Source organism: Quercus robur, chromosome 12, assembly GCF_932294415.1.
Source record: "Quercus robur chromosome 12, dhQueRobu3.1, whole genome shotgun sequence".
Classification (NCBI taxonomy): Eukaryota; Viridiplantae; Streptophyta; class Magnoliopsida; order Fagales; family Fagaceae; genus Quercus; species Quercus robur.
This window is the reverse complement of record NC_065545.1, coordinates 5,166,380-5,234,271: the sequence shown is the minus strand read 5'-3', so window position 1 is coordinate 5,234,271 and position 67,892 is coordinate 5,166,380. Positions and strand designations below refer to the sequence as shown.

At 33.7% G+C, this 67,892-nt stretch overlaps 5 protein-coding genes and 1 long non-coding RNA gene across 9 annotated transcripts; 5 read left to right on the top strand and 1 right to left on the bottom strand.

The window, feature by feature from the left end:
- The first annotated feature begins 8,464 nt into the window (after nt 1-8,464).
- On the top strand, nt 8,465-11,729 carry LOC126708952 (lecithin-cholesterol acyltransferase-like 1). The gene is made up of 2 exons (XM_050408984.1): nt 8,465-8,920; nt 10,663-11,729. The coding sequence occupies exons 1-2, from the start codon at nt 8,544-8,546 to the stop codon at nt 11,576-11,578; spliced, it is 1,293 nt and encodes a 430-aa protein (XP_050264941.1). The 5' UTR covers nt 8,465-8,543; the 3' UTR covers nt 11,579-11,729.
- A 7,810-nt stretch (nt 11,730-19,539) lies between these two features.
- Nucleotides 19,540-22,396, top strand: LOC126709094 (U-box domain-containing protein 30-like). Its single transcript, XM_050409183.1, has one exon. It carries the CDS (start codon nt 20,360-20,362, stop codon nt 21,683-21,685), a length of 1,326 nt encoding a protein of 441 aa, XP_050265140.1. The 5' UTR covers nt 19,540-20,359; the 3' UTR covers nt 21,686-22,396.
- An 8,501-nt stretch (nt 22,397-30,897) lies between these two features.
- On the top strand, nt 30,898-36,763 carry LOC126708829 (uncharacterized). The gene is made up of 3 exons (XM_050408792.1): nt 30,898-31,548; nt 32,493-32,680; nt 36,083-36,763. The coding sequence occupies exons 1-3, from the start codon at nt 30,996-30,998 to the stop codon at nt 36,584-36,586; spliced, it is 1,245 nt and encodes a 414-aa protein (XP_050264749.1). The 5' UTR covers nt 30,898-30,995; the 3' UTR covers nt 36,587-36,763.
- Nucleotides 36,764-43,170: 6,407 nt separating this feature from the next.
- On the top strand, nt 43,171-46,742 carry LOC126709086 (uncharacterized). 4 transcript variants are annotated; one of them, XR_007649310.1, is made up of 3 exons: nt 43,171-43,434; nt 45,555-45,638; nt 46,065-46,742. It is a non-coding gene; the product is annotated as an uncharacterized LOC126709086 (long non-coding RNA). The 4 variants fall into 4 exon arrangements; XR_007649309.1 differs by having other exon boundaries at nt 45,886-46,742; XR_007649308.1 differs by having other exon boundaries at nt 45,535-45,638.
- On the top strand, nt 43,432-45,192 carry LOC126709084 (protein PHLOEM PROTEIN 2-LIKE A10). The gene has a single exon (XM_050409173.1). The coding sequence runs from the start codon at nt 43,683-43,685 to the stop codon at nt 44,949-44,951; it is 1,269 nt and encodes a 422-aa protein (XP_050265130.1). The 5' UTR covers nt 43,432-43,682; the 3' UTR covers nt 44,952-45,192.
- A 3,262-nt stretch (nt 46,743-50,004) lies between the features above and the next one.
- On the bottom strand, nt 50,005-50,482 carry LOC126709979 (phytosulfokines). The gene is made up of 2 exons (XM_050410360.1): nt 50,309-50,482; nt 50,005-50,213 (listed from the first exon to the last, which is right to left on the bottom strand). Exons 1-2 carry the CDS (start codon nt 50,423-50,425, stop codon nt 50,085-50,087), a joined length of 246 nt encoding a protein of 81 aa, XP_050266317.1. The 5' UTR covers nt 50,426-50,482; the 3' UTR covers nt 50,005-50,084.
- Between the last annotated feature and the right edge of the window lie 17,410 nt (nt 50,483-67,892).

Genomic DNA, 67,892 nt, shown 5'->3' with positions numbered 1-67,892 from the left:
TATTGTGGGGCCCAACAATTTATGGGCCAGGCCCACTTATTCATGGGGAGCCCTAAGGCCCAAGCCGAAGAAGGTTATAGTCCAAACTCAATAACGTAAAGCACAAATCGGCCCGGAGAAGCAGCCGAGGACAGTGCAGCCCTTGGCTGACCCAAAGCTCCACCAAGAAGAGGGGCAAAAACGGTATAGGGACAAACTTGAAAGAAAATCTAAAATATCTAGGAAAGGCTGCTCTTACTACCTTCCCCATGCATAGCTCTGCACCTAATAGAGCCGTATTCTTCAGCTTTATCAACCACTCCCAACAACTTTGGTTTTGGACTGACGGGACAAGTATCAGTCTTGGAAAGGTCGACCCTACATGTGGACGAAGGAAAGTGAACGCAGGCTAGTATAAAAGAAAAACTAAGTAATCTGGAGTGGGACTGGCCAAAAAGGAAGGGCTTCCAGTCCACCTCCAGGAGAAAGACTCTAAGGGTGAAGACACTTTAATCACATATGAACACCACAAAAACCCACCGCTGGGTAACCAAGGCCTAGCCTTTCGAACCCACTATCTACAAATGATATTGTATGGGCCCATTCATGCGCGAACCCAGCACTACTGCGGTTCGTTGCGGGACGTGACCCTACAATATCCTTTCCAAAAAAAAAAAGTATTAATGATATCACATCACATTCCGTACAAGTTGATTAGTTGATATTCTTAATTGACTAAAATCTAGGAACGCTAATTTTCCTTGATTTTAGATTTACTCCAATCAAAGACTTCTCCTAAGTCAAATTTAATTTCAATAAATACCCTACTTATAGGGGTTCACTCTAAGGTTGCTTTTATAATTAGAGTTTAAAGTTACCTTATTTTATTATTTAATTTATTTTTGTTACTATCCTGCTTATTTTTGTTATTATTCATGAGTCCCAATGTACAATTTCAATTAACTTTTATTTTTATCTATAATACTCTTAGTAAAAAAATTTCAATTTCAGCTAAATAAGCTATTTCCAAACAAACCCTAAAATAACAATTCATCATAGTAAAGATATAGTTACTTAAGCTTTTTCCCGTGAACGTAGGTCATTGGGTTAAACTACGTTATTCTCTCCTACTTCCATTTCTTTCTACAATCTATTCAATCTTATCCGTTCTTTTTTTTTTATTTTAACATTGCATACAATCGCCTAACGAAATGATATTAATTAGGTCATTTCCTCAAGTTTTGGTATTGCTTTATTTGCTAGTCAACCCAATTTTGGGTGTTTTCATTGGGTTTTCTGCCATCTAAAAGCTTGTCCTATTTATTTTGCATGTATTTGAATTGCATGCAATTATTCTCAAATTTTGACATTGCCATTGAAATTTCTAAGGTTATTTCAAATTGAACTTCATCGTAAAATTAAGTTTTCCCATTTCCTACGCCAACAATAAGAAATTTCTAAGGTTATTTCAAATTGAACTTCATCATAAAATTAAGTTTTCCCATTTCCTACGCCAACAATAAGACTTTTATGACCATAAAAAAGTTAAGACTTTTAAAATTTTCATTATGCAATGTGCTCATTTTTAATGACATGTATTTTATCTTATTATTATATGTGTTCCTACAGCTTTTAGATGGTATATAGCTGTAGGGCAGTGGTTGTTCATCAGATACTTGTTCCTTCTCCCCTTTGGGAGAGAGTATCAGGTGAGGTACATGCTGTCCGGGTACTGTTCAGGCATCACCTCCCCCATAAATGTGACTGCCCTTGTTGGTATAGTGCATTTAATGCGAAGGCAATGGATGCTTCCTTAACACGACTTGCTCCTCTTTTCATTCCCCTCCCCCTTAGTCCCCTGTCCTAGTCCAAAATCCTTGGTAGGGGTGTAGGTTGTCTCTTCTTCCTCGAGGGAATAGGGGTTCCAACTCGGCCTCCTTCCCTCAGTCAGGTTGTCCTATCTGTTTATTGGGCTCATACAATCTTCGGGGAATGCCCAACAGCGGTGCTGTCCTCAGTTCCCCTCCCGCAAAAATCTTATGTCAATTTTCTTTAACTTTAGTTGTATATAACTAGCGTAAAACTAGTTAGCTTGTAACCATTGCATATGCATAGATTCATTATACTTCTTAACGGTATTTTATTATTATGATGCAATCAATCTTAATTTTATTTTTGCAAATAATTTATTAAAATTCATTTATTATTAAAATATACTAAAATGGAATAGCCAATTTTTTTAGAACATGAGAAAGTATTTCATTGAAGTTTATACTTGAATTTATAATAAGTTTTAGTAAGAATATTTAAACTAATTTTAAATGAGTTGAAAGTAGTTTAAAATGGACTTGAATTTTCTTTTTCTTTTTTCTTTTTGAGAAACAAAATGGACTTAAAGTAGAATAAGCTAGAGGGTAGAAGTAATTAAAATGAAGGGCCGAAATTGGAGCATGAAAATTCTAATTAAAATGATACTTGACAAAAAATTAGAGTTTAATCAAACTATAATTTGAATCCTTTAAAGAAGTTCCACTTAAAAAAAATTATATAGACTAGCTACGGGTGCATTTAAAAATTAACAAAATTAAATAAATATTAAATTTTCATTTATATCTAATTTAATATTAACATTAAATAAATGTTAAAATTAACTTACCCTAAGATTTTGTTGTATCTCTAGAGTTTTTCTTTCACAATTGTTGAAGTGTTTAACTATGAGTAGTGGAAAAAAAGTGATGGGTTCATGAGTATCAGTTGTGGTTACCACCACTTACAATCAACTACTTTAACAATTATAAAATTAGTTATGAACAAAATTGGATTTGTAATATTATGACGACAAAAAATAATGCAAATATGTAGTTGATTCAATTTCCTTAAAACTTTTTGTTTAGTGTTTTTTTCTCTGAGTAAGTACACTCTCCTTAATTGTATTTGTGTATCATGTATATCACATTTAGCCCATATTGATATGCATAATTGATTAAAATCAAATAATAACTGTCTTTTTCTATCACTACTTCTTTTTTTCATTTTAACCCCTTTTTATTTTAATATAGTATCGTAGCCACTTATCATGTGGCCTTCACTGGATTTCTAGCTACCAGCTCACCGCTAACTATTGCTTCACTTAAATCATTGATCGCCATAAGCTGTCGTAGAATTCAACCACTTACGACAATAGTTTTACTATAAAGAATTAGAATTTCCCACTTTATTGTTTGCATGGATTTCAATTTTGATGTTTGTTTTCTATTTGTGTCTCCCAACTCCCATGTCACATGACATGACACAATCCTCATTATTTTTTTGGTTCAATCTTTGTAAAATCAACGAACTTACTCGCATGCTTTTATCATGATGTCATCCCTTGCCAATAATAATTTGGCCACCAATGCGTAGTCGTCCTCCAACCATTACAACTAGTCTTTGGTCATTGGTGTAGTTAGTGTTAGGCCTTTGTATTGTAGCCATCTTTCAACACTTATCCATTGTCGATGCCCACCATCTTCGCTAGCATTTTGCACAATTCATTGCACATTACTTGACTCATTCTACATCCAATCTTGTCATCGGTGGTCATCTTCAAGGTATCTTCATGTGCTTCCATTTCAAACTCAAGGCATCATTATGTTTCTATATATCTTGAGTTTGAGGGAAGTATTAGTGTATCATGCATATCAGTGATATCACATCACATTCAGCATGAGTTGATATTTTTAATGGACGAAAATCAAGGAACACTAATTTTACCAATTTTCCTTGATTTTATATTTATTCCAATCACAGACTTCTCCTAAGTCAAATTTAATTTCAATAAATACCTTACTTAGGGGTTCACTCTAAAATAACAATTCATCATAGTAAAGATATAGTTACTTAAGCTTTTTCTTGTGAACGTAAGTCGTTGGGTTAAACCACGTTATTCTCTCCTACTTCCATTTCTTTCTATAATCTATTCAATCTTATTTGTTCTTTCGTTTAACATTGCATACAATCGCCTAATGAAATAATATTAATTAGGTCATTTCCTGCAAGTTTTGGTATTGCTTTATTTGCTAGTCAACGCAATTTTGGGTGTTTTCGTTGGGTTCTCTGGCATCTAAAAGCTTGTCCTATTTATTTTGCATATATTTGAATCTCATGCAAGTATTCTCAAATTTTAACACTGCCATTGAAATTTCTAAGGTTATTTCAAACTGAACTTCAACATAAAAGTTCTCCCATTTCCTACGCCAACAATAAGACTTTCATGACCATATATAAAAAAGTCAAGACTTTTTAAAATTTTCATTCTGCAACGTGCCCATTTTTAATGACATGTATTTTATCTTATTATATGTGTTCCTACAGCTTGTAGATGGTATATACATGCACGGCGGCTATTTGTTTGACTCATTATTATTTATTATTACATGATTCATGAATATGCTTGATAGAGTAAATTAGTTGTTATAACTTTGTATGTATCAAAATGGTTGTTGTAAGGATCAGACACTGGTCATTGGACCCTTGTTTGAGTTGCATTAATGCTGTCAAATGTCTTTGGTTTTTGTTTTTTTTCAAAGATAGTTACAACTTTGAAAAATATGCTGCTAATTTTGCAGTTTGAACTATTTCTCTTAAATCCCATGCACTTAGTGCATTCATGTTGTCAAATTGTCAATAATGATTTTTGTCAATTCTAGATATAAAACTAGCTATGGACGACTACACTCTAGAATTTATTTCACAAGTGGTAAATTTGAAATTAAAACAAATAAGAAACGTTTAAGTCATGAGTTAAAAGTGCAGGCAATCATAGGTGACAAGGGATTTTGGAGTGGGAATGCTACATTGCTACTCCTCTGTGTTGCCCAATAGCAAATAAATAAATAAAATGATAAATAATCTCGAGAATTGTTGTTATTTATATTGTAAGCAATAACAATTTTTTATTTTTATGGTGAACAAATAATTTGGAACATTACTACCTTTTACGGGAAGTTATTGGAATACTTTTTGGAATGACTATCTTGTTAAGTTGGTAATTATTGCCAAGAGATTTGTAGCTCCTTACATTAGTTGATTTTCATTATGAGGAGAATCAAAGTTGGAATATCTCTCTCAAATTGATTGTAATAATTTAATTATCAAAAGAATTGGTAAATTATTATGCTTTTTGAATAAAAATTCATTTTAATTTATATGTTGAAAGGAAATTGTGCAGACGGTTTTTGGATCTCCCGAGGGCCCAAAGGCTAGGGGCTTAGGCTTGGGGAGCAAAGCTCACTTCAATTAATTTGTTTAGAGATGGGTATGGTAGACCAACTCGTGAATCCCTGGGACAAAAGTCTAACGTGAGGTAAACAAGCCTAATGCAAAGATGAAAAAGTGGAACAAATAAGTGGAAGGATTTTTGATAAAGGAAAATCTTGTATTAATGCTCCCTTGACTGGTCAAGGAAGGTATTCCAAAGCTATCAACAATACAAGTATGAATAGTTTTCTCTCTCCCTCTTTATCTAATAATTCTCGTCCCCTTTTAATGGGGTTCCCCCTCCCCCTCTAATGCAACTTATCCTAAATCTTGGCCCTCCAGTTGTAGGGTGGTGATTGTTCATCAGATACTTGTCCCATCTCCCATTTGGGGAGGGGGAGTGTCATGTGAGTTACAAGTTGTCCGGGTATTGTTCAAGCATCACCTTACCTATAAATGCAATTATCCTAGTTTGTACAGTGCATTTAATTTGGAGGTAATGAGTGCTTCCTTAACACGTCTTGCTCCTCTTTTCATTCCCCTCCCCCTTAGTCCCCCATCTTGGTCCAAACTCCTTGGTAGGGGCATAGGTTGTCTCCTCTTTATCGAGGGAATAAGGGTTCCAGCTTGGCCTCCTTCCCTCAGTCAAGTTGTCCTATATGTTTATTGGGCCCATACGATCCTCGAGGAAGGCCCACCAGCGGTGTTGTCCTTAGTTCCCCTCCCACAGAAATCTTATGTCAAATTAATTTTTAATTTGTAAATCAATTAACACATTAAAAATTAATTAATTAATCTCCAACTTATAGTATGAGTAAAACTAGTTAGCTTGTAACCATTGCATATGCATATATCCATTGTAATTCTTGACGGAATTTTATTATTATGATGCAATCAATTTTATTTTTATTTTTACAAATAATTTATGAAAATTTGGTTATTATGAAAATATACTAATATGGAAAAGCCAATTTTTTAGAACATGAGAAAGTATTTCATTGAAGTTTATACTTGAATTTATAATAAGTTTTAGCAAGAATATTTAAACTAATTTTAAATGAGTTGAAAGTAGTTTAAAATGGACTTAGAGTTTTTTTTTTTTTTTTTTTTTTTTTGAAACAAAAGAATAGGCTAGTAGAAGTAATTTAAGATGAAGGGACAGTTTGCACAAAATTGGAGCAAGAAAATTCTAATTGAAATGATACTTGACAAAAAATTAAAGTTTAATCAAACTATAATTTGAATCCTTTATTGATGTTCCACTTAAAAAAAAAAAAAAAAAAAATTTAGGGGAAACTATATTTTGCCCATTTGTGGTTTGCACGAAAAACACTTTGTCTACCTGTGGTTTAAAAATTGACATTTTACTCACCTGAGGTAAATTCTGTTTGTTTCCAGTTATCTACCTCTGTTAAAAATATAAGTAAATTTATATTTTTGCTACATTTTTATGTCTTTCCTATCAAAACATAAAAAACTAAAAAATCAAAAAAAAAAAAAAAAAAAAAGATCTAAAAGCTAGGTTTTGTAAAGATTAAAAACATTCAACCAAAACAATTATTTAAACAATTATTTCTGATTCCTGTATTCCTTTTTTTTTTTTGTCTTTCTTTTATTCTTTTTTCTCTTTTCTATTATATTCTTGTACTCTTATCTTTCAATGATACAATTTAAAAAGTATATAAAAAAAAACAATTTAACTGTACATATATACAGCATTTAGACACTACCTCCAATGAAATGTCATAGTTCTTGGATATCCTTTCAGCAGGACATGGCAATGGATGAGGATTCTTCAATTTAACCACGCATTGTATAGCATTTTGCCACGTCAGAAATAGTTCCAAGCAAGAAATTTGGGTAAGACATAACGAACCTAAAAAGTAAAATTGTCATGTTACGTGTGATTAAGTTTAAGATGATAAGCTACCTGTTTGGAAGCATCACAAGCAAAAGGTTCAAGAGCATCTAGTGTTGCAATCCATGAAGATACTGTAGTACCTAAAAAACACAAGACAACAAAAATAAATAAATAAATAAAGCCTTCAGTTTTGTGTAGGATAAAGACTCACTTGCAAGTTTCTATATCTTCCATTCAAAAGAATCACTACAAAGCAAAGTGTATGGGCAATTATCAGTGAGTGAAGTGCACGCATCCTGACTTCAACTTTGAGAAATGGAATTTGAAAAATGAAGCAGTTATATTTTTTGAAAAATGAAGCAGAAATGCTCTAATTTTATATTTTTTTGAAATACGTGTAGGATGAAAAAGTATGTAAAAATATATATAATGTTGTTTAAAAATTAAAAACATATATTTAAACTTATGTAGTAAATCGACCCTTAAATTCCAAAATTTTATCAAAACCCTTTCTCAAAAAAGGACCGAGAGGTACATATTCCCATGCCTGAATATCTCTAGCTGTCAAAGCCAACTTCTTATTAATATAACATAAAAAACCTTCCAAAACAACACTAACAGAATAAAAGAAAGACAAAAAAAAAAAAAAAAAAGAATACAGAAATCAGAAATGATTGTTTTGGTTGAATGTTTTTAATTTTTACAAAAACTAGTTTTTAGATTTTCTTTTTATTTTTTAGTTTTTTTATGTTTTGAGAGGAAAGAGACATAAAATGATAGCAAAAATACAAATTTATCCATATTTTTAACAGAGGTGAATAATTGGAAACAAATAAAGCTTACCTCAAGTGAGTAAAGTGTCAATTTTTAAACCACAGGTAGGTAAATTATTTTTCAGGCAAACTATAAGTGAGTAAAGTGTAATTTCTCTAAAAAATTATATAGACTAGCTATGAGTGCATTTAAAAATTAACAAAATTAAATAAATATTAAATTTTCATTTATATATAATTTAATACCATCGAATGTTTGGTTTTAAACTTGTATACACATATTAAGCATGATTACTTTTCATAGAAGTTTTTTTTTTTTTGAGACGGTAATATTTCACCCAAAAAAAATTAAAGAATTTTTTTTAATTGTTATTTACCAAAATGCATTATACTTATATACTAATATGAATTCTAGCAGTAGAATTACCAAAACATACCTTAACAATGTCTACTAATAATTTGCAAAAGATAATATATAGGGGTAAAGTTTCTGAAATGGTATATATTATTAGATTCTATTTTTTGAATATAGTTACGCACAAAACGACGACGTTTCCGTTATTATTAACGAAAGCGGAAAGGCATTGTCCACCTCACGTTGCACTTGCACCTTGCAAACCCATAAATAAAGCGTAAAAGTACAGCATCCCAATCCATTGAAGTAGTCACTCCGTGTCTCTTAGTTATACACGATGGCCGTGAAATTGGCACTGATGATTTCAGTGGCCACGATGTTGTACACGTGTCAAGCTGGCAGCAACCTCTACCCTCTGATTCTAATACCTGGGAATGGTGGGAACCAGCTAGAAGCCAAGCTAACCAGTGACTACAAGCCCTCGAGCCTGTACTGCAACAAGTGGAACCCAGTTCGGAAAGACAAGGAGGGTTGGTTCAGACTATGGTTCGACCCAAGTGTGCTCTTGGCTCCGTTTACAAAGTGCTTTGCTGAGCGAATGACGCTTTACTATCACCCTGATCTGGATGATTTCCGAAACGCACCTGGGGTCCAAACCAGGGTCCCTCACTTTGGTTCCACTCAGTCTCTTCTCTACCTCGACCCTTATCTCAAGTAAGCTCTACTTGTGCTCTCTCTTTCTTCATATTAGGCTACCTTGATTTGGTCATGGAGATGGTTTTTGGTTCAGGTCAAAATAGCAATGGTAGAGTTACAATCAATCACCACTTTTGTCACAGCTCACACGACGTGGTTAGTTGTGAGACAACCATGAGTGGTGGAGATGTCGACGTATCTAAATTTTTTTTTACCACTCACAACTCATGTTTGCCGTGTGACGAGTGTTAAAAAAAAAAAAAAAAAAAAAAAAACAAATAATGCATAGAGAGCCAGGATAATATCTTATCTTATCGTATCTTATCAGTTATCTCTCTTTTTTTGGTCTTTCGACTCTTTTTGAGGGTCAAAATAAACTGTTTTAAGCCTGAGCTTCCTGTATTTCATGAAATCTGATTTGGGCTAGGCCTACAATCACTATGGCTGTTTCGAAATTTTAAATGAGAGAGAATTCGTCAACCACTTGTGTCTAGTACCATATGGGCTTTGAGATATTAGCCTAGCCCACCATGTAAAATGCTGGCAGTTTGACTATGTGCTTACTATTTCAAACCAATGTTATCCATGAGGCCTTACTACTTGCTGGCTAATCGTTTTGACTTGCATAAGCCCGATAGCGTCTGAATCGATTTAAAAATTTTTAGTATTGTGTATTGAAAGACAAATATTTTATAACAAATATATAAGGTTGTTTAATATAGATTGAACACATTCAACAAATGATAATTTAATCATTACTTATATAATAATTTATAAAAAAGCTAACTAAATAAATCAAACTAAAATATGTGTAACATTGACATTCAAATTGGTTAAACTTAAAAGCAATAATACATAATATATAAGCCAAAATCATAACTTTTTTTTTCCTATCTTATTAATCATCTTGCATACTCAACTCATCTCTGTGGTCCAAGTCATTGTTATCATCTTTTGCATGATCTTGCAAAATCATTTCTTCATTGTTTCTAACCATGATTAGATTAGCCTTTTTATGCTTTTCATTTATAATGAGTATGGTAACCCTTTAAATATAATTCTTTAAAGTGATGTACTATAGGCTCCCCAATTAAATTGAATTATGTGGTTACATTCTTATAAAGCAACTTGGTCAATTTTTTGTACTCTGTCTGTATTGCATTGATCAATGCAATCACATGATTGAATTAAATTGAGGAATCTAATTAAGGTACAACATCTAACGAACTGTAGTTAAACTTTGTCAAACGAAATAAGTAAACCATGTCAAATGATAGTGGCTAACAATATGCAAGTGCAAATCTCCCAACCTCAAGAATGTTGACAGATTTGTTGTTAGTTCAAGTGTCAACTATATGGAGTTTGCAATATGGTTATTCTAGTGGCTATTGGTTGGCCATTTGGTATGCCAATTAACTTCAAAGTCAATGTTATCTCATTTTGAAAGGAAGCTACCTGTGATGAAATCTGTGGAATGGGAGTATTCTCATTGTGTAGCTACTATTGCTGATTGATTCATAAAATGTGTGGTTAACAAGGTTATCATCCATCTGGATCAAAAACAAAATTATAATCTAATCATCATTTTGCTGTAGTACTTGCAAAAATTTATTTCTTATTCCTCTTTACTTTTTTCAATCTTCTACCTGTTCCTGATATAAGAAATAAAATAGTTTAGAAATTGAATTATCAGACTAAATAGTGGAGTAAACAATTTGCGCGGCAGCTCAGTTTATAACAAATCAGTGTCATATTTATAGGCACATTACAGCATACATGGCACCCCTAGTGGAATCTCTTGAACAAATTGGATATGTCAATGGCAAGACCCTCTTTGGAGCTCCATACGATTTTAGATATGGTTTAGCTGCAGAAGGTCACCCATCCCAAGTGGGTTCCAAGTTCCTACAAGACCTAAAGGATTTGATAGAAAAGGCAAGCACTTCTAATGGAGGAAAGCCAGTCATACTTCTCTCCCACAGCTTAGGAGGCCTGTTTGCCCTCCAACTTCTCAACCGAAACCCGTCCTCTTGGCGCCAAAAATATATCAAACACTTCATTGCACTCTCAGCACCATGGGGTGGCACAGTGGAGGAAATGCTAACCTTTGCTTCTGGGAATTCACTTGAAGTGCCACTAGTGGAACCATTGCAAGTACGAGAAGAACAAAGGAGCTCTGAGAGCAACCTATGGCTCATGCCTAATCCCAAACTTTTTGGCAGTCAAAAACCACTTGTGATCACTCCAAATGCAACTTACTCGGCCTATGATCTAGCACAATTTCTCAGTGACATTGGATTTCCACAAGGGGTTTATCCTTATAAGTCTCGCATTTTGCCATTGACAGAAAAATTAGTAGCACCTGGGGTGCCTGTTACATGTATAACTGGGAGTGGTGTAAGTACACCAGAGACTTTGTTCTATGGTGAAAATGGTTTCGATGAGCAACCAGAGATTCTTTATGGGGATGGAGATGGGACAGTGAACATGCTGAGCTTGTTAGCACTTGAATCACTATGGTCCAACGAGAAAAACCAAACCCTTAAGGTGATCAAAATTCCTGGGGTTTCTCATACATTAATACTGAAAAATGATGCTGCACTTGAGGAAATAATAGGAGAAATTTCAGGTATCAATTCAATTGCTGAGTATTATGTTGGGTACAGAATTAAATAGAGTTGTGATGCATAATGTAATTGGGCAACACCAGGGCGCTTCAAGAGTTGTTGATTCATTCTTTGTTTGATATAACTTGTTACCCAAAGGAAGGGAGAAAAACCAAAAGAAAAGAAAAGAAAAGAAAAAGGGTGATGAAGATTGTACTGAATCAACTCTCACGAAATTATCAAAACAATTTTTTTTTATAAATTATTAATGATATATGTTTTTAATTTCATATTCAAGTTATATTTAGAATAATTTTATGATGTTACATTATCAACTGTTGAATTATATTATTTCCTTATACCTTCATACAATTGTACTTATAAAATACCAAAATGGCAAATTACAACTTATTACCTACATGTGGTTTCAAATTTGATTCTTTACCCATCTAAGATTAGCTCAATTAGATTTTCATAACTCATTTTTGTTAAAAACAGAATTAAATATGTAATTTTGCTCAACTTTTATGTGTCTCTCCTTCAAAAACACAAAAAATACGTAAAAATACAATATCAGATAAGATCAAAAAGAATCTAACAGAACACTTGCATCATAGGATTTCAAACCACAAGTAGACAACTTAAATTTCAACCAAACCGCAAGTGGGTAAGTTGTAATTTGCCTATATCAAAATGATAAAAGGTAGGAGGTGCATAATTATCTCAGACTTATGTATTTTAAAAAAATCATATTCAAAACATGAATTTATAATCTTTTATTATAGGGTAAGTTCCATTAATATACCATTATACCTTGAGAATTTGGCTAATGCCAACCAAGTTGAAAACTTTTCAAAACTGATCAATTTAGTTTCTAAAACCAACCCAGTTTCTAAGATAGTTGAGAAAAATAACTAATATATCTAACCGTATTTAAGGATTAAGATGGTTTTAAGGACCAAAATAATTAGTTCTGAAAAGTATAGGAATGAAGTTTACCCTACAAAAAACTAGACGTGGCAAACAGGCAGATCGGGTTCGGGTCGAGTTGGGATGGGATGGTTTGATTTGTATTTTTTATATGAATTTTTTTTATTTAAAAAAACAACATGAATTTGCCATTTAGAAAGTCTCGCAACAAATTACGTTATATAAAATGCATTACTTTGAATTCCATACTCATATAAAAAATGAGCTCAGCTAAACAAATTAATTATTGTTTAATAATTTTAAAATTATACAAATCCCAACATTATTAACCAAAACAAAATAGCACAAAGGATAAGTAAAACAAATACACAAGTTTCATTTCTGCACAATATCAACATCCCAAAACATAAAACAAAATTATAAATGCCTTATTGGATAACTAATTTGACAAAAAATAAAAACATATAAGAAATTTATAATCTTGAAAACTAATTTTATAATCTATTATCGATTGTGGTTGGAAATTTTTTTAACTTGAGAATATACATTAAAGTTTGATTATTTATTATTTATACATGGTCTCTTTTATGAATATCATGTCATTGTTGAGCAACACACATTTTAGGAAATATTATAATTTATTTTGAAAAGCCGTTTATTTTGGACATGAATTGTTAAAAAATAGGTATAAACATTCATAATTTATCATAATTTCATTAATACTTTGGCTTCACTATTTTCACACTTATGAATGTTTCTCATACATGTCTATTGTGGGGCCCAATAGTTTATGGGCCCGGCCCGCTCGCTTATGGGGAGTCTACAGGTCCACACTGAAGGAGGCTAGGACCCAAGCTCAAAAATAGGAAGTCCAAAGTGGCCCGAAGATACAGCCGAGGACAGCTTAGTCCTCGGCAGGCCCGAAGTCTCATGGATGAGAGTGACCTACAAGCTAACTTAGAAGATCAGAAAATATCTTGGAGGAAGTTGTCCTTAATACCCTTCACTGATATGACACTGCACCTAACAAAGCCGGATTTTTAGGCTTTATTGATCATCTCCCACAATTTCGAGATTAGATGGATGGGACAGATATCTGTCCTGGAAAGGTCGACCCTACACGTGGACGAGGAACAACGAACGTAGGCTAGTATAAAAGAAAACGTTGGGTAACGAAGTAAAGGTCCCCATCTGACTTCCTGGAAAAAACTCCAGGAATGAGAATGCCCGGATAGTATATGAGCTCCACCATGGAGAATCCACCGTCGGGTAACCGGAGAAAACATTAGTGCTCCTCGGACATGATCCGAGGAGCCAAATCTCTCAAGTTACAAAGGTGTAAGGCCTGAATATCCAAACTAAAGCCTTTTCTTGTTGTGGTTCATCTAAAGCCCGGCCTGAACTAACGCCCTGTGACCCAACCCTAGCCTTTCAAACCCACTCTCTACAAATTTTATTGTGAGGGATCCATCATGCGCGAGCCCAACGCCATCGTTGTTGGGCCGCTAGAGATTCGTGTCCCTACATCTATAATTTTAAATAAATGTTTTTAACTCTATTGTAACTAGATTATCTTGCATATACTCTGTTATTTGATATTTAAAAATATTTACTCATTATAAAATGTCCCAACCATTCATCTTTCAATTCATTTATATGCAGTTATGTAAATGTTTCAATTATTTTCTTTAAAGTTTATAACAAACAATTAAATTAATATTGTCTTAATTTTATTATTTTTTACCAAAAAAAAGTTTTAAAAATGGTTCGAGCTATGCGTCAAGTCAAATTAACCTACAAAAAATGGATTGTGTCACATGTCAACCCGTTTTGCTTCAAATAGGGTTGGATCAGGAAATTCAGACTTATTTTTTATGTCTAAAAATAAATAAGACCAATCTTATTTTAAAAATAGACTTGTATTAAAATATTTGGATCCAAATGCATAAATCCATAAGAATTGAAATGAATGACTCTTCTGATTCACAATTTGTTTAACAATTCTCCTCGGGGAATTGGAAAATAATTATTAGTACACAAAAATAGAAAAAGCATATAGTAGTAGCATAAAGAAGAGGAAGAAAGCGGAAGAGACAGGAAGCTCGTGGGGGTGGGGTCCATGTACAGCATTGCCTTTCATAAAATGCCAGTTCATCATCTTTGACCGGTATTTGGGGTTTTTTATACTTTATTAGAATATAAATTTGCACGTACGCCTCGTTTTGCCTTTCCGGTCTCCGGTTTGTTTGACCACCTTGATCCTCTCTCTATTCTCTAATCTTAATCACTATAATAAAATCTCGTCTCAATTGCAAACAGCAAGTATGAAATGGCTTGCTTTTTTGTGCTGCTGGCTATCAACACTTTTACACGTGCCATTGGGACCCCTGCGCCCTTTCCCACTCTTGATCCGCCTTCTATGTCTTGACTCTTGACTATCATTTCATTCAAGGGGACATTTCGGCTAAAGTTTTTGTATAGCGTTTTCTAAAGGAGATGTACAATATTCAAAGTCCAAATAATTTAGTACCGTAAACTTTACTATAATTTCAGCAAAAAAAAAAAAAAAAAGCTTTACTATAATTGCTATAATTATCCTCTGTATCATACCGTGAGTACTAGAGCAAAAAAGACCAAAAAAAAAAATGATTGTTTTTATAAAAAAAAGAAAAAAAGATAGATTTATGTAATAGTAACATATAACTAATCACAGTCTATTACATAAAATAATTGTGGCAAAATATATAACAAAACGTGTGGTACTATAATTATTTTTTCAGTCTGCTAACTGATTTGTAATTAATCAGGTTGTTATTTTTTTTTTTTTCTTTTTTGGGTCATATTATGAAATATGAAGAAAATGGGGAAAGAAGCCAAAATATAAGAAGGTATTTAGTATTTACTAGTTGGTATATCGAAATCGTATATATGTAATGCTATTTTCACTTATGGAGTTTGCGGTTTGTCTCTACGTGAGAAGAGCGTTAGTTATGCATAAGATACTTTTGCCCCTTGGAATAAAAGTAGTATGCGTGTTGGACACAAGCTTGATTTGGTTTAATTATTTTTATTTATTTATTTCCTTTAAAAAAAAAAGATCAAAGGCATCGTTTATACAGGCATCATCATAGTCATATAACAAATATTAATATTTATGCTAAAATGTACTTTACAATATTTAAGTTTGAAACTCTTGACTTTCAAAAGTTTTAACACCTTTGAATATTACAGTGATGTTAATGTATCCTCTCTATATGGTCTATAACAATTTAATTTCTTTCACTATTAATGTACTTAAAATGAATTTTCTTTTATCTATTTTCTATTCAAAGTGACTTCACTTTTGGTGGATTAATAGCAAGATTTTAACGGATATTTTTCACTTTCGGTGGATTAATAGCAAGATTCTAACGGATATTGATGGAATTGATATATTCGCTCTGTTTGTTTCAGCATTAACAATTTTTGGAAAATTGCTCATTTTTCAAAGAGCATTTTCTAGAAAACTGTCTCATTTTCCAGTGTTTGGTAACGACCTTAAAAATGAGCTTTAGAATGTTTTTTAGTGTTTGGTATGAAATTTTTTTAAAAATATTTCTTTTATAATTTAAAACATGTATATTAAGTAAACTAACTAATGTAATCATTATAAATAAAAAACCAAGAATGAATTTGGTTTTCATACTAAAATTTTGACAATAGATACAATCAAAATTAATTAGTTGTCAAATTTTCATGATCTCTACCACTCATCTTGCTCATATATATAGACAGTAACGTATGTACACACACACACATATATCAACCATTTGTCTATATATATATATATATATAAATTTGACAGGGGAATACATTTTCAATAAGTATAAATAACAATAACTTTTAATTATCTACTCTTTTTGTTGGTATACTAATTATCTACTATGGTCAACCACAAGTCTCCAATATTATTCTAAATTATTTATTTACATAATGTACTGTATAATATATCATCATTGCATAGTATCTGCCAACCAAAAAAGTATTTGCCAACAAATGCAATTCTCCTAAACAATTATCATTCATTATATAACAATATTATTAGTCCATGGTAAAGATTGTCCCATGTAAAAGCAATTTAGAGCAATATAGATACTATGTTTAAAATTTTCATCTTTTACTTCATTCTTTCTTTCTTCTTCTTCTTCTTTTTATTTTATTTTTTATTTTTTTGCACTTTATGTATGAAAAAGAAGTAATTTTTGCCTGGAATCCATCAAACCGAAAATTTCTTAGAGAAAAAAGAAAATCAACTTGAAATTCAAAGCAAAGAATTGGGATTTTGGTAGAGAGGAATGAAATAATTACCATTGCAAATTTGTTCTTCTTTGCAAGTCGGAGCTATTGACTAATCAATGAAGGAAAAAAAAAATCTAATTAGAGAATTGCGTTACAGAGGGGAAGAGAAACTTGGAGAAAAGAGAGAAGAGAGACAGAGAGAGATCTATAGGAAGAGGAGAGACCAGAGTTAGTGATAGTGAGAGTGTGAGGAGAGAAAAAGCAAAGGAAAGAAAGAAAAAGTGAAAAACTTACCATGGGAGAGAGAAGGCGCCAAAAAATTATGTTTCCCACGGCTATAGACGAAGATAATATTTATAGGAGATGCAACGCGTGAGAGAGAGATTGTTTTCCAAAAAAAATTTTTGGAAAACAACCTATAGAAAAATAAGCCTTATTTTTATTAGAGTTTTCTGTTGACCAAAGATAGTTTTCCATTGACCAGGTTTTTTTTGTGCTACCAAACACTGGAAAATGTGAAAAACTATCTTTACAGATGGTTTTCCAGCGAAACAAACAGAGCGATTGATATCGTTGTAATTCAGAAGATCGTTCCCATTCAAAAAAATTCCAATCTAAAATTTCAGTTTAGTTGATTTTTTTTTTTTTTTTGAGGAAATCAGTTTAGTTGATTTAAATGCATTGTTCTAGATAGAATATTGTGTTAGATCTAGATATTAAATAAAAGTGACACATAATTATAATCTACTATCATAGGAAAAACCCTAATTGTTGTTGCCCTTTCTCTCCTTATCATCTTTAGCTTTTTCATTGTCACATAACACGATTCTCTCCATTTTATGGGTTAACATTTTATTTCCAATTATAAAATGTTTAGAGCATTCACATATGGCATTTTCAGACTATTATATTTTTCCATCCCAAAAAACTATTTTATCAATTATCTCATTTTATAATATACCCAATATCTCAATTTTTATTTTCCTATTCTATTAATTAAAATAATATATTTACACATTAAAATAATATAATGTTGCTACAACACCATCATATATTTTTAAAAAGTAGCTACAGTATCATTAAAATAATAATTTGTGATATGGAAAAGTTGCTACAATGCCATCCTATATTTGTGATGACACTGTAGCACTATGCCAAAAAAATTTGGCATATCCCATGTTAACCAGTCTGGCTGTGGGTTGTTTTTGAGTTGAATTGTAAATTAGAGCTTACATTTGATATATCTAAGTGTTAGCATGAATGCTCTGACAGGTAAATTTTATTAAGGTTTAAATTCCTAGAAAAAATCATGCTAGAACTTATCATCAAATTTATAACCCTATAGAATGTCATGTCATTTTGTATTGGTAATATCTTTCTAAATTATAAAATTGATAAATTTCAAATAAAGATGATTGTCACTTTACAGAAAATTGTTTGTTATCACTTCAGTACACAAAGAGGAGTTATATATCAAAATTTGTTAAATTATTTGTGAAAACACACACATATATATATATATATATATGCCATAATTTTAGGATTACATAAAGTATTCTTAATAACTCATTGGACTGAAATTTATAAAATATACCTATTAGAAACAAAAGTAAAATGAAAAAAAGATATCACTATGAAACTTGAATAGCCAAAGATATCATTAGACGTCGGCTGGCTAGCCAAATCCAAAACATATCCATTGTACGTACTGTGCCTGTATGTAATAGTGTAGCATTAATGTATTATATATATATATATATATATATATATATATTCTCCAATGGAAAGTTGGAAACAGCATTTTCTCTTTTTGACCATCTTTTCCAAGCCAGAGGTTGCGCCTCCTCTATATATCCAAATGCCTCACGAGGGGCAGAGCAGGGGCTTCAACTCCCAGAAAGAAATTATACTTCTAACTTTTCATAAAGTTTTATTCCCATAAATTTTATAAGCATAGGATGAACTAGTATAAAAATGTACGTGTTAAGGAAGAAATAATTTTTTTGTTACCATTTATAAATCTTTTTGAGAATTATATAACCGATTTAGATCCAGCAAAATAGTCAAGTAAAAACTAAAGTTACTGCATTATACAATATCACTTTGAAATGTTGAGATTAAAAGTACGTTTAATCTTTGACCTTAATTCTTGGATTAATTTTTTTTTCAAAATTTTTTTTTCCTTCATTTCTCACATCAAATGTGCTATTTTAGGGTGCAATAGCACACCAAATCAAATCCAACTCCTTGTATAACACTATGTTAAAAGGTTTTTTTTTTTAAATTATTTTTTGTTATTTATAAATTTAGCCAGTTCCTTTTTACTAATTGTAATCGAGCACAATTAACATATTCCATTTTATAAAATGAGTAAATTTAAATGCAGTATATTATGTTTTAATTTTTATAATTGAATTTAAAAACACTTGGCTAAATTGAATTGATATTAAAAAAACATTATTTTTATTTAATTAATCAGTACAACAAATTGTTTGGATTCAATTGAGTAACACTTATAAAATTTATAATTAAAAAGAAAAAAAAAAAAACTGAATATTACAATGACGGAGGATAAGAACGCACGTGTGGTGCACTGTCACCCAGGGTTGAAAGTTGAAATCACCGGGAATTACCGGTCACACCAAGTAATATTTTACTTTCCCCAAGAAAATTATGAAAGCGTGGAGTGTAGTAAAAAACAAAGAAAAAGAAAAACCAATTTTTTTAATGCGGTTTTCCTTAGTCATGACCTGCTCCAAAAGAAGACTAAAAAGAGTGTGGAGTAGACTGTGCACAAGGGTAGCTTTTTTTTTTTTTTTTTCTTTTTCTTCGGCTTTCTTCTCTTGCTCTGCTCTGACACTGTGTTTATGAGTTTTCTTATTCTTTCATATCCTCACACTGTTCCAAATCTTTTTCCCCATATATATCATTGTGCTGTACGAGTATTTGGCTATACGGAACTGTTCATAATGAGTGATTTGTCGTAGTCTTTGTATTTGTATTTGTATTTTTTTTTTTTTGTGTGGTTTTTATGTGTTGCACCTCAATTATCACCACTTGTAAGTTGTGAAAGTGTCTTTTTCATTGATCTGGTGCTTGATGTTTTCACGCTTTTGTTTTGAGCTTGAAGAGGAAGGGAGTGAGTGAGTGAGTGAGTGAGTGAGAAAGAGAACTTTGGTACTAGGGAAGAAGATTACTTACTCACATCTCTCTCTCTCTCTCTCACCCATCATTTCGTTGTTGATGATGACCATGATAATGGGGGTGAGGAAGAATGTGACCCTTTTGACCAGATAAAGAGGAAAAAAGGAAAGGAAGAAAGCGAAGTATGAAGAAAAGATGTCCCATTTGACGGACATTGTTTGTGGATTGTCAATGAGAACAACATAGATAGGGAAAAAGAGACAAAAGTGTGAAGAGAAGAAAACACCACCCTCCCTCTTTCCTCTTTTCTTTCTTTCTCTCTTTCACTTTCTCTTTCTCTTTCTCACACGCTTCTTGTACTCTTGTATGTGATAGGACTCCTGGAATTTTAAGGAGTGGTATCTTTCTCTTTCTCTCTCTCTTTATCTCTCAGCAATAACAATTATCTCTGTCAAATTTTTCTTTGAGCCAAAAGGGTGTTCAATAAAAATCATAAAAAATGCGGATGTACCAAGCTTCTAAGGTGAGCGGTGGTGGGCAAGTTTTGGATCTGGAAACCGCAGTGAAAGATGGCATCTTGGGCGGTGGATGTGGCGCTTTGTTCGGTGGAGTTGTGGCTGAGAAATTGGATCTGAAGAAAATGGTGGCAGAGCTGGAATCTGTGGATGTTCCTTCGGTTTTTATTTGTCCAATCTCACTGGAACCGATGCAAGACCCTGTGACACTTTGCACGGGTCAGACTTATGAGAGATCCAACATTCTAAGATGGTTCTCTTTGGGCCATTTCACTTGCCCAACTACGATGCAGGAGCTTTGGGACGATTCAGTCACTCCAAATAAGACACTTCAGCAGCTGATTTATAGTTGGTTCTCGCAGAAGTACTTGGCTATGAAGAAGAGGTCAGAGGATGTGCAAGGCAGGGTTTTGGAGGTTTTGGAGTCTTTGAAAAAGGTTAAGGGTCAAGCTAGAGTTCAAGCGCTTAAAGAGTTGAGACAACTTGTGGTTACTCATGGTTCGGTTAAGAAGACAGTGGTGGACAATAATGGGGTTGCTTTGGTTTGTTCTTTGTTGGGTCATTTCACTTCACACGCTGTTGGGTCTGAGGCAATTGGGATTCTTGCGAATTTGGAGCTCGATTTGGAGTCCATGGGGATTCTGATGCAACCGGCGAAGATGTCGTTGATGGTGGACATGTTGAATGAGGGGTCCATTGAGACAAAGATCAATTGTACGAGGTTGATCGAAACGTTAATGGTTGGGAAGGATTTTGGGTCTGAAATTGTGTCAAGTTTGAGTCTTTTGGTTGGATTGTTGAGGTTGGTGAGGGATAAGAGATACCCAAATGGCGTTTTTGCTGGTCTCAGTTTGCTCAAGACTGTTTGTTCACATGAACCGGTTAGGAGCTCTGTTGTGAGCATTGGGACTATTCCCCAATTAGTTGAGGTCCTACCCAGATTGAATAATGAGTGTTTGGAGTTAGCCCTGTATGTACTAGAGGTATTGTCCACTCTTCCTGAAGGAAGATTGGCTTTGAAGAATTGCCCCAACACTATCCCCAATGTGGTGAGGTTGATGATGAAGGTTTCAGAGAGTTGTACACAGTTTGCGTTGTCAATCTTGTGGGCTGTTTGCAAGCTTGCCCCAGAAGAATGTGCCTCACATGCAGTGGAGGCAGGTTTGGCAGCTAAGCTGTTGCTTGTGATTCAGAGTGGTTGCAATCCCGTCATGAAGCAGCGGTCTGCCGAGCTTTTGAAATTGTGTAGTCTAAATTACACAACTACTATCTTCATTTCCAAGTGTAAGCTTACAAGAACGATACAATGAAAAGGATAATGACAAGTTGTTGATATAAGTCTCATATTTTTTTTCCTCATTGGCCTAAGGAGCCAAGGAACCAAAGAGCTTGTGGGATGCAGCAGAATTTAAAATTGAGTTCATTGGGTTTCTGAGGTACCCTTTTCCTCTCTTGTGTATACTAAGAAATTAGATTCCACCAATTAGGTCCAATTGAAAGAAGAAACATAAATTGTGGAATGAGCTCTATATATTGCATAGTTATAATTCTATGGTCTATAAGCAGGCTGTTTTCAGTGAATTTTTCCAATAAGTCCCAGAGTCTTCATTCGGATTGGGATATTTTGTTTGTGAACATTAGTGCTTATCTTGTTGCTGATTGTTCCAATCCACAATTGAGCAGTGTACAATAGGTCTCTTTGATGGATATGAGGCGGGTTTAGGGTGTGAGAAAAACAGGAAAGGATGGGAAGGGAATTCTCATTAGCATAAGTTTGAATTGTAATTGTAGTTATTTTTCTTTCTTGGGTGAATTGTAATTGTAGTTAAGTTTACACGGATGCCCAATCCTAAACTTTTGTCCCTTTTTTGTGAAAATTATTGATTTTGGGGGGTTATCATTGAGTCTCACCATTGTAGAGTTGGCTTGTTATGCTTCAAACACAAAAACCATGTAAACCCAATTGTATTTTCTCTTTTTATTTAAATGATTTAACTAATTGAATTGCTTACTTTGCTCAAGCTTGGATCTTTTATTTATTCTGTTGGAATAAACTACTTGAATTTTGCAATTCATATATGTGTATTTGCAACTTATTTCGGCTACAAGAGATATGATCAAAACTGAGAGAGATGGAAGTGTGTGACTACCCTGTTTTTACTTTAAGTTGAAAGAGGTGAGATGAGACAACTCTGTCATACTCATACCATATGTCAAGTTTGTTTGTTCATGCTATCATACAAGCATAGAATAGAAAGAAAGACGGTAGCAAAACAGAGCTCACTACAAGTTTGAATTGTAATTCAGAGAGTAATAAATGCTCCAACGTAGTCCACTTCTATCACTGTTATATGCCGCATTGAATGGACTGATTTTGACAACATGGACTACCAGCCCAAACCTTACCATTCAACACGGGTCGACTCAAACTTAACCTGCCCAATAGGCTGTCAGAAAAATAAATATGAAAGTTATTTTACAGCACAATTTAAATAGAGTCCTGTCTTTTTACTAAAAAATAAATGTTTAAATAGAGTGAAATATTTTTATATACAGGTTTTATTTATTTATTTATTTTAAAAATAAGCTGGATTCAATTATTTATATATGGAAAAAGGTATGATTTATTATATTATTGTTCTTTATTATATGGTCAAGGCACCAATTAATTTTTTATTTATTTATAAATATGATAAAATTTCAACTTATGATATACCTTTAATATTTTTTTAATCTATTAAGGTTGGTTAAGTGAACATTTAAAAAAAAAAAAAAAAAATTTGACAACAACCGGGGGTTCTAAGATTGGTTCTCTTTATGAAGGAGAGCAAGTTGACACTAAAATTCATTGTTCTTGGCAAGTGCACCATGCATCTGGATTTATATGATCATTGAGTTATTAAAAGTCTAGAATTGAGTCGCTCAACCAATGATACATCTTCATGTCACTCTCAAAGATTACTCTCTCTAATTATCACTAGATGATAGTGGGGGGAGATTACTCAAGTCCTCGAAAAATATGTTTGAAAGTGTTGGAGACATCTCATCCATTGTTCTTTTCCTTTCTCTTTCAAAGGAGGGAAAATAAAATTAAAATTAAAAAAACCACTAGGAAAAAGGAAAACCCAATTACCTACATTAGATTGCAAAGAATTTTCTTGGGTTTGTGGGAAAGGTATTAATAATCAAAGGATATCTTGTGTTTATCTATAGCTAAAAGGGCCCTAGTTGCCACTTTTGTCGTCAATAATGTGTGCACACGGACACTTCACACTTCCTTGACCAAGGAAAAGGAAAAGGAACTTCAAATCTTGTCCACCTGAAAAGAAGAGACAGCAAGAAAACTTTGGTGGCATTGGCAATGTATAGCATCTTTGAATAAGCCCAAATAATCAAAATTTCTATCATAGCTTTAAGAAAATCTAATTCCAAACTTTGTTGCAAATTTGGAACCACGAATTGCATCGTTATCCATCTCAAATTTCTAGTCAGAAACTAGGAGTGGTTGATAGTTGATACTTTATTAAATGTAGACCGACTTCAATAATCAATTTTGATTTCAGGATCACCAAACTAACGAGTCCAACTATATTTAAGTGCTTACTGGTTTTGCAAACCTACCTACCCCAACTAAAACAGTGACGATTAACTAAAAATGGCAACTCGACGTGATGAAATAAGTAGCTGCTAGTGTCAATGTGTCAAGAAGCATGATCTACTAGTACTACTGCAAAGAGTTAATATTTTTCTGGTTGGTCCACTTTTGGATTAGGTACACCTTCAATATCTCCCATTATGTTTTCCTCAAAAAAAAAAAAAAAAAAACTCCCATTATGGGGTACCGGATACACTTAAAAAAAATTGTCTTCCAAGTTTGCTAGCTTAGTTGTATTCAAGAGACTTAATTATCAAGATATTCATCACTTTTCAAAAAAAAAAAAATCAAGATACAACCCCAGGCTTTTATATAGTAGTAATAAAGTCCCATGTTAGGTCCTTGTTTTTTAAGTGCAGGTGGAGTCATAAATCACGATTCTTCTTGTTCAATAGTGATGGGACTGACGAACTCATTTTACTTGGACGATCTCATCAAATATACTCATCCACCTTGGCAGGATATGGACGAACACAGGGTAACCATTAATGCGAGCCTTCAATGCCGCAGACGGTTACCAATCAGTAGATAGACTGTTAGAGCCTCATCAAAACCCATATTTATGAGGCCTGAGACATTACAAAGGACATTAAAGCCACAATTAAGGCTCTAATGGCTAGGAACCACGAAACCGTATATATACACACTGGTCAGAGATAAATCAGGTACATAGACTCACCAAAAATTATTCATAGATACTCTGATATTTAGTCCTCTCTTATTTTTCTCTAAAAACTTATGTATACTGACTTTGATATCGGAGGCGTGGTAGCAGGCACCACACCGGTGACCATCTTAAGAGAGATCATACTTATTTTGAGTTAATTCATACATTTTATAGTTGGTTTTGGAATAATGCTAAATAATCAATTTTGTGCTTAATTGAATTTTAATGCGTGAATTTGTCTTTTGTAAGATAATGAAATTAAATAAGTGGATTTGTGCAAAGAAGAAAGATAATGGACTTTAATTTTACAAGGGTCGTGATGAAGTCAAAGAAGGCCAACCCAATTAAATTCAAGTCCAATTGGAGCAAGGAATCAAAGGAAATTTGTACCTAATCCAAGTCCAATTCGGATTAGGATTCCAGCCTGTGCACCAGTTAGTATTTGGAGCATAACTTTTGGCTCTGATGTCCAATCGAGATGATTCAAGTTGGGCTAGAAAAATAACTTAAAGGGCTACAACTTTGTAGTTTACAAAAAGTCCGAATTCTGAAGTTAAATGGGCCAAAAATGTCGGGAATTCAACTTGTAATAGGATTCCTTGACCTATTTATAGGCTCTTTAGGGCAAAATTCAAGGGAGCTGCTGTAGAACATAATTTAGGTTTTCTTAAAATTTCTTTACAGTTTTTAGAGTTTTATTTGTGTTATGGCTTGCTAGAAGCCTTGCTAAGGCAAGGGGTGAAACCCAACTGTTTATTGGTATGTTCTTAATAATTATTTATTGGTTTTAATGCTTATATTTTTATGTTCTTGATTGTTTTACTCATCTAGAAAAGTGTTTAGTTCTATATAATTCTTTGATTTATCGTAGACTCCAAGCACGTTAAATGCTTAGTATTCCTTGCAAACTAATTCACTAGTTTTGTTTTGCCTAAAATCAATCAATTGCATGAAACTACCTTAGACAATTAATTCTTGAATTTTTATTGTTAAATCATCCGACTAAAATCATCCTTCGTATGAATTTTAGTTGAGTTATAAAATAAATATTGTTAAGACTACCAATAGATGTGTTGTGTGTGGATCCCTAAACCTTAGCGTCTTAATATATTATTATTTTCACTCAATTTAAATTACCTTTACCAAACTACCAAAAATCTCTTTAGTTAAACTTTATTATTTTAGTTTTATTCTCTTGTGGTTTGCTAATCAATTCCCTAGATGAGCTTGTGGAGATGACGACCCATAACCTCATTGGGAGACGTGCCCAAGAATACCTTCATCTCCTCGGTAGTAAAAGTCTATTACACTCTGGCCATCGCGACCCCGGTATCGTCCCAAACACTGGACGAATGAGAGTCAGCCTTATCTTTCCCATTGTCACTAGTACGCTTCCTCTTCTGTTGGGGAATGATTTCTTCAACCAAGGTAGCTGGGGTAGCCGGGGTGACAGAGGCCCCCTTATCCATCACCCGCACAGTTTTGGCCCCAAGATTGGAAAAGGGCTCGTTCTTCTTGGCTCTCATTTGTGCATACATTCCTTGATTGAACTTTGTCGTCATTCTTGCAAGAGGAAAACACTTGTAAAATATATATATATATAAGGGAAGGAAGAGGAAAAGAGCAGCACAGACGAGCTTAACACTTACTCTTTTTTTGCTTGATCTTTATGTTTCGCAAGACAAAACCAGAAGGCTCTAGGCCAAGGCAGTGAAAAGCAAGAGTCCACGGGTTAACCAGATAGTCAAAGTCCTCAATCGTCCTCGCGTACTTGATGGCTACTTCAACGCACTGCCTGTACCTGCTCTTAAGCTTTGGCCGTCTCTTAACTACGCACAAGATAACATGCAAGGAAGTTAGTAAGTAACAAAATGTGAGCCAGAAGAAACAGATTAATAAGATTAACGAAGTACTGGCGGCAAGACGACGCACCTAGACTCGAGGTTCCCCACCGACGGAGCAACTTAGGGACGTCTCCCCAAACCTCGCCAGAAAGGGTCTTAAACTCATCCCTAGAGACAAAAAAGAATTGGGACTTCCAATACCGAAACGACGAGGGCAAGTCCCTGATGATCCTAGCGTCCCTGACCCAAGGCACCAGCTCATAGTACCCAAACTCCTTAGATTCTTTGAAACGGTACAAATAGACAAGCTCGTCCACCCTTGTCCTGTCCTTGTCAGTAGCGGCCAGCCATATTTCCATACAGTTAACCACTATCCTCTAGGAGTTGGGCATAAGTTGCCCTGGAGCAATTTCGAAGTGGTTTAGAAGCTCCATGATAAAGGGGTGAACGGGGAATCTGAGCCTACTCAGGAAGGTAGCCTCGTAGAAGCACACCTCCTCGGGCCAAAAATGGCAAGCTCATTCCTCTGGTGTAGGAATACGAACTCTAACCTTATCAGGAAATTGAAACCTTAGGCTAAATCTGGAGAAGGTTTCAGCATATAGGCTACACTCCTCCATGAGAGCGGAAAAAGCCCTAACCTCCCGAGGAGCAAAAACGGCAGTATCACCCCCAGCCTCCAATGGGTCGTCATTAGAAGACAACCTAGTCTCGAGCTCACTGGATCTAATCTCAGACATTATCCTTCGCTCCCTTACCAAATTCTTAAACCAATCAATTGATTGACAAAGCAAAGGCAGCAAATCAGCCAATGCAACACTCAAACTACTACCCTCAAAGACAAAATTCTCAAGGTACAGGAAAACACCTAAAGATCCCCCCAAACGCGCGAAAATGAAAGAAATTGAGGGGTAAGCTATCCTAACCTCAGAGCTACTAATCGTGGAAAACCAAAAAACAGAGGGAAAAGAGATGAATCCTAAAAATCCCAAAAACCAAAACACAAAAAAGAAAGAAAAGAAAAATCAGAAATTGAGCATAATCTATATCTATGCCATAAAATTTATAAAAAAAAAAAAAAAAAAAAAAAAAAAAAAAAAAAAAAAGAAGAAGAAGAGAGAGAGGGAAAGAAGAAAGGCATACCTCATAAAGGAGCATGAAAAACCTAACCACAGAACACATCGGTTCGAAGAAGAATTGTAGAAAAAGGTTGGAGAAAAAGAAGCTCAGAGCAATGATTGGAAATTGGAGAAAGTGAAAGGAAAAATGAGAAGAAGGGAAGTTTAAAAACCAAGGCACAAAAAAAACTGAAATTCAGTGGGAAACCCAAGAGTCACACAATTGGAGCATTAACTCCACTGGTCAGAACATGCCACGTAGCCACGATATGTGTGGCGCCACCACTATGCATTAAATGTCGAGCGAAATCCCAATAGCCATGTCTGATTAGGAAACCTTTCATCTTTTGATGGTCGTCATGACATGTCACGACGACCAAAGAACCCAGGGGCAACTGATGGGACTGATGAACTCACCTTACTTGGACGATATCATCAAATATTCTCGTCCACCTTAGCAGGATATGGACGAACACAGGGTAACCATTAATGCGAGCCTTCAATGCTGCGGACAGTTACCAATCAGTGAATAAACCGTTAGAGCCTCATCAAAACCCATATTCATGAGGCTTGAGACATTACAAAAGGACATTAAAGCCACAATTAAGGCCCCAACGGCTAGGAACCGCGAAACTGTATATATTCACACTGGTCAGAGATAAATCAGGTACATAGACTCATCAAAAAGTATTCATAGATATTCTGATATTCAGTTCTCTCTTATTTTTCTCTAAAAACTTTCGTATACTGACTTTGGCATCGGAGGCATGGTGGCAAGCACCACACCAGTGACCATCTTAGAGGAGCCATTGTTTCACATTTGTAGAGACAGTGATGAGAACCTAGCTCCATCTGGACAAGCTTACAAAGACTAACAATTTGCACTTCATCAAATAGTATCATTTGGCTTTGTATAAATAGAAGTTGAAAAAAGAAAAAAAAGAAAGTTGAACCGAAAATAGGGACACAAGTGGAGAATAAAATGCTTGAATATATATATATATAGATAGAGGGGAAAGTTAACGAATGCTCTGAGCGCATTAATTTTAAGAAAAAAAAAAGTAACTAATTTTTTTTGATTGCTTATATATAATAATGTTTTAAAAATCCTAGAGTACATTTTAAAGAGCAGAAAAGGAAGAGTTTTTAGGTTTTGAGAATTGGAATTTGATGGAATGTCACAATCAAATTGTGATGAGATCTCAATTCATTTGATAATTAATTTAAATGCAATTAAATGGATTAAATTTGTAAAATCTACTTAAAGTGACTACCAAAATATCTAAAGAAGTTTAAATAACTTTCAAATGTAACAAATAACACAATTTTAATGATATACTCGTTTAATAACCATTCGTAATGTAAAACTATTAACATAGTAGTTATATATTTATAATAAAAATAACATGAACAAATTGGGGTCAAGTTCGTGTGAAACATTTTATCATACATCTCACATGGTTCCGTTTTGGAGAAAACACATTCTACTTTGACAATAACCTTTGGGAATTAAAATAACTCCTAATTCAATAAAACTTGTGATTTCTCTTTATCATTTGAATCTTATTGTGTGCAAAGGCTAATTTGGTATAGAATTGTAAAAAAGAAAAAAGGAAAAAAGAAGAAGAAGAAAGTGAATGGGAATACTTTCAAGTTTCAAAGCCCATAAAATGGCACACATTGATTGTTTGTTTGTTTTTAGAACAGTCCACCTTGGTTTTCGGTAAGTGAAAGTTGAAAGAATTCCTTCATTTGCCTGAAGAATCCTTATGAGATGGCTATTCGCGGCGCCACACATTATAATGTGGGAAAAATTAACGAATATTCCAAAAATCCTTAGACATTGGTTTACAAAATATTTTATAGCCAAAAAAAAAAAAAAAAACTAATTTTTTTTTTCAATTTTTTAAATATTTTTCATAAAAATAATATTAAAACTTTTTTAAAACTGTTTATTAACAAATGCATGAAGGTATCAATCGATTAACAAAACCGTTGTATTATTACCAAACCAATAAATTTTCTGTAACAACAATGAAGATTGGTAGTTAAGCAGTGGGACACCAATGTATAACCAATCCCTTCCCATAATTAAGTGAGTAGCACTATGCGATTTTATGCTTTAATTGAGTTATTTATTTTTTTTAGGGGAAATTTTTTTCTAAAAGATTTTCAACCTATGACGTTCGCACTTAATTATAGTTCTTTATTATCAGACCAAAACATCAATAAATTTTTAATGTAGGAGTTTCATTATCATCAGGTCAATACACCTGTAGGGACACGTTTTGCAGCCCAAGCCCAAGATGTGTATGGGATCTTGGGCCAATGAACCCAGTACAATAAATTTGTAGAGAGTGTGTCAAAGAGCTAAGCTGTAGTGCATGGATAACAGTTAATATGGTGTTCATGACAATCAAGCAGGGATGAACTGAATTTATCAAAGAAGGTTGGTCCTCGGCACAATCCGATGAGCTTTTTCTAGTCCCCTCTAGTGGTAGTGGTCACCCCCCATTTTATACCAGCTTCCCTCCTCCCCCCAACGTCCACGTGTAGTATTAGATTTAGAGTGCTGATACTTGTCTCATCAACCCCTCCCCAAAGTCGTTGGGAGTGGTTGTAAAGGCTGAAAAGCATGGCTCTGTTAGGTACAGAGCACTTAATGCAACAATGACAGCTTTCTCTTAGATATTTTCATTCCTTCCGTTGTCTTTTTCTATCTTAGTACTTATCCTATTCCATAGAATGACCCGGAGTGCCACTCTCAGTAGTAGGCCGTTCCCTTTATCCTCAGCCAGGTATGGCCAAGGAGGGGTTTTTCCCATGGCCGAGGAGGGATTCTTCCTTGGATTAGGCCCTTGGCCCAACATGTATATTGATATGGGCTCCCTGGTCTGTTACCCCCACAACACCAATCAATTTTTGATGTAAAATTTTTTTTACCAGTTAACTTACCCGGAAACATTGCTTAAATTGAAATAAAACTTAGAACTTAGAAGTAAAAAACAAAAGGGCCGGTCAATTTTTAAAAGAAATTATTATTATTGGGCTAAAATAAGTGCTGGCCATCAACTACAAGAATTTCCCACGCATGTTGTACCTCCCATTTCTGTTATAGTTTTTTTTTTACAAGATTTCTTTTATATAGTTTTATTTGCTTCACCTTCAATTATTTTGGACATGAGCTTAGCTTTTTAATTAAACTCATAACGTACGTAACCCCATCTTATCTTTACCCATCAATCACTTTCTTTTTCTCCTCCCCCAAAATCCAAAAAATTTTAAAATTCAAAAAGACAAAAAAGACAAAAAAAAAATAAGGGGAAAAAAAAAAAAATGTCATGGTTGGCTCGGTCTCTGGCCAACTCACTCCGGATCGACGACGACGATGACGATACCGATGCCAACGACGAAGACGAAGAAAACGACGTCGTATCCGAATACCCTAATGATTCTGACCCAGCACCATCTTCAACCACCAAGCTTTCACACCAAGACAACAATGATGGTGTTTTGGAATCAGAAGAGGCCCAATCTCGAGGCGTAAAAGAGGACCTCTCCGAACTCAAGCAAACCCTAACTCGCCAACTCTGGGGCGTGGCTTCTTTCCTAGCTCCTCCTCCTCCTCCTTCTTCTTCGCAATCGCAACCTTCTAGTCCCTCCGCTCATTCTGATCTCCGCCGACTCCGCTTCGATGATAGCGCGGAGATTTCGACGAAGATGAACGCCGACTCGTTCGGATCGGAGATGGAATCGGAATCGGATTTGGAGGAGCGCAGTTTTGGTGGCGTCGGGATCACCGATGAGGTTCTGGCTTTCGCGAGGAATATCGGAATGCATCCAGAGACGTGGTTGGATTTTCCGATTGATGAAGAAGAAGACTTGGACGGTATGTGCGTTTTTTTTTTTTCTTCTTTCCCTTCTTCTTTGGATTCAAATCAGCAACCAAAAAGTCAATGCTTATCTTTTGTAAATTTCAAGGCCTTTTAGTTTTATGACATAGATTAAAGCATGTAATGTAGCTCATATGTTTGATAGTATGTAGGTTCTTGCTTGGCTATCAACTATTTATGCAAATTGCTTACTGTATTTGAAGAATTGAAAGCTCATAGTTGTAGTTTTTGACTAAGAAATCTATATAGTGAATGGTTTGTTTGATACAGATGAATGTTAGGGAATTTTTAATACATGAGGCAGTTAAAGATCATTCAATCTTCCTTGATAGGATGTCGGGTGGGGGTGGGTTGCTAATCGATACATGAATTCACTGAGCTCATGTTGCATTAGGTCAATAAGATTCCTCTTACAGCAATGAGTTAGATTGGCATTAACTTTTATTGATCTTCGATGTACATTTGGAGTTACGTCACTGGTATTTTCATCACATTTGCGGCATATAGGCCTGTGAAGTTCTGATTTGTACCTGCATCTCTTGTTTTTTTGGTATCCATTGGCAAACTGTCCACCTTTCATATCTTGACTCTTGATTTGACACCCATTTTGATGTTCTGTAAAGGCTGAAATTTATAGAATGATGCAGATTAGGAAATAGGAAATTAGTGCTAGTGTTAAACATAACATAACATGATGTGCTCGACTGCTCGTTAACTGAAAAAAGATTTGTGACATAATTTTTGCTTAGGGTAAAGAAAATGCAGTTGTTAGTGCTTACCATACCAAAATTTAAAACAATGTGCAGAAAAATTGCTATGTTTTGTTGTAATCAGCTGTGCTGCTCTAATTCAGTTTCTGTAGTGACAATTTTTTAAGTGTCTATTTTGATGATTCATGCTACATTCTTACAGCTTTCTTTTTTCCTTTCTTTTTTTATAGATTTTGACATGTCTAAAGCCCAACAAGAGCATGTTTTGGCTATACAATATCTTGCTCCCAGATTAGCTGCTTTGAGAATTGAACTTTGTCCTTGTCATATGAGTGAAAGTTACTTTTGGAAAGTCTACTTTGTGCTTCTGCATTCAAGACTAAATAAACATGACTCAGATATCTTGTCTACGCCCCAGGTAAGTTATTTGATTTTATTCATTATTTTGGCTGTGACCCCAGTAAGTTTCCAGTTCAATTTGTTGTTGGTGTAGAACAGTCTAGTAATGCATCATTTTTATGATTTTGAACACCCCATCAATTATTTCTACATTTTTTTTTTCCATTTGTTTTATTTTTGTAGATTGTGTAACGAATTGTCAGCCTGGTCACTACAGAATGGGAATCAATTGATGAGATTTTATTTTAATTTGATATTCAGTTACTACATACGAAACCAGAGTATCATGTCATGTGTAACTGCAGAGTGTTTTTTTTTTTTTTTTTTGGAAAATTACACACGCACCCAATGGGTCTTGAACCCATGACCTCATCCTCTACATAACACTTATAAGGGAAGGAGGTGCTATTTGAACTAGGGCTCATTGGCTCCGAAATGTAGAGTTTTAGTCCCCTAGAGTATGTTTAGTAAATTTAAAATATTTTCAAGTGATGTTGAACTTTAGTATAATCTCTCATCCTTAGACACTGATAATTTCGTGTTACTTTTAGGCTAAAATACCTTTTGGACTTTTGGATTGCTATCATTTTGGCCCCTCTAGCATCAAAATTTGCAATTGACACTCACCCTCAACTTTAGGATCGATCTGAGTGCGGTCCTTATATCGAGATCAATTAACTCTTACTCTCTTAGTCTAAATACCCCAAAGTTACACCAGAGATTCAGAAGTTGAAATTTCACCTCAACTATCAATAGATTTCGCTAGGGTTTTTGGCAGGAAAAAAATAGAGAAAAAAGAAGAAGAAAATATTATTGTTTCGGATATTTAACGGCCTACCTTTAGAAGGGCCACATTGACAGAAATTTTAAAGTTGAGGCTGTTTTGATAAGTAATAAAAACTTTGATAAGACATCTCAAATACAAAGGCCTAAGCACACAGGGAGTGTGATGAGGAAAAAAAAAAAAAAAGAAGACAAAACTAAGTAGCAGAAAAAGTACAACTATCAAGTAAATCAGATAAGGAAGTAAAATTATAAACGCCCAAAGCATTTGTCCACCCAAGCAAAGTCTGAAAGAAAAACCAGATCAAGTCATGAATTGATTTTTTAGTTCCTTCAAAGATCTGAGAATTCCTTTCTCGCCAAGTGCTCCACATTAAACAATGAGGGTTCACATTCCAAATTGCCCCATCTCTATGCTTGTTAAACTTGCCCGGCCGACAGGCTAAAAGCTCCACCACATCACTAGGAGATGTCTAAACTTTGATAAGACATCTGAAATACAAAGGCCTAAGCACACAGGGAGTGTGATGAGAAAAAAAAAAGGAAAGAAAACAAAACTAAGTAGCAGAAAAAGTACAACTATCAAGTAAATCAGATAAGGAAGTAAAATTATAAACGCCAAAAGCATTTGTCCACCCAAGCAAAGTCTGAAAGAAAAACCAAATCAAGTCATGAATTGATTTTTTAGTTCCTTCAAAGATTTGAGAATTCCTTTCTTGCCAAGTGCTCCACATTAAACAATGAGGGTTCATATTCCAAATCGCCCCATCTCTATGCTTGTTAAGCTGGCCCGGCCTACAGGCTAAAAGCTCCACCACATCACTAGGAGTGTGTTTGGCATTAGTTTCAGCTTTTGGCTTTTATCTTTTATGTACAACTTTTTAAAACCTCACTTTTTCCCACTTTTTCTCACTTTTTTCAAGGTACAAGTATATTTTAGCACACTTTCAGCAAAAAATTTTCAACAAAAGCTAAATAAGCTGTTCCCAAACAGACATTAGGCCTAACCCAAGCAACCCCAAAGAGTGAAAACACTGTGCTCCATAACTCTCTGGCAAGAGAACAGTGTAAGAATAAATGATTACTGGTCTCCCCATCCCTCTTACATATACAACACCAATCAATAGCTAAGAGCCAATGCTTTTGTAAATTATCATTGGTTAAGATCCGACCCAATGCTACCGTCCATATAAAGAAACTGACCTTTGTAGGCACTTTTGATTTCCGCACTGATATCCAAGGAAAAGACATATCACATATGTGAGAAGGTAGCAAGACTTTGTAGTAAGTTTGAACTTCAAGACCTTTGTTGGCACTTTCGAGGCTGTTAATTGCACTTGTTAAAAAAAGAAAAAAGAAATTTTTGTAGTCAAGGGACCAAAATGACATTGACCTTAAAATTAGAGGGACCAAAAAACCTTTTAGCCATACTTTATGAATAGGATTAACTTATCCCTTTTCTTCCAAGTTCTGACCTTTCTGGATGTTCTATTAATGGAAAAAGCATATGCATCCTCTGCTGAAGTTTAAATTCAAAACTCCATTTTAAGTTACAGTGGGCCTCATTATATGATTGTTAGTAAACGTAAAAAGAAAAGTTTTTTTATTTTTTTTTTAATTGCTAAGTTATACACATGCTGGGTTTTTATACCCATGACCTTACCTTCACGCAGTTTTGTGGGAGCAGGAAGTGTCATTTGAGCCAGAGCTTATAGGCAAGACAAAATATTTCGTTTGTTTTTAAGGGACTTGATTTTCACATGTTCATGACTGTGGGTTGGTGTGTAAATGTGCATTTAACAATACATAGGTTTGATAAGGGGAGTACATACAGCTACTTTTTTCCTGATTATTAATAAAATAATTGATTTCTAAGTACAACACAAATCTCACATCAGGACGAATCATGATTACCATACAATGTTTAAGTATGATGGTCTGATTTTGGAATATATTTGTCTGGTTCGGTATTGGTGGGATCAGTTAACAATATCGTAGTTGATACTTATGCTTGATACCTTGTATCAGTAAGGTCAATGAAGGTTCAGAATAGTTCTTAGTTCAAGAAAATTGTAATATTCTGCTCTGTTGCATAGGTTTTAAAAAATAGCTACATGTACTGATCCATGTAATATATCAGTGCGCCTGATGGGTTTATCTTCTTTTTTTTTGGGGGGGGGGGGGTGGGTGGTATCTGTAATTTGGTAGTTGTGTACAAACCGGCTTCGGAAATTGCTTTTTATACTATTGTCTTCAATTTTTTAGTTTGCATGCTTGTCAAAGGAATGTGCTGGAAGTATGAATTGCTTAGTAGAATAAAAATGTTGATAGTCCTGCAGATCAGTGAAAAATTAAATGTTGATAGTCCTTCAATTGTTATACGTTTTTGTTTTGTTTTGTTTTGGTTTTTTTTTTTTTTTTTTGTTGTTTTTTTATTTTTTATTTTTAGTTTTTTGTTTTTTTTTTTTTTTTTTTTTTGTTTTTTATTTTTTTAATAAAAAATTAAATGGTTCATCTACAAGTTTAAAACACTCTGTTTTGGCTATAGTGTTGAAATGTTTGAACAATCTTCACATCATAAGGTTTGATTCTAATGACTAAATATTTTAGTTACAACCATTTAACCTATTTCTTTCAGGTGGTGGCTGCCAGATCAATGTGGATGCAGGAGCTACAAAAACAAACAAAGGAAGAGACTGGCTGGTTTTCAAGAAGCACTTTCTATTCAAAAGACAGGGCTAATACACTGGAGGAAGATTTTGATCCTATACCAGGGAGGACTTTTGCATCTAAACATACTAGCTCCTCCATGGCAACAGATTTTGAGACTGAGAAGTACCCAGTTGAAAGTACTGAGCTACAATTTATTGATAAATCTGTTATTGCAGAGAAGACAGTTATTAAGACTGGGAATAAGGATTCACTAGTTGGTCCATCCTCTAAGCCACTAGTTCAGAATTTTGAAGACGATGAGGATGAGTGGCCTGAGGAAGGTTCTGATTTTGGTGGGTATAGCGGAACTGCTTATTGTATAGGAAATGAAGATGACATATCTTTCAGTGATCTTGAGGATGTTGATGATGGCCATGTACCCATAAAAAACAAGATAGTAGTTTCAAAGGGTTTCAAGAAAAGTCCATAATTGCATAAGCTTTTGCTGATTGGATAAAATATAGAGCTGGAGAGTGTTCCCATATGTCACACCTGGACTAAGGACTTAAAAAAGTAAACCTTCTCAGTTGTCCTATAATTGGTAATGGTGTCACTTGAGCTTTTTGTACATAATGAATGGTAATCAAAGTTTCGATAGTGCATAATCTGCTTGATTGGTTGTGTGAGAAATGTAAGTTAATGTAACGAGCAAATAGGAGTGATTGAGAAAGTTTAGAAAGATATTGGTGAACCATTTTTTTGAAAGACAAAAATCGTGAGGGCAGGGGACTCCAGTCAGATAATCGTGAAAGCAATCAAAGTAAATGTCCTCGTCGTTAGACTTCTTGTTCCACATTTGTCATGATGTACAAAGAGCCTTATTTTAAGCATTAAGGCTTGCTTTTGGTGTAAGTTTACCTATTTTTTTGAAACATCGTTCAAAAAAAAAAAAATTTGTATTGTTATATATATATTTTTTGGAGAAACAAAAAAGAAGTGTTGATATGGCAATGGTTTGTAACCACATAAATTGAATTTTTGGGGTTCCTTGCGGCTAAAAAAAGTAAATTAATTTAAAAAAAAAAAAAAAATTACTGTTAAGTTTTATACTGCAAAAACTGGCATGCTGTAATTTATGTAAAATATAAAATAGATTAGATGTATTTTTAATTGAATTCAAATTTATAGGGTAAAATATAGTTAATGCCCATGAAATTTGAGCTCATGTTAGCTAGATTTAAACTTTTCAAAACTAACAAACTTGACTTCTAAATTCAACTTGGACCCTAAACTGTTACTCATCCCCCTCCCCTCTCTCTCTCATGGTGTTTTAAGGCTAAGTTGGTCAATCTTGAAAAGTTTTGGATCTGACTGGTATTAGTCTAAATTTCAAGTATAAGTGTGATGGTCAATCTTAGTACGATGGTCGCTCCATAAGTATAAGTGTCTGTGGAGTATGGGGGGGAAGGGTTGGGGTTCAAGTCTCCAGGAAGGAGCTTTCACACACATATACACTTAGATTAACCTAGAGTAGAATTTCTATCTTGTATATAAAAAAAAAAATAAAAAAATAAAAAAAAAAACTATATTTTACCATCACCACGCTCCTTTGGTGCGGTGGTCACTCTACAAGTATAAATATTTGTGGTGTCTGGGGGGGAGACAAGGGTTGGGGTTCAAGTTTTCAGGAGGGAGTTTCACACACATATACACTTAGATTAAGTTAGAGTATAAATTCTATCTTGTATAAAATATATATATATATATATATATATATTTTACCTAAAATTTTATAATATATTTAAACTATTAATAATTAGAATAAATAGTTCATACTGAGAATAAACGTCTCATAATTTCTTTTCTTTAAATAAAAGAATAAATATTTTCAGATACAAATATAATTATAATTAATTTCTGTCGATAATTACCATCAACTATATTTAATAAGAAGTGCTACATCTACAGTATTTTTATAACAAATCAAATGGGATTAGTTGTTATTAGTCCTAATTTGAATTCAAATTGAAATTACTTTTTTATCCACCAGTAATACCTAATAACAATTTGCCAAGTATAAATGCTTGTAGGGGTGTGGGTGTGGGTGTGGGGGTGGGAGGGAAGGGCTGGGGTTCAAGTTTCCAAAAGAAAGTTTCACACACATATACACTTAGATTAGGTTAGAGTGCTTTCCAAGCAGGAAAGGTTATTACAGATAATATTTTGATGGCTTTTGAAACTCTCCATTATATGAAACATCACCAATCAGGCAAAACAGGGTTTATGGCCTTGAAGCTCGACATGAGCAAGGCTTATGACCGAGTGGAATGGGGTTTTATGGAAGGGCTATTACAGAAGATGGGATTTCATGAGAAGTGGGTTGCTTTGATGATGATGTGCATTACAACTGTCTCTTACTCGATTTTAATCAATGGTGAGCCTACGAGTACCATTTATCCTAGCAGAGGTATAAGACAAGGTGACCCTCTCTCACCTTATCTTTTTCTCCTTTGCACCGAAGGACTCCATGGCCTGATCAATCAAGCTGTATCAGTAGGGCAAATAAGGGGTATCTCCATTTGCAGAAATGGTCCAAGACTTACCCACTTATTTTTTGCAGACGACAGTCTATTGTTTTGCAGGGCCACTAGCCAAGAGTGCCAACACGCTTTAGACATCCTTATGGCATATGAGAAAGCTTCCGGTCAACAGCTTAATAGAGATAAAACAACTCTATTCTTCAGCAAGGCCGTTTCCCAAGAGATGCAAGACACAATTATCTCTATGATAGGTGTGCCTGAAATCAAGCAATATGAGAAGTACTTGGGTCTCCCTTCCTTTGTGGGTCGAAGCAAAAAAACTAGCCTTCTCTATATTAAGGAGCGTGTGTGGTCTAAAATTAGGGGATGGAAGGAGAAGCTCCTATCTCAAGCTGGTAAGGAAATTCTTTTGAAGGCGGTGGTACAAGCCATTCCCGCATATTCTATGAGTTGTTTTAAAGCTTCCAACCTCATTATGTAATGAGCTTGAATCCATGACGCAGAGATTTTGGTGGGGACAAAGAGGTAATAGAAGGAAGATTCATTGGGTGAAATGGTCTAAACTTTGTAAGCCTAAGAGCGAAGGTGGCATGGGCTTTCGTGAGTTGGAAAAATTTAATGAGGCTATGTTGGCCAAGCAAATTTGGAGATTGGCTTCAGACCAAGACTCCCTATTTTATAGGTTTTTTAAAGCAAAATTTTTTCCTAATGGATCAATTTTTGATGCTAAGGAAAAAAATGGATCCTACGCTTGGCGAAGTATACTTAAAGGGCGGGATGTCATTATGCGGGGTATGAGATGGAGGATTGGTGATGGTTCTGCAGTCAGGATATTTCATGATAGATGGCTACCAGGTATTGATAGTGGTAGGGTCATGTCTCCCATTTCGGACTCCACCTCAGAAGCTATGGTGTCCACTTTGATTGATCATGAACTGTTCAGTTGGAAAGAGGCAGAGGTTGATAGGATTTTTCTGCCCATGGAAGCTTCAATTATTAAAGCTATTCCCTTGAGTTTCTCTAACAGATGTGATAAAATTTTCTGGCCGAGGAACCATGATGGGGTCTATTCCGTCAAGTCCGGATACAAGCTGATCATGGAGATGGAGTGTGGAAATGGTGCTGGTGCTAGTTCGTCTAGTATGGGTACAATGAAGAGCATATGGAATGGAATCTGGAGGTTAGAGGTCCCAAACCGCATTTGACTGCTACTATGGCGTGCTGGGAATGACTCCTTACCTACACGAGTTAATCTGGCCCGCCGTAAGCTGTTAACAGAGACCACATGTTCACTGTGTAAGCTGGAACCTGAAGATACACTACATGCCCTATGGAAGTGTCCACTTCTCTCAACGGTTTGGCAGGTGTCTTTTGCTGACTTGGTGGCTGGAACTAACGTTGTCTCAAATTTCTTGGACGTGATTTAGCTTGCCCAGTAGGACAGATCACGTTTTGCCCTGTTTGCTTGGACGATTTCTCTCATCTGGATGCGTAGAAACAAGCTTCGGGCAGAGGAGGAGACCTTCCCGTTGGCTAAGATCAGCTCCTTGGCTAGCGACGGCCTACATGAATATCAGCAGCTGCGTCCTATTCACATGAAGCTTCCACGCACAGCGAGGTCTGTGAGATGGCGCCCTCCTCCAATAGGTTTACTCAAAGTTAATTTTGATGGAGCTTCCTTTGCAGAAGATAACAAGGCTGGCCTTGGCATTATAATCCGTAACGATGTCGGATTAGTTATGGCTGCTATGACACAGCAGATTCCGCTACCTGCTTTGGTGGAGATGGTGGAAGTGTTAGCAGCACGCCGAGCTCTTTGGTTTGCTATGGAGCTGGAATTTGACAGATTGGTAGTTGAAGGTGATTCCGAAGTGATTATTAATTCTATCAAGGAAGGCAATATGTCTCACTCTGCGTTTGGGCATATCTTGCAAGACATTATTTCCCTTTGTTCTTTATTTAATTATGTATCTTTTTAGCATGTTAAGAGACAAGGTAATGGCGTAGCTCATAGACTTGCTAGACGAGCTATTACAAATCCCTTGGACGTTTGGATGGAGTCTGTTCCTCTAGACACGAACGATATTTACAATTTTGATCTCCATTCTATTAATCAATAACAATCCCCATTGCTAGGGGCTTCTCAAAAAAAAAAAAAAAAAAAAAAAGATTAGGTTAGAGTATAAATTCTATCTTGTATTAAATATATATATATATATTTTTACCTAAAATTTTATTATAGTATTAACTATACTTTACCTAAAATTTTATAATATATTTAAACTATTAATAATTAGAATAAATAGTTCATACCGAGAATAGACATCTCATAATTTCTTTTCTTTAAATAAAAGAATAAATATTTTCAGATACAAATATAATTATAATTAATTTCTATTGATAATTACCATCAATTATATTTAATAAGAAGTGCTATATTTACAATATTTTTACAACAAATCAAATGGGATAAGTTGTTATTAGTCTTAATTTGAAGTCACATTGAAATTACTTTTTTATCCACCACTAATACCCAATAACAATTTGCCACATATGATTTGTTATGAAAGTGTTATGAACATAATATTTCTCATATTTAATAGTTAGATATACAAACATAATTATGATAAATACTTATTAATAGCCCCCTAATAACATAAATAAATTCTATAACTATTAGATTTCATATTTAAATATAATCATAATAAATGTTTATTAACAAATATCATAAGTATTAAATTTTGTATTTATATATATATATATATATATAAATATATATATATATATAAATATATTGTATGAGATAAAAACCAAATAATCGCTACGGGTTGGTCTTTAAGTGAAACAACAAATTTGTAGAGATGAGTTTAAAAACTAAATTCTTAGAAAACAAGAAAGAAACTCAGAATAAAAAAAAAAAAAAACTTGACTACCAAATGTGATGGAAAGATAATCACTACTTCTTTCTTATAAACTTTTCTTAGTCAATCTCGAGGAAGACAAATACCCGCATATAACAATAGTACAAATGAAGCTACTACAAGGCCTTTACAATCTTTTGTCTAAAGATAATCTTTTTCAAATCCCCATAAATAGAGATAATTTATTTATTTATTTATTTTCTTATTTATAGGATGATTGTAGTCATCTCAACTATCTACTTGTAGAGTGGATGCTCTTTATGGTGGGATACTTGTCTTATCTCCACTTTCCCTCCTTTCAAGGCTTTGACGTGTATGTAACAAACTGTCAAAACACTATTTAGGAGGATCATTTAGCCATAAATGCAGCATGGTTAGTTGGTGAAGTACATTTCATGTGGAGGAGATAATTGCTTTCGTAGGAAACTTCCTTCACATTTTACTTAGGATTCTAATGTTCCTCCGTTAGATAGTTTCCTATGAGTAACCAACGAGTCTCCAATTATCTGTCCATGTTACAAAACTCACCTTGCTCCTTGGCTTGAGCTTATGGGACAAGCCTTCCTCGGACGGGTCTTTTGGAAATCTTAAAGGGCAGTTTGCTTTTAGGCAAGTCTTTTCCGAGCCAAATCCCTTGCCCTTAGGCTCATTTTTCTTTCATCACTATATTATTGGATCTCTTTGGGCTTATCTAGGCCCAATCCTCTTCAAGCTTCCCCCCCCCCCCCCCCCCCCCCCCCCCCCAAAATAGGGATGGTAATGGGGTGGGATGGGGCTGAAGGATAGGGTCTTCATCCCTGCCTCGCATGGTTTTGTCTTACCCCATCCCCGTCCCGCCTCTTCCCGCATGACGGGGAATACTTTCTCACTCCATCCCCGCCCCTTGGGGCCCCACGAAGCCCCGTCCTACCCCGTAAAACTCTACTTTTTGTTAATTTTCCTTACAACTAGTACAATTTTTTTAATGAAACCTATTTCATTAATAAAAATATATTTGAAATTACAACTAAATTTATCCCATCAAAACAAATCAATTTTTAGAAAAAATTGAATAATATATCCAAGTGTTTAACAAGACAATCATTAAAAATAAATAAATAAATAAAAATCTCATAATATAACACTTAACAAAATAAAGACAGAGAATCATATTGGATAGAATAAAATATGCTAATATTAATATGTTTGTTTAAATAGTAGGGTTTTAGGATATGAAAAATTTACAATTATAACCTTTAGTAATGCGGGGTGGGGCGGGGCGAAGTGGGTCTAAAAAGCCTAAACCCATCCCTACCCCGTTCCGTGGTGTAGGGCTAAAATCTTGCCCCATTCCCGCCCTACCGCCTTTGTGAGGCGGGGAAAACCCATGCGGGGCGAAGCAGGGAGGAGTAGGGAAAATTGCCATCGTTGGGCCCCAAATATATTTTTTGAAATAAATCATATATTATTAAATTTTTTCGTGCATTACTTACCAGTTAAAATTGTTCATTCGTTCTGGTTTCCAAAAAAAAAAAAAAAATTGTTCATTCATTTTAATTTTGTTTTTCAATTAAAAAAAACGGTTTAACTACCAAATATTTGGCGCGAACAAATCCGTAAGATCTGAGCAGTCAGCAGTAGAGAGAGAGAGAGAGAGAGAGAGAGAGAGGCATTCCAAGTTTTCTGGTAAAATAAAATTCCAAGGTCCAAGGCTTTGTAGCCAAATCCAAAAAAAAGAAAAAGAAAAAAGAAGGCTTTGTAGCCAATCAGTGCCTTTCATTTAGGACAATTTATTAATTTCTCTCTCAACGTGAAAAATATTAGAAATCAAAAAATATCTTATTACGTTCTTGACCGACTTGCAAGGCTGACTTCTCTCTTTCTCTCTCTCTCCACAGGTTCGTCCTTCCTCACCATTCTCATGCTCCGCATTTAATTCTCAAAATACGAATTACTTAATAATTGATTAATTAATTTCCATTTTTCTTTTTAAAACTATTCTTAGACTATAAATCTTGTCCATTTAATTTTTCCTTCTCAAAAAAAGAAAAAGAAAAAGAAGAAGAAATCACTGTGCAAATCAATCGTTGACCGAAACCCTAGGGTTTCTACCCCTTAAGCTCTAGGGTTTGATTGGTCCTCAACGATGGATTTGGAATTGGTCAAGAAGGGTTTGAGTTTCTCTCAGAGGAGGAAAAAATGGCTGATTCTGCTCGCCGTGTTCGGCGTCTCCGGTTACGGTGTCTACAAGGTCTACAATTTGCCCTCTGTGACCAAGAAGAGGAAAAGATTGATGAAGCTCTTCGGAGCTTTGGTTTCTATAGCCGAAACGGTCGCCGACTCCGCCGAGACGATCGGTGTTGTCTCTAAGGACTTGAAGGAGTTTCTACAATCCGATTCCGACAAAATTCCCAATAGTTTGAAGCAGATTTCGAAAATTGCGAGGTCGGAGGAGTTTTCCGAGTCCTTGGTTAGGGTTACGGAGGCTTTGACTCTTGGGATTTTGCGGGGGTATAAGGTTGATGCGAAGGTTGATGGGGATTCAGATACGGCTTCGGGGAATTCGGGCTTTTCTGATAGGGTTTTGGAGAAGCTTTTCTCTACTGCTGGGACCGGTTTTGTTTCGGTTGTGGTTGGAAGCTTTGCGAAGAACTTGGTTTTGGGATTTTTCCACAATGGTGAATCTGGGAATCGTTCTAGTGTGTCGAGTTTATCGGAGGTGCCCGGATGGTTAAATGTGGTTTGTGATGATAAATGTAAAGAACTCATAGGGAATTGCATTCAAGTCTTTGTGAGCACCGCGGTTACGGTTTATTTGGATAAAACAATGGATATCAATGTGTATGATGAGTTGTTTACTGGATTGACTAATCCCAAGTATGAAAATAAAACGAGGGACATTCTGGTTACTATTTGTAATGGTGCTGTGGAAACACTTGTAAAAACATCTCACCAAGTATTGACGAGTTCGAATTCGAGTTCAAAATTGGGGGGTTCAAATTCTTCTTCCCCAATTGTTGATCTGAGTGAAGGTTCGAGTGCCATGAAAGATGAGTTTTTTCTAAGAGAAGGGTCTTTGAAGCAGCCGAAGGAGGAGGTATTTTTTGATGGAATTCAGGATAGTGGGTGGGTTGGCAAGGTTTCATCTACATTGGCAGTGCCAAGTAATAGGAAGTTCGTGCTTGATGTGACTGGCAGGGTGACGTTTGAAACAGTGAGATCCGTTGTGGAGTTTATGTTGTGGAAGCTATTGGATGGTTTGAAAAGAAGTCTTAATTTTGTTCGTGAGGAGGTTGTCGACAGAGGATTGGAAGTTATCAGATATTTTAGTGCAAAGTCTTCTGTCATTGTTACCATATGTCTTGCGTTGTATCTACATGTTTGTGGTGGTGCCAAGGTTCCCTTGCCTGCTTAATTTGATGCGATTCTCCCTTCCTTACAAAGGTCTCATCATGGAGACTCCAATGACTTATACTGAAATGGCTTCTTCTGGATAGGTTTTTTTTATGTATATCTTTGTCTTGATTGATTAAAATGCAAAATTGGGTTCACCTATTTAGTCTTGATTGATAGATTTAGCACTGGGAAATTTTGTGCTTCCACTTATTTCTATGTATATATGTCTCTTTATTAAAATGCAAAGTTGGGTTCACCTACTTCATTTTGATTGGCCACGAAGTGCTTTTAAATTAACTGGAAATTGGAATTAGTTACATTACCATGCGCCCCACCCCCCCCCCCCCCCCCCCCCCCCCCCTCTCTTCTCCAAAAAAGCAATTCAATAAAAAACTTTAGGAGCAGAGCCCTGGGGCTTGATTGTTGGATGGCTCCCGATATTAGTCTACTTTATAATTTGAAAGCACTTAATGCATGCATAAATACATGCATATATTTATGCATATACCCTTCTATATGCATAAATATACGGGGGCTTTATGTTTTGAGGCCTGATGCTAATATTAAATTTTAAGGATTCATTGTCATTGATAATTTATTAGGTTATGATGCATGTCAGCAGGCTGTGCTAATGAGCTCTGGCTCAAGTGGCACTTCCTCCCTTAAAAGGGGTGGAGGATAAGGTTGCAAGTTCAAAACTCCCCAGGTGTGTATGCAACTTGCCAATAAATTTTTTTTTTTTTAAAAAAAGAACATGTTAGTGGGCTGTGGTGCTTGTTATCCTTTAGGCCCAGGTTAGTTTTATTTTTATTTTTATATAATATATATATATATATATATCTATATGTATATATATAGCCAGTATATGCTGCATGCTAGATGTGGAGTCCTGTCTGCAAGACATTTCTTTAAGTTGATTCAGTTTTCTTGTGCTATTTTTGTTTTTTTCGTAGATGCCAACAATGAGTTTATGGGGGAAACTATGGAATGAAATAACCATAGTTGGTCCTCATTGTGTTGTTTCTTCTAAGCATAATTACTACGAGGATATATAGGCTTTCAATCCGTAATAATTTTGAAGCATTAAAGCAGGATGAACCTTGAGAGGTCAAAGTGGTTTCTGATTGTGCAGTGTAGGTGGGATTGGAGGGATTGATGACTGGTGGACATATCAATGCTAGTTTAAGTTTGGATGTTGTTGTTCACAGTTTTCAAATGTGGAGTGTACTGTTGTCTATTGGGGAGACGACTTTTTGGATGAGTTCAGTAATTTGGGGTTTGCCCTCTACAATCGGTTGGTGTAATTCTTTTCAATGGATCTGAAATAATAATTCTAGATGTTAAGGTGATGCATTTTAACTGTTTCAGTGTTTTCAACTTTTAAATAAAGTTTGTAATTGCAATTCATGGAATTCAGGGGCTAGATTTGATTACATGTCTTTTTGCTGCAAAAACTGAAAGTCTTCTGCTGCCTGAGAGTTGTGGGAGAGGCCCCTGATTATCAACATTGTTGGGCTGTTGTTTTTGTTTTCCTATTCTGTTCTCAAGGAAAATACATGATGGGATCAGATGTATAATCTGCATCAAATGAAACTTTCTTCTCCCATAAAAATGAGGAGGATGAGGTTGTGGATTCAAAACTCGCTACGTGTTTGTGGAACTTACTAATGATATACAATATCTTAATCAAATGTAACATAATCATTTTTGAGCCCACTACCTGATACATGTATTCATGATTCTTGTTAACCTCCTATCATTTTGATTTTGACAAAAAGATTTTGTCGGCCAAAATGTCGCCATTATTTTATCTTTTCTAGCTATCATATGTATTTAAATTATGACAACTTTTCATTTTGGCTTTTGGTGTCAACTTACTATACAGAAACTACTAATTGAGTAATTGTACTTTGCTGTTGGTTCTAGAGATCCCTACTTATGCCAAATGTTAATTGTTTATGTTTTCTCAGTGTACTTTTGAACTTAACTTGTTATTAGAGGTGAAACTTATTAGGGTTGGCACTGTGGTAATTTAAGTTGAGGACTGAAGGTTTTGTGGTCATGTCTAAATTATTGCTTACTAGAAAACCTATATTGATCTATTGAAATATGATTTAGCATGATGATAATGAATATTTATAAAAGGTTTACCCTGGGCCTCTTCCTTTTGAGATGGATTACCTGATTTAGTTTCTCAGGAGAGGTTACTTACGAGGTTGTGATTTGAGTTGGTCTTCTTCTTCTTTTTTGTTAAAGAAGAATGGGATTATTCTAAACCAGTAATAATTTGGTATCATGAGAGCAGCTGAGACATCTTGAAACATGAAAAGTGGGCTGGATTGTGCAGTCTGAGTGGGAAGGTCCCGACTCTGAATGGGTTGAATGAACTACTTAACCTGACCTACCATTACGCCCACTAGTTTGTGCATGAACTGCCATAAAAAATAGGTTTTCTGTTAGTGATTGTTCCTGTTCCCATTACTTGAGCTGATAAGGGAGTTTAATGATCTTTTATCAGTGCATTATACTCTGCATATATTTACAATTTATGTTGCTTACCATTACGCCCACTAGTTTGTGCATGAACTGCCATAAAAAATAGGTTTTCTGTTAGTGATTGTTCCTGTTCCCATTACTTGAGCTGATAAGGGAGTTTAATGATCTTTAATCAGTGAATTATACTCTGCATACATTTACAATTTATATTGCTTTATACGTGGTTCAGTGGTTGCACCTCTTGATCCTATCCACAAAGAAATGAGTAGCATATATATAAGCTCAGCTGAATCTGCTGGTAGAGTATTTATTGTGTGAGTTGTTGAAAGTAAATATGAACCAAACAAATTATGTGACTAGCTATCTCCCTCTCTTTTGAGTGGATGTGCTTGAAGCCTTGAACTGTGATGGTTTGGTCCCCATTAGAAATCTGCTATGCGTTTTACCACTTGAGACAGGATTGCCACAGATTTTAAAGATTAAGTAATCTTGGTCCCTGAGGGTTTAAGTTGATTCCTCTAGAATTACAGCATCTCATAAATAAAGTCTATTCCTTATAAATTGGTAGCAGCTTAGGTCTTAAATATCTTTGTCGCAGTTACTATAGCCAAGCTGTCCTATGTCACGAAAATGGTATTGCATTTGGAAACATCAAACATGACAAATTGCTTTCATGGGGAAGATAATATTTATTGTTGGTCTTTGGTTTGTCTGTTAACTGGTTCGTTCGCTTAGGTATAAGATATTTTTAGGTTTCTGGTTTGCCTTGGGTTATCTCGTTTCTAGTAAGAGCAATTTTTGCTTGCCTAACTTACCCGAATGGGTGCCTAACTTATCTAGAGAAGAGACGCACACACAAAAGCTTGCTAACTTAAAGACCGCACTACTGAGCTCGTAAATTGTTGTAACATCAGGGAGGACCAAAGTGTTTATACAATTCTGTGTACTATGTCAGGTCTTAGTTTCTGAGGAGATGGTGGAGAAGAAAAGACAGAATCTAGCACAGGTTCAAAGAGGAGCATAATTCGCACATCAATAATGGTCGTTAAAAATGCATATAATTAGTTGTCATTAACTCATGAAAACGACATGTTCATTATTTCAAAGTTTTTTTTTTCTTGCTTTACACCAAAGCAGGGGTAGGGGGATTTGAACCCAACATTTTATCCGTGAGAGAATTGGACTATACCACTGAGGTACAAGACTCATATATTTCAAAGCTCTCGAGTAAAACCTATATCTGACGAGAAATTGTCATAGATGGCTTTGACACTTATTATATATTGGCAACAAGCAGATATAGAATAATAGATATTGGGAAAAAATTCTTTGAGGATTTGAAGAAGGTGATGATGTGCTTTGGTTGAATTGAAAAAAGGGTCAGAATTTTTGAAAGTATGAAATTCTGCGGTAATTGCACAACAACCTTTTTACACCATGATGTTGATGATTACTTTCGTAGACCTGACTTGACCTAAAAAGAGGTGTGTTAGTAGTGGCCTTCCTTTTCCCATTCAACCAAACCGGAACCTCATTCGCTTCTAAATGCTTAACAAACTATTCTCAAACTTTATTTACGGCTCTAGTCAATTTTGACCTATATCTTGGGTTTTGCCTCTATGCCAATACGCTAAGTTGACTCTTGCTTGATAAACATTTGCTGGGAAAGAAATTAGGCAACGATTACGCCAAAATAGAGCTGCCCACTATTCTAGGGACATAACTTTAAAGTTGTTGACTGTAGACTGTAGGCAGTGAAGAGAGAGTAGAGAATTCATATGAAAATGTTCGTGTAACACTCATAATCAACCACTTCAACAAATTGTGATGGTAGAAACTTATTATCAATTGGCTTAGCCATCTAAAGCATTGGAACCGCTACAAGGTACAGAATTTTTAGTTTCATACTTTCATCAAAACAGCTCTTAGGTATAATTAGATATTTGGATTGGAATATTAGATTCAAAGCTTGATATTAAACTTCGCATAAACGTCGGTTAATACTGGAATTGACCTCATTGACTCAGAAGCTCTCATCTTTAGAAGCTGGCAGCTGGGTCACGTAACTTCTTTTTTAGATTAAGGAAAAGGTTACGTAGCTGACTTTGGTATTGAAAATTATCTTATGAAGTTGCGCAAATTCTATGACATTCAATACAAAATCTAATGCTTCAAATTTTCTTCCTGTTTATCAAAGGAACTATTGGAGTGAAAAATAAAGACACCCTTATAATTAAGCGCGTATTAAAAAGCAAAGAGAATAATGAAATCAATGAAACGGCCATGTTCCCAGTGAGAACGATTTCAGTTCCACAAATTAGTATTTAACCCTTTTTTTTTTGTGTTCAAAACAAAAGAATGATCAAACTTATAATAATATTATCAAAAGGCAAACGCCGGTGTTGTAGAAATTACAAACCCAATTTATTTATCTTGTACTGTTCGTACATGTTGGTACGAGGATATTATACATAATAATGTTTAAAAACTAGAAGAAGCAAAAATAGAACTACTAAAAGATTCAGAGGAACACCAAACGAATCAAATCACACCAAACCCAATTCAGAACATGCATATAATTCAAATCATTCCCTTTATTATACTGAAAATACCAACTTAGTGCAATTCAATTATACTAATTTCTTGATACAGAAGTTCAAGGTTTGTGCTTCTGAGTATAGATATAATCCAGATGAGCCGTGAGGGTTCGTCTCATCAAGCACTCTTCTTTCCCTTCTACTCCTTCACAATTCTCATTAACTTCAATGTTTCCTGCTTCATCAACCTATATCCCAAAAATAAAAATAAATAAAGAAAAATTAGATTTTACAACAAAAAATTAATACAAAAGGTACACGAGAGGATAAAAATTGGACGTACCCCATTTGGTGTGGTAGTAAGAGAGTCTCCAGCCAAGGTAGGCTCGGGACGAGCGGCGTAGGTTAGCACCAAGCTAAGGAGAAGGGTAATTGTGAAGAGGGTGCTAAGCTTAGACATGTTTTTCTGCTTCACAAATAATTTTGGGTTCTTTTTGTTTGGCTGATTAGTGCTTGCTGCTGAATTTATAGTGGAGTTGGCTATCCCCAAGGTGATTACGCAATCACTGAAGTGGAAACCATTAGGTTCATGACATGTTGGCAAGGTTAATAATGATAGTTGCACCATGCCAGTTAAGTTTCACATAGAATAATAGTGATAAGAGCGAGTGATTAATATAATATAGTTTGACCAATATTCATAGATTTAAGGTGTTTGGTTAAATGGTGTCCTATATGTTATATTAACTATTTGAATCCCTCTAAAAAAAAAAAAAAACCATTCAAGAAAATTCTACCTTAATCAAGGCGTCTCGCAAATGTGGCCGTTTATATAAAAAATGAATAATGTTACATAAACAATAATTTTTACAATAGTTGAGTTGATAGGTTTTTTTAAAAAAATATTTTTTTATATATATCTTTTTTTAAGAAGGAGTTGACATGTATTTTTGTTGTTCTTACCGACATTGTTTTAAAAAACAAAACTGGACTGGCCAGTTCAATAGGTTAAATCCAGAACTAGAAATGGAACCAATCTAGTAAAAATTAAAAAAGGGGCAAAAACAGGTCAAGAACCAGGAATTAGTCTCTTTTTCAATTCTTCAACCATTTTAGTTTTTAAAACCATGACGGAGGCCCTCCATTAACATCGTTATTATCTACCATTAAAAGCTTGTTGCATCAATAATTGTGAAATATTGTGTAAAGTGTTGTGTTTCTAGAATTATTGATGAAAATTATTCATTTTCTAAAAAAAAATGAATAATTTTTCAAAAAAGTATTTTCTAAAAAATTATCTCATTTTCCTATGTTTGGTAACAACTATAAAATGAGTTAAAAAACTATTTCTTGACTTATCTTATTTAACGTTGCGTGAGATAGAGTTTTTTCCTTATTTAACTTTGCGTGAGATAAAGTTATTTTCCCTATTTAGCTTCACATGAAATAGAGTTATTTGCATAAAATTTTACTATTAACAATTTTATCTCACCCCAAGCTAAATTAGGGAAGTTAATAAATAATTTTCATTTGATCATTTTTTCTAATTCTACCAAATATAGGAAAATGTGGAAAGCTGTCTTCACATAAAATTTTCCATTAAAACAAACAGAGTGGCAAACAACCTAATATGTTTTGCAATGTGTTATTATTTTTTAGTATGCTACAGTTAACTCAATTGATAAAACTTATTGTCATGAAATAAGAAATCTAGAATTCAATTCCCGTTTACAAAAAAAAAAATCATTTAGTATATTAGTATAATAATAAAGAACAATCATTATGGAGTGATGTCATAAATTTGGAACACTATTAAAAAAAATCCTATTTTTCATCCTCAATTTTATTTATAGTACACCTCTTTTCTTTTGTACAACACCAACATTTGAAAAGAATCATAGACTCTTTAGATAATCTTTACCGAGAGAGAACATATACACAATCTTTTTCCCTTTAGATAATCTTCACTGAAAACATACACTTTTTTTATAAAAAAAAATTGTTTTAAATGTGAAAACATACACAGTTATTATTATTTCTGAGTAAAACATACATAATTCAACCGTTGAATAATCAGCGGTTTCCATTAAACTAACTTTATCGTATATGCACCCCGCGAAAATTAGAGAAATCTAGCTCTGATTTGACACAACTTTGAGATTTTTTTTGGGTAGTATTTATGGTTATACAAAAAAAATTGAAATAAATATATGCCTCCAACAAACAGCGAGTACGTACATTGAATCTGTATTGAAAATTTTACAATGGGCCTAGATTCTTACCAAGACAGGTTTTCACACTATCCTAAGAGGAACGTCTACTCTAGAATGTGCGACTACTCCCTTGTCTGGACCCTGGAGTGATACTATGAAATTTGAATAATTTTGCATTTGTCGCTTTTTGTCCTTTCATTGTTTTGAATGAGAAAAGTTAAGTGGCCTCTACTGGTCATCAAAATTTGTTGACCAGATTTTTTATCTATGATTCTATGAAGCATGGACATGGACATGCGCATGGCTACATGTATGATATACATTGATACAAGTAATTTTTAAAAAATTATAACATGAAACGACCAATACAACATCAATATGACACGAGTACGATATAGATATGACATGGATATAGATGTATAGAACTCTAAATGAAGTGTTTGTGGTTCCTAGCTATTCATCAACTTTTCGTTTATTGCAAACGCATGTCTCTATTTGTTTAGTTCATTTGCGCATATGTATGGATATTATCACAATATCTCCACCCCGCAAAAAGTAAGTACTTATGCTTTGGTTGTTGGATTTGACAAAAGATTTTATTGTAGAATGAATGATTACTAGATGAGAAGAAAGATCCTTCAATGGAACTTCATTTCTGAGATTGCTAATGTTTCTGAAACCCACAGCTGAGCATTTTATTATGTTCAGTGTTGATCGATCCATTTCAAGAGTTTCATGAATTGAATTGTTTCAAATTGGGCCGATGGACTCAAAAATCTTGGCTTCGTAAAGCTGCTTTGAGAATATTTATGCAAGGGGCTATGAAAATGGGTTATCTTGGAAAGAACTGTGAAGCATAATGGGCCGGTCAAGTTGTACAAATTAGCAAATATAAGTTCTTTCTTTGCACCAACTCGAGTCCGTGGCGTTTTAGTTCTTTTTGGGTGTATCAGTAGTAACAGAAAAGGCACACAAGTGACTATGATTGGGCCTTATATTCCAATGATTGGGTTTTGGGTTGAGGCCTTTTCTACATAGGCCCAATGTTCCAAACCCCCTTGCAGAATTGAGGATTGGACATCATCACATCATGATTCCATCAATGGAAATTGAATTATTTTGAAGGAAAAAAAGAGTAATAATTGGAAGAGAGAGAGGTTATTTTTTCAACAAAATCACTCGGGGTATCACTTTGAAATATCATTTCTAAAAATTAAAATTGACATATTAATAAGGTTCTAATCGACCCATTAATTTTTTTTTGCTTGGTAAGTGTGGGGGATAGAACCCCGAGCAACAGGTTACATAGGAACTCGGGTGCCACTTGGCTACAAAGCCATAATTTGTCTTTTCATATCTTATCCAAGATAATTAAACTAAATATCAAAATGAATCTTATCAAAAAAAAAAAAAAAAAAAAATCAAAATGAAATTAGATCAATTTCTTTGACATCAAACATCCAAATGAATAGTTTTAACATCGATTCTTGTGTTTATCAAAATATCAATGAAAGACATGAAATTTGGACAAACATATTAAACTTTGGCAACAAAACCTGACTAAATGGAACGTTTGAGTGTGACATGTTTAAAATGTAAAAATCTTAACCAAAACTGAGACTTGGACTCGTTTTCCTAGATGAACTTTCAACTTATCTAGTTGAAATGACTCTTTAAAATTCATTAGTTATAATAGATAACATACTAGTAGCAACAAATCTGTTTTTTTGGTAACAAGAGCAACAAATTTGTTGTAGGCAGAACATCTTTGATTTCTTGCTGCCCTAGTGGCACTATTTACAACATTTTTACAATAATTTCATAACAAATTTTAGGTGACAAATTATTATTGGTTCTAATCTGGGTTTACTTCTGAAATTATTTTTTTATCTATCGGTAACAATTTGTCAGAATTTGTTGTAAAATTATAACGAAAATTTTTCGGAAATAGCATTTTTCTTCTTCACGCAGCTTAGGTGATCTGACTCACACATATGCTATACTCGTGCATCCATGGACAACTTTCACTGTGTAATGTTGGTCCCCTAGTTGAAGAAAAATCTCTCCATCTATGTGGATTATGGAGTAGGTCTATTGGGTAGGTAATGAGATGGGGTCACTCGATTGGGTAGGGTTAACCCATATGAGGAGACCCACTTTAATCTATGGGTCTCATCATTGTCTTCCCTCATTTATTTTTTGATTTATATTCACAGCCTAGCTTCTCCTTCCCTTCCATTCCATCACATCCATTGTCTTCACTGTATATGAGTTTACACAATGACATGATTACATGCTACTGACTATCTTTTATTTCCAATTCTTTAACAATTCTGCCATTGATACTAAATTTTTCTGAAATATTCATCTATCTTCTCACCAACTCATCTCATTGAGATCAGTTCTTTAATAAAGAGTATATGCTTAAGCAGTTTAAGCTACGCATAAGTGAGATCAGTAGATGACTATATTAGTGTATTACTATGCATGCCTAGATGATTAGGTTGAATTGTAAATAACATTGGTTGAGCCTTTGGTTCATATTCTATATTCAGTAAATTAGAGTCTTTGGTTCAGCATTATCTGACGACTCAGTAGTATTTAAAACTATTATGTCTCTTTTTCTGTCTATATCTAAAGATGAATTTAAAATTTCTATCTTTTTAGTTAATATTTTGCTAAACTATTATTTTTGAGTATATATCATTAGATCTTTCAATTGATTTTAGCATTTCATCAATTTTTTCCTTTAAACAATCATTTTTCTTAGGACTATTATTTGTCCATCCTTTGTTGACTAGTTCTACTAGAGTACTCCTTTGTCTTTGTCTTTCTATATCTCCTTTTATATCTAATTCCTTACGTATACTATTATTTTGTCTTTTAATTTTTTCTAACATCTCTTTTACCATTTCTTATCATTCATTTTTCTTTGTCTTCTATATGTGTTGTTCTTTCCATTATTAGGCAATCTTTCTTATTATTACTCTTTTGTCTTTCTATCTCATCTTTTTTTTTTTTGCATTATTTCTATAGGACTACTTTCTTTCTCTACTTCTATCATTCCTGACTTCTTTTACACTATGTGACTATCTTCTTTACTATCTATTAGAGTTGTTTTTAGTGTTTTTACGTCATTTCTTTCATCAATTGTCTCTATTAGGCTATTTTTCTTACTATTTTTTATATCTGTCATATTTATAGATATGTCAGTACTTACTAAGTTATTCTTTTGTCTATTATGCCAATTATCTATCATGGCTTTTATTGAAAGTGATCTATGATGAGTTTCAAATTCTCTTTCTTTTTCTAACTCTGAATTTAAATCTTTAATTCTGTCTAGTAGGTCCAAAAAACTATCATTTTTCCTTACTTTAGTGTTTGTTATGGATCTTTCCACAGTTTCTAAAACTGTGGAAAGTACTTATGCTTTGGTTGTTGGATTTGACAATAAATTTTATTGTAGAATGAATGATTACTAGATGAGAAGAAAGATCCTTCAATGGAACTTCATTTCTGAGATTGCTAATGTTTCTGAAACCCACAGCTGAGCATTTTATTATGTTCAGCGTTGATCAATCCATTTCAAGAGTTTCATGAATTGAATTGTTTCAAATTGGACCGATGGACTCAAAAATCTTGGCTTCATAAAGCTGCTTTGAGAATATTTATGCAAGGGGCTATGAAAATGGGTTATCTTGGAAAGAACTGTGAAGCATCATGGGCCGGTCAAGTTGCACAAATTATCAAATATAAGTTCTTTCTTTGCAACACCTCTAGTCCATGGCGTTTTAGTTCTTTTTGGGTGTACCAGTAGTAACAGAAAAGGCCCACAAGTGACTATGTTTGGGCCTTATATTCCAATTATTGGGTTTTGGGTTGAGGCCTTTTCCACATAGGTCTAATGTTCCAAACCCTCTTGCAGAATTGAGGATTTGACATCACATCATGATTCCCATCAATGGAAATTGAATTATTTTGAAGGAAAAAAGAGAGTAATAATTGGAAGAGAGAGAGGTTCTTTTTTCAACAAAATCACTCGTGGTATCACTTTGAAAATAACATTTATATCTAATTATTTAAAAAATTAAAATTGACATATTAATAAGATTCTAATCGATCCATTAGTTTTACCGGCATAAATAATTTGTCTTTTCATATCTTATCCAAAATAATTAAACTAAATATTAAAATGAATCTTATCAAAAAAAAAATTCAAAATGAAATTAGATCAATTTCTCCGTAATTAAACATCCAAATGAATAGTTTTAACATTAATTCTTGTGTTTATCAAAATATCAGTGAAAGACATGGAATTTGGACAAACATATTGAACTTTGGCAACAAAACTTAGCTAAATGGAGCGTTTGAGTGTGACATGTTTAAAATGTAAAAATCTTAACCAAAACTGAGACTTGGACTTGTTTTCCTAGTTGAACTTTCAGCTTATTCGGTTGAAATGACTCTTTGAAATTCATAAGTTATAATAGATAACATACCATTAGCAACAAATATGTTTTTTTGATACAAGAGCAATAAATTTGTTGTAGGCAGAACATCTTTGATTTCTTAATACTCTAATGTCATGATTCATAACATTTTTACAATAATTTCATAACAAATTCTAGGTGATAAATTATTACTGGTTCTAATCTGAATTCACTCATAAAATTACTTTTTTATCTATAAGTAACAATTTGTCGCCTAGAATTTATTGTTAAATTATAACGAAAATGGAGCAGAAATGGCGCACGCTGCTTAGGTGATTTGACTCACACATATGCTAATATGCTATACTCGTGCATCCATGGACAACTTTCACTGTGTAATGTCGGTCCCTAGTTGAAGAAAAATCTCTCCATCTATGTGGATTATGGAGTAGGTCTGTTGAGTAGGTAATGAGATGGGGTCACCCGGTTGGGTAGGGTTTACCTATATGATGAGACCCACTTTAATCTATGGGTCTCATCATTGTCTTCCCTCATTTAATTTTTTGATTTTTATTCACAGCCTAGCTTCTCCTTCACTTCCATTCCATCACATCCATTGTCTTCACTGTATATGAGTTTCTACATGACATGATTACATGCTACCGACTATCTTTTATTTCCACTTCTTTAACAATTCTGCCATTAATGCTGATTTTTTTTTTTCTGAAAAATTCATATATTTTCTCACCAAACTCATCTCATTGAGATCCACTACAAACACAAAATATATGGGCAGTTCTTTAATATAGAGTATATGCTTAAGCAGTTTTAGCTCCACATAAGTCAAATGTCAAATGAGTAGATGACTATATTACTATGCATGCCTAGATGATTAGGTTGAATTGTAAATAACATTGGTTGAGTCTTTGGTTCAATTTTACCAATATTTTTTTTTTATTTTTTTGAGTAAAAAGCGATAGATATTATATAACCCATGATTTTGAGGGTGATGAACTAATGATATGCACTGCTGAAAACATATCACATTAATTATATTCCCTTTTTTAACGCGGAAAGAAGAAGAAGAATAGAGAAAAAAGAAGAAGAGAGAGGACAATATATCATTATATCCCATTATAGCATGTCTTGGAATGAGGATTTCTTCCAATTAAATATCAAATTACCTTTACTAGAAAGAAGACATTCCTTGACCAATTTAAAAGTTTTTCGCTAGCATGTCGTTTGTAGTTTTTGATTGATGGACCTAACAAATGAGTTTAGGTGCAAGGGGTCAAACTAAAATGAATTGCAAAACTAATAACTCTTATCAGTTCTTTAATGATTCAGGTGAATCTAATATGACCCTTATTTTTTTTTTCCTAGGAAAAAAAAAAACATTATTGTTAGGTAACAAAAAAAAAAAAAAAAAAAAAACTTTGGTATGAAATGAAAGTCAATAAAGAATTAAAAGTTTATAACTATGATTATTCTATAAATGGATTATATTACCTTCAAATTCATACGATGGCCTTAATCCTTGTCGAATTTCAGTTATTAGAGAAGAGTGAAGAGTGAAGAAAAGAGTGAAGAGAAGTATAAAGATAGAATTATATAAAGAAAAAGTCGAAGTTAATTGGATAGACTAAAACATATGCAAATAGAAAGAACATGAGTTTTTTTCCTTTTAAAAAAAATTGGGTCAACCCAACATGATTAGTTGTGTTAACAAATTGAGTACAGGTTTACCTGTTTTTCATGGGTTATAATTATAAATCCTATCTATACCCATTTTTATTCTTTGGGTACAAGAAGGTTAATGAATTTGAGTCCAATTATTTATTTATTTATTTATGTAATATAATTAGATCATATTTTTATATTTTCAATGTAGATGTCCACAATTCAAATCTCTCATCTCCCATTGTAACTATTGAATTATCAAAACTCTTGCTCTCTCTCCATAAAATCCATTGCAATTGCTTCAAAACTGATCTAACCACCACCTATCACTATTTTGTAACGGGTCTCAAACATCATCTACCAACTTCAAAATGCGATTCAATTGTTAGTGTGTTATTGTGTAAATTATAACTTAAATTTAAAAATTGTAAGCTTTCATAAACAGATGTTTTATTTTCATTTTTAAACTAACAAAACAGACTTATTTTAATTACCCATTCGTGGATTTAGGCACTGCTTTTTAGAGAATGACACATTCGACACCCAGAGATTTCTAGTGCTATATAAGTAAAAGAGCCTTGTTATATAAGCATTAAAAAAAGAAGAAAAAAAAAAGCACCGAGTTATAAACACTGTCTTTGATATTCAGCTCACTTTAATCCACTACACATACAAAAGCAAAAGGGAGTGTGAAATTGATGACATTTTCTGTAAGCAAAACGAAGTAAATGGGAAGTAAGCATGATTGCCATTTTCATTTTGCCAACAATTGAGATAACTTGGGCCCACCTCCTTTGAGGGGAAAATAGCTACTAGTACTACATTCATATAATTCAATGAATCCTCCCAATAATTCATTTTTATGATTGATAAACAAAAACAATTAATTATTACAACAATTTTTTCTAGAAAAATCCCATTTCAAAATACATTAGAAAAAAAAAGAAAAAAAAGATCTCTTTGATCATATTCATATATAACATCTTTACCTACAGTAGCTAACACAATTAGATTAAATAAAAACCTAACATTACAAAATGAATAAATATCATATATTGTATCTTATGATTTGAAACCGGTTAAGTTGCCTCCACAAAATTTCAAAAGGAACAAACAAAGGGTCAATCTAATCTATCCAAAAAAGAAAAAAAAAAAAGAAAAAAGAAAGATCAATCTAACTATACTAAAAGTGAGTCTGGATTAATTTTTCAATTTTTTTTATTTATATAAACTTTTTAATGTCTCATTTTTTCTTGACACAACTATATCCTTACTAATGTTTAATATATAAACAAATTAGTATTTAGCAAAAAGTTAATCCAAACGCATATTTAAGATATTAGGTTAAGAAATAGAAAGCTTATACCCATATTAAGGTTTTTTACAATTAATATCTCTAGATTTTGTGAAACCTTTGGTTGAATCAAATTACTATCTATAGTTAAAAAACAAAGGCTTGACTGGCGTTCATCTCTTTCTTCTTGTAATTTCTCTCAATATAATATTAAAAGAGAATATACATTCATTTTATTGTGTGATTATTTATCTTAAACTAATATATTAATGGTTATTAATTTAATTATCTAATTATTGATTAAAATGTAATTTAGTCCCTTGATTATTAATTGTAAAATTTAGTGTATCAACTTTCAAAAATCAAGTCAATCTTCTCCTTAAATCTCTAGTTTAAAATATTAATGGAACTAGTTGATATGATTGTCGATATCCGCAATCGATTTATACGCAAATTTTTAGTTTGAGTCCTATGAATTGCATTTGTTATCTAGAAGTTCAAAAAACCATAAGAATCAAACCAACTATATGTTGGATGCACCGATTTCATGATTTGCGAGCAAAATTGTAAATTTACACTCATTGGCCAAATTTTTACAAAGTCTGACTAGTGGTTAAACAAACTCAAAAATTCACCCGATTGTAAAAATCCATTTTTTTTACACCAAAATATGTCTTTCATAACACTTTAACCAAGCTTGAGTAAATTGCTTTTCCATATCTTTGAAAATACTTTTTCCAAACATCCACAAAATATCTCCTTGAAGTTTGAGATATCAGTGTAATTTACTCTATATATTGTAGGTAATAAAGTTGGTAATTTTAGTTGTTTTCAAGGAACGCCGGTGAGAAGTCACCATTGTTATCCATTATAACATTGCCCACACTAATGTACGTACGTTGTGAATGGATCAATGCGTACGGCCCAATCAACCCATTAACGACAATAATGGATCAATGCGTACGGCCCATTCAACCCATTAACGACAATAATGTGAATAAAATTTCCTATCACTGTCAGGAATAGCGTGGTGTTGTAATTGTAGAATTGGAAAACAAATTAGAAGAAAGATCTTCTTCCTTATATTATTAATGTACTTTTTTTAAAGAAACATTTTTTTTTTTTTTGAAACAGAAGAAACATTCTTTATTATTACATGGATGCTTTGTTTTAATTTCATATTAGAGGGCTATAGTTTTTTTTTTTTTTTTTGGAATAAAAAATTAATGTTTTATTATTATTTGAATAAATTGCAAATTACACTTCCAAAGTTCGAAGGTGTTCGAATTTTGCATTCTGAAGTTTTAAAATTTAGATTTTACTTTCTGAAATTTGAAGGTGTTTGGATTTTACACTATAATATTTTAGAATTTGAATTTTACCCTCTAAATTTTGAAAGTTTTTGAATTTTACACCCTGAAATTGGGGTGTAAATAATCTAAATTTTGAAATTTCAGGGTATAAAATTCAAACATTTCCAAAATTCAGGAGATAAAATTAAAATTCTGAAATTTTAAGGTATAAAATTCAAACACCTTTAAATTTTATGGGTATAATTTGCAATCTCCCATTATTATTTTTAAAAATTAAAAAAAAAAAATCTTAAAAAATTTCAAAAAGTTTGGTGCCCAAGCTTCAAGATAATACCACCATGACCATGCCACATACATAAACAGTTAACACGAATATTATAATACAAGTTTGTAATTCCACAGCTTGTCCAAGGGCATACATTAGAACTCAGCAACAAAATCATTGAGAAACCTTAATAGATTAGAGGTCCCTTGAGTTGAGCTTGAAGCCTCACAACATTTCTCTTCCTGTGCCAACTACAACTAGCCAGTCTCTTAAAACTCATGGCCGCCACCACTACCTCTACAAGCTGTTCTACCTGCTTCAATTTTCAATCCAAAACGGTTGAGCCAAGGCCCCTGACCTCGCCGTCGTCGAGCCACGGCTCACCCGGGTGTGGCAAGCTTGATGGGGTGGCTATGTGGTTCATCAATGGTGTCACCACCGCCTTTTTCGCCTCTTTGGAACGATGTTCTTGCATCCGTATTGCCACAACTGAGGATGATGGTGATGAAGGCAATGACTTGCCATTGATTTTCAATGATGGAAATTTTAGGCACGATGGTGGAAGTGGCACAACTAGCAAGAGGAGGACAGGAAAAGGCAAGAAGGGAGGAGCACTTATTGAGTACTAAAAGAATTTTTATGATAAAAGTGAAAAAAATCAAGGTTCTTTTTTTTTTTTTTTTTTTTTGGGGGTAAGTAATTTCTGAGGAAGTTCTTGGAGTTGTGGAGTTTGTTTCATATAATATGGTTTTGGAAGGAAAAACATGAAGAAAAGGAGTTATGTTTATTGCTTTTGAACCTGTGATGAATATGATCCAATCAATAACTGCATTTAAATTATCATCTATGTTTTATAAATCTCTATACTATGTTCATTGGTGAATATTTCTTTTTCCTTAGTTTTTATAAATTTTTAAAGCTTTTGAAAATAATTGCATGTTACCATTGAGTTCTTCTATAAATAAACAAAGTTGGTGTTTATATCTGAGTCATCTGACTACTCTGATCATATTAAATTTCATTATTGATCCAGATGGTTTTTCTTGCTAACATCGCCCAGCTCCATATACCAACATACAGATATTGCCCAATTCTAAATTGTCACTCCAAAAAAAAAAAAAAAAAAAAAAAAAAATCAGATCTTGTCCAATCATAGCATGAGTTATTGAATCAATTGTGGTCTATCAATTTTATTTTTCATATTTTGAGCAATTGACTAAACAGCGACAAAATTTTAGCATATCGCACGCTCTGAAGATATGATTTACTATGCAAATAAGTGAAGGAGAAACGAGACTTTTTTTTTGGGGCAAGTATCAGCCATTCACGGACTCACCTATACCGTTGAAAATTATCACCACAAGTCTTTGTGATAGATTTCTCAATGGGATATATTTCTAACAAAATACTTTGAATGCGATGTTATAAATTTTCTTTTTTGTGTGATTGATTAGACACCAATCCGGCAGGTCTAATTAAGAACTCATTGTCCAATTTTTTTTTTTTTTTTTTTGGGGTCTAAACCCTCACTGTTTAACGTGCTATCGTAAATAAAGAAAGTGTCATTTGAATTAAAACTTGCAAGTGGATTTTGAAATCTAGAAAAATAATATTTTCCTGTTGTGTGTCTATATATATATATATATCACCTATGCCCTTGAAAATTTGCTCTTTGTCTTTGCGACAAATATCTCAATGGATAGATTCTAACAACATAAGTAAATAGGGTTGTTAAGGTATGACCATATGACTATTTAATGTTATAGCAATGATATTTCTATTTTCTTGCTGCATTTATTCATTTGGTACCTTTGGATGCTCAATTGAGTGAATTAGGAGTTGACAATTCACAGTTTGCTGTAACATTTTCCATCAAAGCTTTGGAACATTATTAGTACATATTAAACTGTTCAATTTCGCTATATTTTATAAGACAATTTGTAGCAAAAGTAAAACCCCCACTCTACTAAAGGCACTTTAGTTATGCATGAAAGCTTTTTCTCCGTGATTTTGAATGATGTTGTCATTTAGGTCATCATCATGTTGTTTCCCCTGCCATTTGCCAAAGTTTCTTTTACTTTTGTTTACCTTTTTTCCTAACCATCTACAGCGGGCGAATCCAAAGCTAGATATGCCTTTTTTTTTTTTTTTTTTAATTAAAAAAATAAAAATAAAAAAATTCCTCTACCTTCTAATGGCTATTTGCCCGTCAGAGAAGGTGAATATTGTATAGAATCTGCTCAGCCTTTTAATCGTGCTATTGAGCACTAGATATGCATATATTAGTGCCAGTTGTTGGCATTATTCATGTTGTTTTATTCAAATTCCTTGAAACTTTTGATTTATTGGATTCAAAAACTCTATAATATATGTAATAGGTTCACATATTGGTGGTCTGAAACCTGCCCTTTATACCGAAAAGCTAGTTGGTACATCAATACCAACATTCTCTCTTGTATACCACACACGGCAAACAAATCAAAATTTTCGTTTGATTTATGATAAACGGTTAAACACTACATCAATGCTGCACTAGGTCCCAAAAAAAAAAAAAAAAAAAAAATCCAAAGATATCATATTAAATCACCCAAATACATTTTGGTTGTATGTGTCTAGTATTCGCTGTTTATAACCCTAATCTACAACTGCAAAGATTAGGCCAATTGTTGGCACTACAAAAGGGCCTAACCTTTATAGTTGTACTTTGGTTATGTAATATATTTTAAACTCGGTTTAAAACACTAATATTATTATTTTTGTGTATGTTCTAGTAAGTATTACTGTTTACTAAAAAAAATGGTAAATTATTTTGTCATTGAATAAGAGATTTAGGGTTCAAATTCTATCTACACCAAAACCAACTAGTGTCTTGGTCTAATGATAAAGAGCAATCATCATTGAGTGAACATTATAGATTGAAATTCAATTGTATTTATAAAAAGAGTAAGACTTAGGTATAGTACTTAGGTTCCCATTTGAAGATTTTACCATGTGGATTTTTTCTTATGGGATGAAAGTATTTTTTTTAGTTAAGTAACTACATGGTTGAATTTTAAGAGAATAACCTAAAAAACAGCACTGAAGGTAGGAATGACAACGGGTCGGGTTCGGGCCAGGTTTTTTGATACTCAAACCCTACCCGTGGGCCTTATCCGTTACCCAAACTCGGCCCGTTTAATAAATGGGTTTTTTTGCAAGGCCAAAACCAGCCCCGTCGAGGCCCACAGGCCTTGTCCAGCCACTTCTGTCGCCTATTTAGAAGCCCTAATCTATGGCCCAATCCAATGCAATCTTAAAAAAAAAAAAAAAAAATTACAACCACAAAAATCACAACCACAGAAACTGTTTTGATCACAAACATAAAAAAAATTCAAATCACACCCATAAAAAAAAAGAAAAAAAAAAAAGAAGAAATACAAATCACAAACAGAAACTATTTTCAATCTTCAATATGATATTGTTTTGTTTCAGATACAATTTATAATTAAAAAGAAAAAAGAAAAAAAGAGGATAAAACAATGGATATAGATGATTTCAAGAACGGTTCTAAAGACTACAGGTGTGGACGTGTGGACGTTTATAGAGATAGCAATTTCGGTGGCGTCTATGGATTATGATAGCGAGTTGAAGCAACGAAGAGATGGGATCGTTGAGAGGCTCTATGTTACGACAGCACCATTTCAGTCTCACTGTTAGATTTGCGATGAAGATGATGGTGATAATAGTAATGCTGGTAATGAAGTGAAGACGACGATAGTGATGAGAGATGACGATGGCAGCAAGGATTTGGATTTGTATTGTGGTTTGTTCGAAGATCAGCAAAAGTGGGTGGCTGGTGGCAGTGTGTGGGAGCCTCTGAGAGAGAGAGAGAGAGAGAGAGAGAGAGAGAGAGAGAGAGAGAGAGAGAGAGAGAGGGTTAGGGTTTAGGAAATGAAATTTGATAGGAGAAAGAGTATTTATATCTAGGGTTTTTTTTTTAATATTATATATGTATATGGGTCGAGTATGCATAAAACCCAAACTTGACCTCCTGGACTCGTTCCTGGTTTTTTTTTTAAAAAAAAAATCCATATCCAACCCTTTAATTTATCAGACCGGGTAAAATCCGGCCCATTAGGGTTGGGCCGGGCGGGGTACCTGGGGGTTGGGATTTTATTGCCATCTCTAATCTAAGGTACAATACTTAAGTTTTGTCTTTAAAAAAAAGAAAAAGAAAAAGAAAAAAAAGAAGGTATTTGAGGGAGGACCACATGTCATGGCCTAAATGGCCATTCCATATTTTAAGGGAGCTTCTTCGATTGGACAAACTGAATTCTTATAGATACCAATTACTACGTAATTTTTTGTTAGAATATTCAAGCTTTAAACACTTAATTATTATTTATATAAGCTTATAGAATTTTAAAATTGAGGAAAATGGTCCCGGATTTGCTATAATGTGTGTCTGTTTTTGGTATCATTATGGTCGTGGGATGGGGAGTGAAAACTAAAAACATGCCAAGTATCAATTGGCTTTTTTTATATACATTATCTAAACAGAGGCTATAATGATGTTTGATGTAAGATAGTTTATGTTTTTTATTTTAATGCCCAAAAAATATAATAACCCAAAAATAAATCCCACACACTTGATTACTAAAACGTTTTATGGTTCGAATAGCTGGGATTTTGCACAATGACTTCATAATATATAAAATCTTCGTTTTAATTAGTCGTAGTAGGTATTAAAACAATACTTTTCAATACATAGAGATTATTAAAACAATGCACTCTAAATGATAAATAGGTATTTATTTTTCGCAAAACTAAAACTCATTTATTTATAGATAATTCTAAGCATTATGTTTATTATGGTTTTGAAAAAATTTTATTTAAAAATTATTTTAAGAATATCACATTGTACTCGTGAATTATTCACTTATTATTCAAAAAATTCAAAGAAAATCATGATATACAATAACAATTACTATGGAATTTTATAGTCTATGATTTATGTTATAGGGTAAGGTTTAACTCTAGTGCTCCAATGTACTAGAGTCAATATAATAATATGAAAACATGTGAAAAATTGGACACATGTTCGTATTATGTCTACTCCAGTGCCCTAAAGCACTGGAGCTAAGTCATGTTTTTAACTAGTCATATATAACATATTAACGAGCAAAGCAGATATTAATATAAAATAAAATAAAATAAAAAGTTAGAATCCATATATTACAATTAAATATGTAGCATTAATTATAGGATACGAGCAACCAATTCTAAAATCTGAATCTAAATCTTCTGTCTAACTCTCTTTACTCCACTATATACTCCATAAATAAAAACATGTCACATGTTCATCTAATTTATTAAATGCTAAATTTATGCCTTCTATTATTTCAATTTCCTAAAATAAATAAATAAATAACTCATCATATTTAGGTAATTGAAATAATAGAAGGCATAAATTTAGCATCTAATAAATTAGATGGACATGTGACATGTTTTTATTTGTGCAGTATATAGTAGAGTAGGAAGAGTATGATAGAAGATTTGGACTTCTAAAATCCATTGGTTTTTATTTTTTTTTTGGTATGAAACTTGACAGCTAAAATAAATGTTTTGTAATTAAAAGAAAAAAAAGTATTGAGTATTCACATTATTAAAACTAGCTCGCTCCTTAACAATGCCCCCAAGAAAAGAAAACTTAACTCTGAACGTAACACACGATTGAGATGATCAAATGATACATTATTTAGTTTTTCAATTATCCATTTGAGAATTCAAAAGACTCACAGACGTAAGCAACAGAAAGCAACAATCAGCTTCAATATCAATTAATCTAGTAATTAGCAACTATTATACATTGTAGTAGGGGCTTAAGTCCACAAAATTTGCTTCTTCAATGACCAGGTTCTATTAAATTTAATATAAGTTTCCAAAAATATCAACTAGAAAAATAAATGTCAATTGTTCATGCACATAGATATACTTACATTGATCAACTCCTCTTGAACCACTTGCAGTTCATCATTAATACCACACAGCTTAATAGTAAGACTTTAAATTGTTGCTTCCATCTGCTCCAAATCTTCTCATTTTTGGTTTAAAGACCATTGCATCAGCCATAACTCAAAAAAAAAACATTAATGTCTAAACTCGAAGGATTTTCAGGTTAAGGCATATATGTACTCAAAAACAAACGTAGAAACATATAACATTTTAGAAATACTTACATCCATCAATATCTTGCAAATAAGATTTTGATTAGGAGATTCCATTTTAGCCATAGCTAGTTCAGTTGCTTGCATCTTTTCATTGTCCTGCATAATCTTATTGCCAAGGAATAATTATGAATTGCAGGAGGTTTGTAAGAAATTGATGGATGTAAGTATTTCTAAAATGTTACATGATTCTACGTTTGTTTTTGAGTACATATATGCCTCAACCTGAAAATCCTCCGAGTTTAGACATTAATGTTTTTTTTGGAGTCATGGCTGATGAAATGGTCTTTAAACCAGAAAGAAGAAGATTTGGAGCAGATGAAAGCAACAATTCAAAGTCTTACTGTTAAGCTGCATGCTATAAATGATAAATTGCAAGTGGTTCAAGAGGAGTTGATCAATGTAAGTATATCTATGTGCATGAACAATTGACATTTATTTTTCTAGTTGATATTTTTGGGAACTTATATTAAATTTAACAGAACCTAGTCATTGAAGAAGCAAATTTTGTGGACTTAAGCCCCTA

What these genes read in the sequence shown, in the direction of transcription:
- LOC126709979 (XM_050410360.1), bottom strand. Translation starts at nt 50,425, where the DNA reads ATGTCTAAGCTTAGCACCCTCTTCACAATTACCCTTCTCCTTAGCTTG. An exon ending in TTACTACCACACCAAATGGG is followed by an intron (nt 50,214 to 50,308) that starts GTACGTCCAATT and finishes TTTGGGATATAG; the next exon opens with GTTGATGAAGCAGGAAACAT.
- LOC126708829 (XM_050408792.1), top strand. Translation starts at nt 30,996, where the DNA reads ATGTCATGGTTGGCTCGGTCTCTGGCCAACTCACTCCGGATCGACGAC. An exon ending in TGAAGAAGAAGACTTGGACG is followed by an intron (nt 31,549 to 32,492) that starts GTATGTGCGTTT and finishes CTTTTTTTATAG; the next exon opens with ATTTTGACATGTCTAAAGCC. An exon ending in ATATCTTGTCTACGCCCCAG is followed by an intron (nt 32,681 to 36,082) that starts GTAAGTTATTTG and finishes TATTTCTTTCAG; the next exon opens with GTGGTGGCTGCCAGATCAAT.
- LOC126709084 (XM_050409173.1), top strand. Translation starts at nt 43,683, where the DNA reads ATGGATTTGGAATTGGTCAAGAAGGGTTTGAGTTTCTCTCAGAGGAGG.
- LOC126708952 (XM_050408984.1), top strand. Translation starts at nt 8,544, where the DNA reads ATGGCCGTGAAATTGGCACTGATGATTTCAGTGGCCACGATGTTGTAC. An exon ending in TACCTCGACCCTTATCTCAA is followed by an intron (nt 8,921 to 10,662) that starts GTAAGCTCTACT and finishes TCATATTTATAG; the next exon opens with GCACATTACAGCATACATGG.
- LOC126709094 (XM_050409183.1), top strand. Translation starts at nt 20,360, where the DNA reads ATGCGGATGTACCAAGCTTCTAAGGTGAGCGGTGGTGGGCAAGTTTTG.